The 56,607-nt window shown below is 40.4% G+C and overlaps 2 protein-coding genes across 2 annotated transcripts; one reads left to right on the top strand and one right to left on the bottom strand.

Moving 5' to 3' along the window:
* Nucleotides 1–2,955: 2,955 nt before the first annotated feature.
* sid1 (secreted immunoglobulin domain 1) lies at nucleotides 2,956–4,677 on the top strand. The gene is made up of 2 exons (XM_047375581.1): nucleotides 2,956–3,192; nucleotides 3,743–4,677. The coding sequence occupies exons 1-2, from the start codon at nucleotides 3,141–3,143 to the stop codon at nucleotides 4,117–4,119; spliced, it is 429 nt and encodes a 142-aa protein (XP_047231537.1). The 5' UTR covers nucleotides 2,956–3,140; the 3' UTR covers nucleotides 4,120–4,677.
* Nucleotides 4,678–17,945: 13,268 nt separating this feature from the next.
* Nucleotides 17,946–49,852, bottom strand: si:ch73-60h1.1 (calcium/calmodulin-dependent protein kinase type IV). Its single transcript, XM_047374119.1, has 11 exons — nucleotides 49,723–49,852; nucleotides 45,173–45,251; nucleotides 42,421–42,483; nucleotides 38,767–38,849; nucleotides 37,064–37,136; nucleotides 32,499–32,589; nucleotides 28,883–28,957; nucleotides 25,040–25,115; nucleotides 23,858–23,984; nucleotides 22,604–22,756; nucleotides 17,946–19,950 (listed from the first exon to the last, which is right to left on the bottom strand). Exons 1-11 carry the CDS (start codon nucleotides 49,827–49,829, stop codon nucleotides 19,438–19,440), a joined length of 1,440 nt encoding a protein of 479 aa, XP_047230075.1. The 5' UTR covers nucleotides 49,830–49,852; the 3' UTR covers nucleotides 17,946–19,437.
* Between the last annotated feature and the right edge of the window lie 6,755 nt (nucleotides 49,853–56,607).

Raw genomic sequence — 56,607 nt, 5'->3', positions numbered from 1 at the left:
CAATACACACAGCAAGACTGGTGAAAGATTGGTTTGATGAACATGAAAGTGAAGTTGAACATCTCCCATGGCCTGCACAGTCACCAGATCTAAATATTATTGAGCCACTTTGGGGTGTTTTGGAGGAGCGAGTCAGGAAACGTTTTTCTCCACCAGTATCACGTAGTGACCTGGCCACTATCCTGCAAGAAGAATGGCTTAAAATCCCTCTGACCACTGTGCAGTACTTGTATATGTCATTCTCAAGATGAATTGGTGCTGTATTGGCCGCAAAAGGAGGCCCTACACCATACTAATAAATAATTGTGGTCTAAAACCAGGTGTTTCAGTTTCATTGTCCAACCCCTGTATATCTGGTTAGTTAGCCACCCTTTGTTTGTCGGTCTGCATCTGGAAGTCCTGCAGGATTTTGACCTTTCTATCAGTGTTGTTGTCAAGACCTCAAACCTGAGACCCAGTCAAGCTAACTGAGAAGCTAACTCTTCTGAATAGAGGAAGCAACTAATTTACTGGACAGCTGTTGGAACCTGGACTGTTTCCAGCCATTTCTCTGAGGAAGTAAAATAACTTTGACCGGTAGGAGAACCGTGTTTAACTAAATGCTGTATTAGATACTAGCTTTCCATTAAGATAGTGTCTGTAGTGACTCTGCTAAGTTGTCTGGCCTTTGTGGAAAGCTTTGTATCACACAATGTAGTGGGATGATTTAGAAGAGCATGAAATGTAAAGCTACTGCTTTACTTGCAGTTAGACATTTTGAATGCAATTGTATCTTGATGCATGAGGTTGGATGAACTCTGCATGGAAGCATGACCACAACGTTTCAGTTTACACCAAGTAGGAGTGGAACCCTCTAGACATCATTGCTGAAGATTTAGCCACACCAGTATTTTTAGTTTACATAATTTTTAAAGCTACAAGAACACAGAAAATTCCTCTTTCACGGACTGAAAATCTCAGGGATTTGATCCGCCACTTTTTAACCACCTGTTGGACCACTTGTTCGCTGAATATTGGACCATTTGCACGTTGCTGGACCCCACTATGCCTTTCCAACGTCATCGGCCATTTTGTACCGCAGGATAGTCTGTCCTACAGATCCCAGCGGCTACTGCGGCTGATAAGACGGGGCATCCCAGTTGTGATGCCCTATTGAACTATATAAACGGACTATGAGACTGCCCACACTTTGCTTTTCACGCTGGAAACCGGACCAGCAACTGAAGCGCATCCCTCTGGAGAAAAAGTCCCACGTGGATTTCATTCATTCTCCTCGTTGGCCAACGAGAAACTAAGCGAATTAAGCTTACAGGAATAAGAAGGCTTGTAAGTTTTCAACACAGACGTGGGTTTAACACGTAACCAAAAACCCACGGAGTTTTTTTTCCCTCCTTGTTTTGTACCAGTCGACTAGTGACGGTCCGTCATTATTTTCTACTTTTCTGCCACGGAGGCCACCAAGGAAGAAAACGGACCGCTTTGCTGAGTTTCCACGGACGCGTGGGACTCTTCAACCCACAGAAGCGCCTGACCTGGGCTACAGAGAAGCAGCACTGGACTGTTGCTCAGTGGTCCAAAGTACTTTTTTCGGATGAAAGCAAATTCTGCATGTCATTCAGAAATCAAGGTGCCAGAGTCTGGAGGAAGACTGGGGAGAAGGAAATGCCAAAATGCCAGAAGTCCAGTGTCAAGTACCCACAGTCAGTGATGGTCTGGGGTGCCGTGTCAGCTGCTGGTGTTGGTCCACTGTGTTTTATCAAGGGCAGGGTCAATGCAGCTAGCTATCAGGAGATTTTGGAGCACTTCATGCTTCCATCTGCTGAAAAGCTTTATGGAGATGAAGATTTCATTTTTCAGCACGACCTGGCACCTGCTCACAGTGCCAAAACCACTGGTAAATGGTTTACTGACCATGGTATCACTGTGCTCAATTGGCCTGCCAACTCTCCTGACCTGAACCCCATAGAGAATCTGTGGGATATTGTGAAGAGAACGTTGAGAGACTCAAGACCCAACACTCTGGATGAGCTAAAGGCCGCTATCGAAGCATCCTGGGCCTCCATAAGACCTCAGCAGTGCCACAGGCTGATTGCCTCCATGCCACGCCGCATTGAAGCAGTCATTTCTGCAAAAGGATTCCCGACCAAGTATTGAGTGCATAACTGTACATGATTATTTGAAGGTTGACGTTTTTTGTATTAAAAACACTTTTCTTTTATTGGTCGGATGAAATATGCTAATTTTGTGAGATAGGAATGTTGGGTTTTCATGAGCTGTATGCCAAAATCATCCGTATTAAGACAATAAAAGACCTGAAATATTTCAGTTAGTGTGCAATGAATCTAAAATATATGAATGTTAAATTTTCATCATAACATTATGGAAAATAATGAACTTTATCACAATATGCTAATATTTTGAGAAGGACCTGTAGTCTAATGTGTTCTGAATTGTATGTGCATGCCAGCTTATTGAAACTTGATTACTGTTGATTTCTGAGGCCGCCGAGTCTCACAAGTTTTGCTTTTACTGTGCGAACACCTGAGAGCAGGTGTGCTGTGAAACTGGACTGCTATAATAACTTTATGGTGAAAATCAACCATTTTCTTTGTCTTCAACTTCATGTTTTACTGGTTTGCCTCCAAAAAGGTTTATGATCCTTTATGTGGGCTGAGTTTACAACTTTGCTTGAGGGTTTTATGACCTGTGTCCTGCTGAGCTACACTTTGGGAGGTACGTTCCCAAATCTTCGTTCAACCATATTCCCTTTGGAAAAACTCAACTAGGAGAATAAACTAAGTGTTATTAAAAACATGTCAGATTCTGATCTAAGAGCTGAATGAACTGAAGCTGCAACCTTCCAGATTCAGTGCTGTAACAGGTGTTTTACTGCAACGGCTAAAAGCAGCAAACTTCAGGAAATTCTGAGAAAAATTCCCGGAAAACTGCCTCAAAAACAGCAGCTGAAGAATCAAATGTCAGCAGTTAATGGATAAGGCACCAATGAGGCTGTAAGCAGGAAAACCAGAGCTCCTGGTGTCCCACGTGTTGTTTATCTGATCGTTTTTATTTGAAACGAAACGCTCTGCTGGGCCGATGGAGGAAAAACAGCTGCAGGATCATCTTCCTCACTCAGTCTGATGAACATGAGGTGCGTTCAGGTTTCTGCAATCCTCCTCTTCGCCCTCAGCGGTGAGTCAGATTTTAATTAATAAAGATAATTATTTTTTTCTTTTTATTCGGATGAAGAAGGTTTTAAAAGGAAACCGAGCCGTTTAAACCTCTACGCTGATTTTAAGTGGAAAATATTTAGAAACATAAAGGCTTCCTCATTAGGGGTCTCGATGAAACACTGAAACAAAATGAATAAACAAGTATTTGAATATATGTAACACAATTTTCTAAAAGAAAAAAAAATTTATATATATTTTCCGTTTTAAATTTTATTTTATAATATAGGTGAATTTAGTAATTCAGCATGAAATTTAAATAAATATTTATTCTAAACAGGAAATAATTTTGAATAATTCTGACTTTTGTGAGTTGATCTTTACTTTTTATTCTCAAATCGACTTTCATATTTGTTTTTCTTACTCTTAGGAAAACGTTCTCTTATTATGTAATCTCTTTTATGTGAATTTTTCAAATCCAGTTTTTATTCATTTCCTTTTTGTTTTTTAGTTTTTCTTATATAGCAGCTCATAAGCACAATAAATTAGCTTCAATGTTTTTTGTATTTAAGGTTTCCAGCAGCAGGCAGCCCCCCTGCCGGCCTCCACCATCCTGGTCAGAGCCGGGGAGGACGCCATGCTGCAGTGCCCCCTGCTGGACGGCTCCAATGGAACCACCGCCTCCCTGGCGCCTGGCCCGGCCACCCTCAGCTGGTACAGGAAGGCAGCAGGGCACAGACCCACGCTGCTGCTCAGCCTCAGCCCTGCTAACGGCTCCATCGTGAGGTACGGAGACGGCGTCAGTCCGGATAAAGTCTCTGCTGCGGCTAACGGTTCATTGCTGCTGCGAGGATCTGAACTGAGTGACTCAGCTGTTTATTACTGCAGCGTCAGTCACGGCTCCGAGCAGAACAAGGACCCAAAACCTTTGAACCTGAGACAGAACTAATTCAATGCGTTCATTAGTGCTGAATTAGCTGGTTTGAGTTCAATTTCCAACAACAAGTGTTTTTAAGGGCGGGCACAGGACCCTGGACCACCTCAACCAGGTCCTTGAATCCTTAATTAAAGAAAATAAATAAATATAAAATGAGTAGTTTTAATAATGGGTTTTAAAGTGCCTGAAAACAAAGCTTGTATTTTGTTTTCACTTGGAATAGATTACTTTCTATGTTTGGGCCAAAACAGGAAAAGACTTTCCTTCTCCATCTTGTGAAAGATTTGGTTGTGTTGACAGAACTGAAACAAGAATTTGATTTTTAAACTAGGAAAATCCCCTGAATGATGAGATAAAAATCAGACAGTTCACAGGAAATTTGACAGATTTGCTAAGAAAGGACTGCAGTGCTCTCACTGTGTGTTATTTATGAACATGATGTGATGTATTTGGTTAAGTGAGCGGATCCTGAAGGAACAACATGGCTGCCTCTGCTGACACTCGAGTCTCCTCACTGTTTATCACCCTGATGCACCTGTTTGATGTCACACAATAAATGTATCAAACAAATGTTGCATTTTTATCTCTTTTTTTAAAGGCTCATGTCATGGAAAAAACGAAAAGGTCAGTTTCATAAATATGAAGCTAAAATACAGCAGAAATTAGTGTTTGTAATTTGCACAGGAAACCAGTTCCGTTGCTTTTAGAGCATCATTTCTGCCACATTTGTCTCAATTAACACATTTTGATCAAGTCAAATTTTAAGGTACTTTTTTGCATTAGAAAAAAAAAATGACAGACTAAAATATTCAATCTAAAGTCACAGTAAAAAGAAAGTACACCCTCTCTTAATTGTAGGCTTTGCATATCCGTGCATAGTTAAAATCATCTGATCAGTGCCAGGCTCATATGACCTAAAGACAGCTGTCCAGAAACGAAGGTCTCCAAACCTGGATGAACTGACCAAGAAATGTGGGTTAAAATCAAATGATGCAGATGTTCTGTTAGAAGACAAAAATCCAGCAACACATTTCAGACTGAACCCACTGCATGTAAAGTTTAGTGTATTTAGGTAGTTTTTTTTGTCTCGTCTGTTGTCCTTGTTTTCTATTGTTCACCTTATTCTTCCAAACCATCCTAACTCTCCATCTTTGTAACAAAAACACAAACATCAGATAAAACACAATAGTCTAAAACAGAAGGAAGTGGAACTAATGCAACTAAAGACGTATTTCTTAATATAAAACATCCTTCAAGAAAACAGCAGATTCCTGAATTGACTGGATCAAAAAGGTTTTGTTTCGATTTTTACATTTCATCAAGTAGAACTGAATTATCTTCTGTGTTGCATCTACTTTGTTTCTGACAGTTTAACAGAAATCCCAGAAAACAGTCGGATCAACAACATCAGTGAGAAGATTTCCTGTTATTCACCAACCGACAGAACCAACGGTCGATTTGATCCCAGAGCAGTTTGTCTCCTCTGGAGACTTTTGCTGTTCTGCTCCGACGGTTTCTGACGGTTCTCTTTCCCAGAACCACAGAAAGTTTCCTGATTTCGCTGATGAGGAGCAACGGCACCAGGAGCTCTACTGCAACCAACTTCTGAGGTAAAATAATAATAATATTGATCATTTGTAGCGTGCAGTTACCATCATTAGACCTTTAAACTAGTCAATCACAAACATTTATTAGGATAAAATAAAAATAGTTTCTATAGCACATGTTAAAGAAGACTTTTGTCCTTTTACATGCATGTTACAAGACATCATTTTAATTTCATGTATTTAGTTGAACAGTAGACTTCCCTTTTTGTCATTAACCTCTAGTTAATAAGTTTTATTGGTAAACTTGGGTTGAAACGTTCCATTATAAGTTAAAAGCTTAGTATTGAAATTATTTTGATAAAGTTATTGAATCCTATCAAAGGAAAAGTATTATATACTTTATGTATTTAATTTCTAAGCGTATGTATAATTTTATTTAACTTTTGTAAAAAAATAAATGTCTTTTTAATGTGAAAATGCATAATGTATATTCTGTCAATATATCAATATAAACAGTTTTTAACTTAAAAAATTTTTTTCAAAACTGATGCTTAAAATCTTTTATATATTTCTTTAAGAGGAAATATTATTTACACTTTTATCTAATAGAATCCAGTCTCAATAACCTAAATGGGTGTTTTAAAAATCTGATTTACTTGAGAGAAAATAATTAACAACTAAAGTAATTATGTTATTATTTTCAGAAATGACTGCACCTACTGTTTATCAATTATGGATAAAATATATCAAATACATGAAACATCTTGCTTTTTATTTACAATGAAAACCCTTTTCTTTTGAGTTTTAAAAGACCAACTGCTCCATTACTGATTCTATCTTAGGAAAAAGGTCAAAATGACCAAATTTAGCTTTTAAACCATTTATAAATTAGGAATTAAATTATTCTTTCATATTCTGCTAAAACTACATATATTTTAACTCACAGTGAAAATATTTATGGAATAGGGGGGCCTGTTTTTTTAAGTTTGGTCTGTTTACTTTGTTTATTATAATGCACACTGAAGTCTAATTTAACAAAAGACATGATTTATTTCAATTAATCAGCAACAAAAGAGGGACATCGTCGCCCATCTGAAATCCGGAAGTCAGTGACCCTGCAGTCTAGGTCTGATCTTCAGTCTGATCCATGGTTCATAGGAGTCGACTCCTGAAGGACCAGTAAAAAATATTTTGACACCCTCTTAGTTTGATGTGATTTCTTCTTGTCTCGCCTGAGGTTTCTAATGCATCTTGGAGGGAGTATTAGTGTCTGCTGAGCTTCACTCCTGCAGCTCATGACACTATCTCTCCACTCATGAGCTCATCATTGATACTCTCTTTATAGGCGTGCCAGCTTATTTACTGGTCTGCATATGGACCGTTCGGCACCAGATGTTCTGTAGATCATTAATTCTCACTGGCTGATTTAAAGTATGACACATTGATGATTGGAGCACTCTTTCTAACCATAGAACATATCTTTCCTGACAGAAAGAAATTTGGAGAAATGGTCTTTAGGATTGACTTTCTCAAGATCGTGATCATTCTTCTTGGGTGAGGCTCCACAGAAAGTGCTGACCTTCTCTTTTAGAACTCCTGGTTTGTGTTCTTGGTTAAAAACAGCCCTCTCTCTCCTGGTACTGAAGGTGTGGGACTGTTCGGTCATCACCTAATGGGCAGTCTGTCCATTTCTCCATGGTGTTCAGTGATGGAACTCACCTCCTGGTAGACGTCAGAAGAGATGAGACTGATTTCCTTTCTCTGAGAAATGCAACATCAGGTATGGAAACCAGATGTTTTCTGTTCTGAGACAATAATCCGATTTTCTATGTTTCACATTAATTCAGTTTACCTTCATTTAACAGCAGTTTATAACCATAGTAACTGTAATTTAAGAGAATACAAATTATCTTTTGTGCACTTTGTACTAATACAGTCCGATTAGATCCTCAATTAAAACAAAGACAAAGAGCATTCATTAATATTGATTAAAATAACGGTGGGCTTAGTCCTGAACCCTGAGGAACACCCAAGAGTATTTTTGGTTTATTTTTCACCATTTCCTCATAGTATTTTGTTGAAAAATACGGAAACCCTTGAAAAATCTCCCAGGACATTGCCTTTAATTTTTCTGTCATTCTCAGGTTCTCCTGATGGTCCATCTATTCAGATTTTAAAATCAAAACGTTTCTCCGAGGATCCAGACTCTCCTCACTTTCTCGTCTGCCTCCTGAAAGGACTGGCCTCACCATGGCAGCGTGTCCTGTGGTGGATCGATGAAACACCGGTAACATCCGCATTCGCTAAGGGCCCATGGATGAAGTCAGACTGGGGCTACAGCGCCGCCTCAGTGTGGGAGGTATCAGCTGCAGCCTGGAAGCCCACGTTTTCGTACTGGTGTGGAACAATCCAGGATGGAGCAGTTTACAGACAGAGGGTCTGCTCAGACGACTGACTTTTGTTGGATTTTGTTTTTAGAGCTGAAAAAGTTATTCTGATCTAAATTTAATTCCTGAATGGATTATAGATGATAGGTAAAGTCATGGTAAAAGAAAGTACACCCACAGTTCTACGCTTTTACATATTGGAACATAATAAAAAGGGTTTGGTTTTTACCAGGTTCTAAAATTATTTTAAACTAACCTCAGTTGTACAAAAACACACAACAGATTATGCACTGATTATAAATAAAGATGAAGCAAAACTAGAAAACTGTAAGTGAAGAAGTAAGTACACCCCATATTTTACAAGCTTGTAGAACCATCTTTACCAGTAATAACTCTCAGTAGCTGCTTTTGTGTTCGACTTAATCCGTCTCTGTGTTATTTCCAACGATGCTTCACTGCTTCTATGACCCAGTTAGGGCCAAGCTTTATATCTCAAGAGCTGCAAGGTACCCAGGTCCTGGACCTGCAAGACAAGCCCAAATAACCACCTTTCCACCACCGTACCTAAGAGTTGGTATGAGGTATTGGCGCTGCAAGTTAAGGTCAAACATCTCTACTTCAGTCTCACCTAGTCTTAGTTCAGTTGTGATTTTCCAAACTTAACTTGTCTGAGATGGAGCTCTGAACACTGGCCACTGGAAACAATTTTTCTCTCAGTTTAACGATGAACCTCAGATTGAAATCGCCTTGCAACCTTTCCCAGACATCCGTCAGCGACTTGTCATCTGCTGCCACCAACATGTTGAAGAAATGTTTGAAACAACTGAGGTGTTGCGATACAAACAGCTGGATGTTGTTCGATATATCCATTAAAGTTTATATATTGAGAAATAAAAAAGGTTAAATTGAAGAATTTTGAGATTATATCATTAAACAAATGAACATTTATTACCACATAAATGCACACAAAAGTACTGAAGATCGGTACTGTTGAGTACTGATACCAGGTATCGGTTTAAATGCGAAATGTACCCATCTCTAACCATATATGAGTCGATAAAAAAGAGCAGCAACAATAATATGTTTTTGATGATTAATAAACTGAACTGATACTGTTTTACTGTAAATAACGAACACAAGAGGCAAAGAATGATTTTTATCAGCTAATCTTTACTTTTACATCTGATGCAAAATCCTTCCTGAAACATCCTGCAGCGAATATCCACCCCGGCTGAGCCCAGATCAGATGATTCCTGCAGGATTCCAACTCTCCGCTCCTTTTATTTCATCTGATATGACCAACAGAAGGTAAATAATACATGCAAAGATACACCTGTAGCAGCTGAGGCTGTTACACTGCCACTTCATATGTTTGTCATTCTTCAGATTTAAAAGAACATTTCACTCAAACACAAAACGAACAGTGTTTACAGTTTAGCCTCGCACACCTCAGTGCCTCCAAGTCCCCAATTGGCCGAGATATATAGAAGCAAAATATTAATGTTTTTACAGAGGAGTATAGTTTGTCTAATGTACAGTAACATGCTTTCACTGGGACAAAAGAGTTATCAAGTGGGTTGGGTTTACACACTCACAAACATACCTGTTCAGGTGTTCTGATTCATACAGCTGTGACAGGTCAGCCCAACAAAAGAGTTCTGTTCTCACCAGGTGATTTAAAGAGGAACCGAACCAGAAACATCCGTTTATCCCAGATAATCCAACTGATCTAGAACTTCAGGAGGTCAAACTGTGACCGAGAGATGAAATAGAAAATAAAAATGTCCAGGAAAAGTATCTTCATATTCTTTATTTTTTTAACAGAGCTTTGAAGAAAATATTTTTTAGACTTTTGGGAAATGTGAGTGTGGAGGTTTGGTTCCTCTTTAAAAAAAAGTCCTCTTTAAAGGCCAGGTTTTTATACGGTGGCTGAGACAAAATCTTTATACCAAAAAAAGAAACGGTCTGTTTGACCAGAGTTACTCTTTTCTTTAAATAAAACTGAGATGTTTTCCAAGTTAAAGTGTCTGTCAGTGGGTTAACAGCTGAGTTTTCATGAAGACAAGGATGGATGGAATACCATTCAATAACGACCTTAGCTTGACCTTGTTGGTTTCATAGACTATGAGCTGCCAAACAAACATGTCTGCAGGCTGCAGACCACCAACACTCAGACAGAATGAAGCATCCAGAGCTTGAAAGTGAAAATATTCCCCTTAAAGTCACACAAGAAGTGGAGATTTAGCAGGAACACAGCAGGGATCCAAGTGTTGTCAAACATATATAATCAAAATCTGTTTGCATCAAGCATCTGAGCTGTACCACCCCTCCTGGTTTACTGGATCACTGGGTGACTAAGCCGTTATTCCCAGTTAGCTCAACCTAAAGTTTGGGTTGAATAGTCAATTAAAATGACTGCTTTAAGTCTTTTTAAGCCCCTTTTCTCCCATTTTCTTTGTAGCCAGACCTCGTGACGTGAAGAGAAGATGGGAAAGAAGTCATTTAGACCCGGGAAAGACTACCACTGAAGAAGATGTAGATCATGATCATGATGAACGTTTGGGGTGCTCTGCTTCAACAGCTGTAGAACTGATGGTGGCTCTAAGGGGTCAAAAAGGTGTAGTCTGAGGGTTTAGATCTTGCATTTTTTCTAAACTTTAACACCTGATTGTTCAAAATGTTTTTAATGGGTTTATAATTGGTTTTTTGTTTTTATTATTTTAACCAGATGTCATGTTCTGTATTTATGTTTATCTTTAGAAAGTCTGCCACTTGGTTTCTTTTCAGGTGAATCTGGTCAGGTTGCATTACAGAAACCTTCAGAAGAAGAGGTGAGAGGAAGCATAAACCACATCTGCTTGTCTATTTACATCCTTGTAAGTAAGAGTGGCCTTGAGGGATGAGGCTTGTTGGAGCCTCGCCTGAGGCTGTTGTGGCTCCTCCATCTTTGCTCTAGATTGTGTTGACTGCAGAACATTCAAACCTGTTTCAGAGACATTAGTGGGACATAACACCACCACTAATAAAGACCTGTAGATACTCCACAAAAATGGAGAAATGTGCTCCCTGTCCAAGCATGGAGAGACAGAAAAGACAACAATCTGGTCTCACAGCCTGCTTTTGGAGTTATCACACCTCATCATCTCAGCAGGCTCTTTCTCATAAACTGTTCAACAACTATTGTGTGATTGGACAGATGTTGAAGTGGTTGTGTTTATTGCAGATAAATGGAAATGTTCTGCACTTGAGTTTCTTACAAAGCATAAAACTATTCTGGCCAGAACACACTTTGTTCTTGTTCTTGCAGAGTATCTACAGGCCTTAAGACATTGTGTTCTCCATAAGATACACGACCAGGGGCCTCATGTACGAAGGTACTTACACACAAAAACTTTGCGGCACAATGTTTTATGCACAATTCGGCATGCACAAAAATAGCGTGCGTAAATCTTTGACCTGCCGTGAAAATGTGCGGTAGCCATGCAAACTTTTTCAATCGACAATAATAAACCACAGAGGACTAAAACTCACCTAAATCCACTGAAATATGAGTCCATCCCATCTATTTAATCCATGGAGCATCAAACCAGATGTTTTTTCATGAGTTTGAGCTCTTATGGTTTAAACCCAAGTGATGAAACTGAATCACATTTAGCATCATACAATAACGTAAAACACACCTCAGAAAATGATGGAAACAACCTGAGTCGGATGAAAACTGTAAAACGTCCTCTGTTTTTGTCACGTGCAGATGTTAAAGCTCATCGATCTGAGCGCTGAGGTGCATAAAATGCATGTACTTTCATTCTCACTGAGAATAAAACTGTGTCGGATTAGCAGATTAATTCCTAAAAAGTCAGGTATCTCCTAAGGTGGACAAGCTGGAGACAATCACACATGTCCATAAATTGCTGCGTAAAGTTGGCCGTAATTGTGGAACAATGGCAGCTTTGGCTCAGCTGGAGAACATCACCAATCGAAGAAGTTGGAAAGAGCGTTTCTATCAGAGATCCTACTGATCTGCTGGTACATGATGATGAGTGGCTTGTTACCCACTGTAATTTACCCAGGGCAATTATTTTGGAGCTCTGCACAGAGCTGGCCTCAGTGTTACAGAGGGGAACCAGGAGGAACCGTGCGTCGCTGGTACCAGTTCAAGTTCTCCCTACACTTTTCAGAAGGAGCTGGCTGACAGGTCGGGGATTTAACAGTCATCCCTGAGCCGGGCCATGCCGGCCATATGGGTCGGCCTCACCCCTGTGTTGCTCAGATATATTTTAAATTCTCCTAAACTGAGGCTAAAATGGTAAACATTATATTACAATTTGCAGCAATTTGCTGTTTTCTAAATGTGATCAGAGTATGGACCGCTTTAAGGAATTTTCTTTTGTGAATAGAAAGGATCTTCATTCAATATCTGCAACCTATTTGTGAAGCGCAAATGTGTCCCACGAACACAATGACCTGTTCAACTGATTCCTTTATACTATAATAATAGTTATAATTATTCTAATTATAACAGTTGTGTTGGGAACAAACTTCAAGCAGGCTCGGTGCGCGATGGCGGCTTCTTATCTGATGTTTTTTGTCTGTCTGTTTTTTTATGTGACGTCCTGAATGGTTTTAAAGATTTAAACTACTTCACATTGTTTGTGTGGTGATTGTCTTCCTAATAGAAATATGGGAGGAATATTCAGCTATAACTGAGCTCAATGTAGAAGCTAGATGGCGCCATTTGGATTTGACACATAAATTGCTAAATAAGCTTTATTCCGGCCATGGATGTAATTCAGCTCCTACTGTATTTAACCTTCTGCCTCTCAGTTTTTAAAATATATTGCTAATACCGGAAGAAATGCTGCCAAATGAATCTGAACCTTTGACCTTCATCTTGGACACTGAGATCTGTATTTCATATTCAGTGAATCTCCACTTTCTTGCCTTTCTGACTGCCCCCGTTACCATGGTTATTTGGACCCATGATGGGTGACTTCCGGTTATTTATACAACTTTGCATACATATTTATGGGCCGGGACCTGGCGGTCCAAACGTTGTTAAACTGCACAGAATTCACTGCAAATTGGGACATATGAAGGCAACGTGTGCTGAGACATGTCTACGCACAGTTTCATACATCTGATGTTGTTTGTGCGCCGCAAGTTTCAGAATTTCTCCTTACCAGCAACTTTTAACATGAAAGCTGCGCACTCTTTCGTACATGAGGCCCCAGGTCATGGATGGATCAAATCAGTCAGGACATTGTTACACTCTTAGTCCACTCCAGATATTTTTTTTTCTTTTCTGTTTTTTATGTCTTTGAAGCAATTTCTCACATCCTCACCATTCTCACAAATGTTGCACTACAATGTGGCCTTTTGCTGGCATGAACCTCTAGGGTTGTGCAGGAAGCAGCAATGTGCTACCAAATCTAACCACTCTACCACAACGCTGTTGTCATGAGAACCGTATCTACACTAGGCTTTGATACACCACACTCTTCACTTTGATTTTATAAGTGGAATTTCTGCACCTTCACCATCAGTCTCGGTGTGGCAGCAGGGGATTTTATCAGCAGGATGAGCAATAAAATAAATTTAACCGAGGCAGGATGAAGACAGTCCAATGAAGGCAGAATCATACCCACAAAATCCAAAAGCTTTGAGATTTTTTTGACTGATCATTTAGGGCCAATCACAACAAGGCAATAAACCATCATTTTCATTCTCATGTGTATCATAAACCTTATGAGCTTATGCTAATGCCCTTTCTTATCATCAAATTATACTTTTTTCTGACACCTAGAAAGGAACATGCTTGATTCAAACTCTAGCCTTATATTTAGGTCGACAGGTCTCCCTGTAACCAGCACAGCCAGGCCTTGGTGCAATTTGGAGGTGTGCAAACTGATTCATACGTGCCACTTCCGTATGTGGTACTAAATTGGATCATACCCGATATTTTTCAAAACATCTGCAGTGTGAACCGTCATGTCGCATTTCATCCAACTTTCACAACATTGTCCTGGCTCCAACTACACCTTTCTTCATCTTATGTCTACATTCTGCTGCGCATTCAGGTTGCTTTAGGGTCATGAACCCTTCAGTTTGAAGTCTGATGGCGGTCACATGAAATTAGTAGTTTGAACGACCATGAAAATCAAATCTGATTTCAGCAAAAGATCAGAAATGAGCATCAAGACCTGCAGTGTGAACATAGCCATGTGAGGTAGGGCATGATGAGGTTGTAGCCTTGAGATGAGGGCCAACGTAGCCACGCTTCAGATTCTTATATGGCCAAGCCCAAAGGTGTGTACCAGCCCAAAGGTGTGTACCAGCCCCATGGACTATATTTGCTTGGCCTCCTACCCCAAAGCTCCACCCAGGACATTTATATGCTGCCACAACAATTGGGACCCTCCTGGATGCCACCATGGAAGTTTTGTGAAAGCTCAAAGTGGTCGGGGAAACTAAAGTCTCTATCATGTGCAACAGAGATCGCACTGTGCTCCAGAAGACCCTGCACAGACCATTCAGGTTTTCTCATTTTTGCTCCCTGATGTGGTCTTAATCTGGTGAGAAGGTGGCCTAAGAAAGAAATATGATTCAACTGGAGATTTGTTTTCCTCCAGTAAATACTACTGTTTATTAAAGTCATGTTTAACATAGCCTGTATTGCTTAATGTGGACCAAATCAGAGAGGTTCATTTGTCTGAGCCAGGTCATGGAAACAAGCCTGCTGGAAAACACAACTGAAGTGATCTGATCTGCTGTAAACCCACTGAAGTAAGCTCACCTCAGTTTACCTGATACGGTGATATTTGGCCACCGTACAGAACAAAAATGTATAATTTCAGGTGAGTCTGTTTGCCTCATCTAGTCATTTCCTTTCCGGAACGTTCTGCATCGATTTGTTTTACTTTGGAAGCCCCTGTACAAAAACGAGGTAGAGTGTGTGGTTTCAGATCAGATGAAAGGGTTTGATTCTTTAGCACACGTTAAATGTTGGTGTTTCTGGGGAAGGTTTTGAACATTGAACATGTCTGTGGTCACATTGAGCATAAAGACATCAGTAATAACTTGTCTAAAATCAAACTACAGTATGTACAGTGCAAGCGGGAGCATCGATATCGTTGATAAAGTGTAAACAACACGTTTTACAAAGCTCACAAACACAATTTTACCTACCTGAACGTTACAGACTGAAGCTACACGATCAACTCATGCAGCTGCAGTCAGGTCTGCAGGCGTCTTCAGTAAAGAGTAGAAACAATTAGAAAAAAAGTCCCGCCTCTCCTCCTCTCTGTGGTTACAACATTAAAGTCTGAACATGCATGCTCTGAAACTGAAAAGGATGCAGTAGGAGAAGCTGAAAAACTCAGAGATTCAGCAGCTCTTTGTCCCTCCAGAGCCGTGTTAAAACAGTTTAATGATACAATCGTTCAGCTCCGTCCTGAGCGTGAGGAAGAGTTCATGTTTTGGCAGAAGAGGAGGAAAGAACTTCCGTTTGTCCGTTTAAAATTTAAAGGAAAAGTTAAGTGTTTGAGATGAACTGTTTATCTGTGATGTGTGTGTTCAGTTGAGAGCTCAGAGACATCCCAGAGGCAGATGCTAAATGTGGAAAACGGTTCTTCCTGTTTTTGTAGTTCTTATTCCGTAAACATAAGAGTTTGTTTGGAACAATCAGTTGTTCTAAATTACACAACACCCTAATGGATGCGGATCTTTGCTGGAAACCGCATCCGTACAGATTTAACCGTCGAGTCGTTTTTACCTTCCAGGTGAGATTTCCTTTTCCACATAAATCATCATAAGTTATTTTTATCCATCTTAGGAAAAAGCCCTTCATGTAAAAGGTCTGGATAATCGGGAAAATGTGATTCCAGTCAGGAGTTTGCATCCACTCATCATGGGAGTGAACATCATGTTAAAGGTTGAGCTGTGTGTGGTGTGTTTGCTTTTTTTTTGTTTAATCACAAATAAATCAGACATGGTGACAGTTGCAATAGTGGTTCTTATTTTAAAAATTATTTTATGTCTTGCCTTTACACAGGTACCAAAACTTTGCATGTAGACATAACTGTGGACATACTTGATTTATTTAAAATATGTAATTTCAGGTGGAAATTGCTCTGAAACACCACCGGGCTTTACAGGTTAACGTACAACTGCAATGATTTTTAAAAATAGTAACAACTTTGAAATTACTGTGGAGTTTCTCAAATCAACAAGGAGGCTCAAAGTTATTCAGAAAGGCTCAAATATACACATACACCTTCGTGAATATTTGGCTCTTTTTGTGTAGCCATCAACAAGCTTCTGGTATAACTTTGCCTGGATATTTGAACATGTTTTTGGAAGAATTAGTGGAGTTCAATAAAACTGATTGGTTTCTTGGGAAAGAAACAGCTTTTAAACATTATCCAACCATTTTCGGCCCAGTTGAGGATGAAGCTTTGGGAAGGCCAGTCCAGGAGCTCCTACTTCTCTGATGTGTTTAGGATTATTGTCCTACTGAAATGCATAGCTGGGTCCCAGTCAGAATCATCTACTTACTGATTGGAGCTGAAGTTGACTGACTTAAAGGCAGCCCTCCTGCTTGCCTGCTGGCAGCAAATTGGCCCACAGCATGATGCAGCAACCACTATGCTTTACAACCTACTAGGTATTCTTAGGGCTAAAATGATCACATTGTCTCCTAACAAAAAGGCTTAAAATGTTAACGTCTGCGATCAGGCGCAACCGTATATGCCCAGAAGGCATTTGGCTTGTTCATGTCGACAGTTGCAAATTTCAGTCAAGTGAAGTTGTCGCTTTTGGAGGACAGGTTTCTTTCTAGGTTGGTTTCACGTTTTTATTCATGCAAGGCCTTCTACAATAACAAGTACATTAGTCTGTCCTCACGCCAGCAACTTTTCCTTTGCTAAACTTGTTCCCGGACAGGCCTTGCATGCTGCTCGGAGAGACTGTTTCCTTACGCCCAGAACAATCTACACAGAATTCATTTTTGCATATGGTAAAAACAATACTATCCCTCTTAATCTACCAAACTACGTTTTAATCTACCACACTATCTAAGATGAGTGTATGTAAACTTCTTAATACGAAGGAAAATAAGCATTCACCATTACCCCACTAACTGGTTTGAAGATTGCGTTATTTGCTGTTTTTTTCAGTTTTTAACTTTGTTCTCTCTTTTCTCTTCCTAGAAGCTACACCTGGCCTGGCTCTGTGTCTACCTGTGACACCTTTCTGGAGAGGGGCATCGTCCGAGCTTCTGCTGGCAACAACTTAATGCTCGCCCTCTACCGATGATCCACATAGCCCTGTCTTTTAGTGTTTAACCCTTTCTCTCTCCTAGATATGGAAATTGACTGAGCTTCTACTGTAACTAACTCTATGTGCTCTCTTTCAGACTCTAACCTTGAAAACTGGCTCAGAGTTTATCTGTTCTTTCTTTCTAGATGAAACGACTAAAGGAGCTACATCCATTAACATTTACTTTTCCTTCCCATAGAAAGGACTCCTGGATCAGTGCTTCTTTGTTCTCTTTGTGTCTCTGCTCTGTTCTCTCAAACCCCCAGTCGGTCGTGGCAGATGGCCGCTCACACTGAGCCTGGTTCTGGTTCTGCTGGAGGTTTCTTCCCGTTAAAAGGGAGTTTTTCCTCTCCACTGTCGCTACATGCATGCTCAGTATGAGGGATTGCTGCAAAGTCAACGCCAGTGACTGTCCACTGTCTCTACATGCTCATCCGGGAGGAGCGAATGCTGCAAGTCACTGACTGGATGCAGTCTGCTGGGTTTCCTTAGATAGAAAAACTTTTTATACAATTTGAATAAATAACTGAATCTGACTGCACTGTTCAATGGTTAGGATTAATTGGAATGTATGAACCTGACTGTTGTGAAGTGCCTTGAGACGACATATGTTGTGAATTGGCGCTATATTAATAAACTGGATTGAATAAAATAAACTGAAAGATCTTTATGATAATCTTAGATTTTTTAATTTATTTTTGTAAATATGCATAAACCCTGAATTAATGCTTTCTTAGCACCTCAAACCTGAACTGACCACTGTGTGTCAGCAAGAGCTTATGGTGTCTTCATAATGAGTGAAGATCATAGTATGCCCTTCACAAACTATTGGAACGTGGACGTGAACATGCTCCCAACTGCGACCAGGCAAAACTGTAAATGGCCAAGTCAGGATGCAGGGAGGAGCTAGAAGATGACTTTGAGCTAATACCTGCATGAAATTCTTACTGACCAAGCCACACAGAGGATACACTACCACCACGATAATAATCCAACATGGCCTCGCTACAGAAGTTTGATGCATGCACAAAGAATTTGAGGAACTCATGTTTTATCAAGCAAAGACCATCCACTGTAAAGACCATTGATGTTCTGGCCAGTTTTTCAGGTTTTATGTGGTATGGGGTCTTCATCCTGTGTGAAGGTACCCTACATTAAGTTTGAGTTAAACCAGATAAAATTAATACAAAATGGATCCACAGGATCTGCTCTGTATTTCTGGCTCCAGCTCTCTACTGAACACATTCATGAGTAAATATTTCACCAATAAACATGTGTAATTCAGTCAGTGCTTAGTTAGAAATGTTGAACAGCCTCTGCAAAGTGGCAGCAAACTAAAAACCAGCTGAAAGTGGCCTTTCATCACACCACAAAATGGCCACAGCTCTTAATCAAAGTGAAGCATCACAGATTGTTAGCATCTCCATACACATGGTCCTGCAGCCAGAGAACTTTACAATCAGATAACATCTGGAAGAATAAGCATAGTGGAAATTATTCCTAAATGGGATGAAGATCCCCTGGACTTTAACAGGAAGAGCCAGAAAAATGAAACATTTGGCCAACCAGGTCTGGAGGCCTGCTGTCTGTGTTTACATTAGTTTGGACCATAATGCTTTTTTACAAGAAAATATACTTTAAACCCTTTTCAGGAGTGCACATTTTCTCCCAGATCACTAATCCGAGGCAGAAACTAAAATGTTTCCGGGTAAAAAAATGCCTTAACCTCCTTTTTCTGCTCATTTCCAGCTTTACATTCATTCTGAGATCCACCAGACTAGATTCACAAACATCCATATTTATCTTTAAATGGGCATTGTGCTGAAAATGGGTTCAGCCATTATTGTCTATTAGCTCTTTTGGCTTCTTTCAGTCTGCCGAACCAACCATCAGCATGAGATCAACTGTTGACTGATTAGCTAGTCAGTCAAGTAAAACTCAGGCTGAGGCGATGCCTAAATTTGCACAAACCTGTGTCCATTTTTTGTTCCCAGACAGCAGACTGGGATGTTTGTAAAGAACGACTGGAAGGCGCAACTGTTGGGTTTTTGTTGTGACACTGAAGCCACTCTGTTGACCGTTCACTGGCAGTGAGCGGTCTTAGTGCCTGGCTCTGGCCCCGGCGCGAAGCCGTTGCTGAGGTTAATGGGACTCGGAGGTGAGTCCAGTGGGGACGTGGCCTCCTTTTCGTGGACTGACTCGATGACAGAGCAGCTCTTCTGCGGCAGCCGGGGTTGGACAAGCATGGATTTGGGGATGACTGAAGCCTGTCGGAGCCCATCGGCACGCAGTGGGGGCCTGATGAGGGCGGGGCCTGTGGGCGGGCCATCAGAGCTGGGGGGGTTGGGGCTACACGGAGGGGAGGGGCTGGCAGGACTCTGGTCGGCAAGCTTAGGTTCATCTTTCTGGGGTACCTGCTGGTCTGGGGGTGTGGTCTCTTTTTCCTCGGGGGCGGGGCCTGATGACTCAGGAGGCGGGTCTTGTTGCATGCTGCTCTGCCTTGGAGTCCCTGAACCTGGAATCTCGCAGCTGTCAGTGCGACGTCGGGATCCTTCATGCATTCTGCTGGTGGCTACAACAGCCTTCATGGCAGCCTGTTGACAATAGCACACAGAAGGAGGGCTTTTTTTATGCAACCCTTCGATGCAAAGGACTACTGTGTTACCACTGATAGAAACTCAGTTTAATTGATGGCAGTTTTTCCATCCAATACATTTTTGCTAGCTGAACCAAATCTACATACATTAGCACAGTGTAATTTAACTGAGTCAGTTAAACAAATGTTGTTCACATACCGTTAAAAGGAAATAATTTTGGTTGGTTGAACTCAATAAAATGGAATTCTGTTGAGCTACACTTAAAAAAATGACTTGTTCACAGAACGTAATAAAGTTATGGAAAGAATTTCCACGTAAATAAAATGCAAGAAACTATTTTGTTTAGTGACCTCATTCTATTTATGTTGGGCGAACATGATGTATTTGCATTCCTGTAACATAATTACTAAGGTTCAATCCAACCAGATGTGTGAGTGTAAATGTTATGAACTAACATGATTTCCTTGAGCCGTTTCAACGTATATGATATACTTATGAGTTGCTATATTTTATAGGGTAGTTGCAGTTGATTTTAAGAAAGTACTGCAGTGTAAAGTTTAATTGTGCCACATTTTTGGCACTTATACTCCAGTAAGAGCTTATCAGTGACTGCTGACAGAATTATGGCTTCTGCTGTTCAACAAACATTTCTCATAAAGAGGCAACTTTGTTATTTAATTTTAAATGCATGGAGTAAACCCAACTGGTCTTCCTCATTCAGGGTTTCTCTGCGGAACGGTCTAACAAAAACTATAATAAATATAACACATAATGAACACATAAAGATGGGAAACAACAACAGACTAACACACTAAAAGAATAATGCTAAACCAGCTAACAAATGATTAACAATGAACTTGAACTCTACCCATATTCCATTTCCCGACAGTTACCTGCAGCGGCATGCTACAATACAGCATACAGGCTAAAACATCAGTGTCCTAGTCTGTACATCATGTTTGTTTAAAGAAAAACACCTATGAGCATTTCTTAAAACTGGATTCTTGGATTCTGATCAGGTAGCCATAAACGTTCAAGTGGCTATTGAGAAACCAGTTAACAATATACATCACACATTACTGCCACCTACTGTTTTGGAAGCAGAAATTATTTGCAATCTTAACCAAATAGAATTACGTTGTTTTAACATAACATCTAGTAAATTTTACATTGTTGTATTTCAAGCTAAAACGACATGTTTTAAATATGTTCAAACACAAAACATGATTTTACTAAGTAGAAGCTACATGTTAAACTTAAGATAAGGTAACAGATACCCAGTTTTCTTTTTTTGAGTGTATATATGTCCCTGCATTAACTAACTCATAAAATTTAAATAACCTAATGACAAATGAATTTGTATGATCAACTCAATTTTGTTCACTTATGAACAAACATGCATATCACATGTCAGCAGACGTCAGTCTTCTTCTTGTGATCTTTTTTGGCAGTTGGTAAACCAACTATAATGGCGCATTACCGCCACCAACTGGACATTCTGCGAGAATGTTCGAAGAGGCCAGACGATATAAAACTAAATAATTTTGTGTTCGTGTAACAAAGACTGTTTCGTCGGTAAATATTTTAGAGTCAGAAAAAGAATAATAATTTATGCAAAGCTGTAGAGTTACATTTGGGTGGAGTAAATCAAAATAAAATGTTTTGGCTCAAAGAAGGATTTGAATAAGATTTTGAGTGCACTTTTGAGAGTTATCAAAAGCATTTCACAGTGTAGATCATACCAGAAGATATTTACTCTCTGTCTGGTTGTAAAGCGTTGACTTTAGTTCAATGCCCTGTGTTCTTGCTAGCTAGATATCACAAAACGTGTTCTCCAAGGCTCCTTCAAAGGGCCAATAGATTTTACAAATTATATAGCTAATGTAGATCAGAATATTAGAGATGCACTTCTCTCCCTCTCTATGCAGATGCCAGTTGTTTATCATCATGCAAACACAGCTGCCCTGGTGTTTGATCATCTGCAGGTTGCATTTGACAGTCAGTCACATCTGTTCCACTTTAAGAGAATATTGTTTTTAACTAACAAAAAAATCGCTGCAGTCTCCATACTTCGTCCTCACAAGACACCCTATTTGAATTTGTCTTAAGTTAAATATCATGGTATTTTTATTGATGAAGGCCTTTCCTTTAAATCCTGAATTTAACATCTAAAAAATATTAAACATAGAAATAACTGGAGAAAATGATTTGTTGCTGCTAAATTCTTACCACACATGTAATAGGATTAAATTAATTATCCTCTCTGGTTAACTGACCTTCACTGACTTTTGACCTGGTATATTTTTATTTATAAATCACTAACTGTTGGGTATTATATCTAGCTTCCTATATGTGCACTTAAAAAAACAACTAAAGCCTTTGCTCACACACATTCCTTAAGTACAAACAGAACTTGGGAAGAAGGTATTTACCTAAAGTACCGTTTACTGTGCCCCAATTACATTTACCTGTATAAATATAAGTTGATACTGAAGTTAAAAGCATCACATGGTGTTTGCATTTTTCCTGGAATTTAGCAGTTTTGTTATAAACCTAGAGTTCTACCAGTAGGATTTATGTGGAGAAAAATACTTAACTTAAAATGCGGAGTTTATGATGCCAGACAAACCACAGAAATGATTTTAGGTACCTTAAGTTTGCGTCTAGCATTAAACTCCTGCAGTTTCCTCTGGGTAGTGTCCATGTGGGAGAAACGAGCCGCTTTTCCCAGAACCCAGGGGTGCTGCAGGGCCTCTAGGACACTGAGGCGCTTGTGAGGGTCAAGAACAATCAGCTTACTGACCTGCAGGGAAAATAACAACGGATTCTCAAAGGGAAGACTGGTTGGGTACATGAGAAGATAGATGTTAAGTTGAATCTTTTCCCCCTATCCCTCCATTATCTTCTGTTAAAGAACAGGTGAAAGGTCCAGGAACAATACCCAAATATGCATCTCTCCACTCAGCATTATTCAGCTCCTCATAAGGATATTCAAGGCGTTCCCATGCCAGAAAGGATGTGTATATTCCCTGCTGTGAGTTCAGGCCTGCTCAGGGGTCTCCTTCCAGTGAATTAACATCTTAAAACGGGAAGCATCAAAGAGGAATCCTCAACTAATGACTGGAGCATCCCCACTGACTCGGTTGATGCAAAACCGCAGAGGCCCTCCTCCTAGTTCCCCCTGGATGATGGAGCTCCTCACCTTGTCTCTAAGGCCACCAGCCACCCTACTGAGAAGGCTCTTTTCAGCCTCTTGCATCCGACCTCCTAAGTTTGGTCTGTATCTCTTTATCACAGAGGAGGTTGATGGACTGATAAAACCAGAACTTTGCCTTTGGACTCAATTTCTTCTTTCCTTCTGCAGACCGGAGCAATGCCCTCATTACTGTAGGTGAAGCTCTGATTCATCTTTCAGTCTCCTGCTCCATCCTAGCATCACTCCAGAACGTCACTCCAAGTTATTTGAACTACTCAGCTTCACTTTATTCACAACAGGTAAACCTTTAATGTTTCTTCTTAGGTATGATATTTATCTTTGAAGGATAATGGACCTCAAAGTGTTTGGAAGACCTCCAAGATTGATAGGCAGCAGTGGCTGTTTACCAGGGTCACTGTTTATCTGTTTACCTGCAGATCCAAATAGGTTAAATCAAGTGAGAAAAAAGCTCAAGTATGTTGAGTTTCTGCTGACTGCAATAAAATTAGAGTCACAGTAAATGCTTTTCTATTTTCTGTTCAAACTGTTGTCTTTTCTGAATGTTTGTCAAAGTGTGTCTGAACATGTTCCAGTTAAAGGTATAATTTATTTTAGAGTTACAAAATATCTCCAAGGTTTTTTCAGTTCAATTAAATTACATTCAAATTCAGTTTTGTTGGAAGATGTCAGGACAGAAGAAGAACTCACCAAATCCTTGGCATTGAGGGAGACCTCGTCCCACCATGGAGACACAAACTCATAGTCGCAGTTCAGGATGCGGCTGTACATGTACTGATCGCCTCTTGGGTCAAAGAACGGCTCAAACCCACACAGCCTGGAGAAGAGGAACGAGGACTTTAAGATTTACTGCGCATCGGTACTGTAAAAAATATGAGGTCAAAACTGCAAGACTGGCCATCACAGTCTACCATAAATTCTGTATGTATGCATGTATGACCGACCGCCCGCCCCCAACGGCCACTGTTTGAATAAAGTTTTAATTTTTTAGGGCAAAACTACTTGGGTTTAAAGATGTCTAAACTTAGACTAAATATTTTAGGGTATGTATGGACTTACTATTAATTAATGTTCAAATGAGGTAAATTGAAGTTATATATACTGCTACCTTGACTCCTTGATGCCAGTTTTCTCCCTGATTCTTTAAACTGACTGCTGTCTCATTGAGATAAAATACTGACAGCCAGTAGCTACTCCACCTATTCCAACAAGGAGACAAGAATTAGACAAGACTACATGCCAATTATCTCACATCACTTCTTGAAGAAAAGCCTCTGCAGGGAATATTGACCCTATGATCAGTGAACCCATCTGGAGGCACCATTAGAACCGACTTAATGTCTGAGAACCATGTTCTGGTGCACATTGTGTCAACGGCTCTAATGGATGCACTAAGAGAATAAAACTTCCATGTGAAATGTGCACTAATGGGGCTGAGTCAATGATGAATCAGTCTTTTGTGTGTGTGTGTGTGTGTGTGTGTGTGTTCCTGTCTTGGCATCACAGTGAGAACCATTTTCCTGATTTCACCATCAAATTGAGGACCGTTTGTAACAAAGTGAGGACATTTTGCTGGTCCTCACGACCTCTTTTGCTAACGGTTAGGTTTAAGACTAAGGTATGAATTGTCTTTAGGTTAAGGTTAGGGTTAGGCATGCACTGGTAATGGTTAGGTTTAGGGTTATTGTCAGGGTTAGGGCATAGAAAGGGTTGAAAATGACTGAAAATCAATGGAAGTCAATGGGAGTCAACAGATGGTCCTCACTACATATAGCAAAACAAGAGTGTGTGTGTGTGTGTGCGTGTGTGTGTGTGTGTGTGTGTGTGTGTGTGTGTGTGTTCAGGCTGGCAGCACACAGAAAGCGAACTCACAGGATGTACAGGATGACGCCCACTGACCACATGTCCACCTCGGGGCCGTAGGCATTTCCCCGCAGGATCTCTGGAGCTGTAGGCAGAGGAGTCGGTTAGCTGCCAGATGGTTGACAGAAGCTCCGACCAAGAGGTCTGAGAAATCCCACAGAGCAGCGGCTGCAGTGAACGCATCGCCGCCCACCTCCGGATGTCAGGTGAATGCAATCACTGATGCAAGTGATACTAAAATGCAGTGCACGGCCATGCAAAGACATGGCTATTTAACAGCCTAGAACATTGTCAAAAATTATTTTATTACAGTAAGTCAATCAAAAAAAAGTGAAATGTATATGATATACAGTACAGACCAAAAGTTTGGACACACCTTCTCAAGAGTTGTCTTTATTTTCATGACTATGAATATTGTAGCTTCACACTGAAGGCATCAAAACTATGAATTAACACATGTGGAATTATATACTGAACAAAAAAGTGTGAAACAACTGAAAATATGTCTTATATTCTAGGTTCTTCAAAGTAGCCACCTTTTGCTTTGATTACTGCTCCGCACATTCTTGGCATTCTATGATGAGATTCAAGACGTAGTCACCTGAAATGGTTTTCACTTCACAGGTGCGCCCTGTCAGGTTTAATAAGTGGGATTTCAAGCTTTATAAATGGGGTTGGGACCATCAGTTGTGTTGTGCAGGAGGTGGATACAGTACACAGCTGATAATCCTACTGAATAGACTGTTAGAATTTGTATTATGGCAAGAAAAAAGCAGCTAAGTAAAGAAAAACGAGTGGCGATCATTACTTTAAGAAATGAAGGTCAGTCAGTCCAAACAATTGGGAAAACTTTGAAAGTGTCCCCAAGTGCAGTCGCAAAAACCATCAAGCGCTACAAAGAAACTGGCTCACATGAGGACCGCCCCAGGAAAGGTGCTAAGCATCTCTGGGAACTCCTTCAAGACTGTTGGAAAACCATTTCAGGTGACTACCTCTTGAAGCTCATCAACAGAATACCAAGAGTGTGTGGAGCAGTAATCAAAGCAAAAGGTGGCTACTTTGAAGAACCTAGAATATAAGACATATTTTCAATTGTTTCACACTTTTTAGTTCAGTATATAATTCCACATGTGTTAATTCATAGTTTTGATGCCTTCAGTGTGAAGCTACAATATTCATAGTCATGAAAATAAAGAAAACTCTTTGAATGAGAAGGTGTGTTCTAACTTTTGGTCTGTACTGTACATTCACTAAACATTGCTACATTTCAAGTCTTAAGGCTTACAGTCTACATAAGACCAATAAAAACTGGAATTTTAAGACGGATATGTTATGCCCTATGCAATCATGGAGACCTCCACAACCAGGATAAGTCACGGAAGGTCATTGCTAAAAGAAGCTGGCTTAAGGGTTCTGCATCCAGGCATATTAATGGAAAGTTGAGTGGAAGGAAAAAGCATGGTAGAAAAAGGTACACGAGCAAGAGGTATAACCACAGCCATTAGAGGTTTGTGGATCAAAGTCTATTCAAGAGTTTAGGGGGAAATTCACATGGTGTCGAGTGCAGCGGGAGTTGGTGCCACCACACACAGACACCCAGTACAGGAAATGGGTCACATCTGTGGTATTCAATTCAATTCAATTCATTATCATTATTTCCTGTTCAATTCAATTCATTATTATTATTTCCTGTTCAAATCAATTCAATTCAATTCAGTTTATTTATATAGCGCCAATTCACAACACATGTCGTCTCAAGGCTCTTCACAAAAGTCAGGTACATACATTCTAATTAATCCAAACTATCAAACAGTCAGATTCAGTTATTTATTCAAATTGGATAAAAAGTTTTTCGGTCTAAGGAATCACAGCAGATTGCATCCAGTCAGTGACTTGCAGCATTCACTCCTCCTGGATGAGCATGTAGAGACAGTGGACAGTCACTGGCGTTGACTTTGCAGCAATCCCTCATACTGAGCATGCATGTAGCGACAGTGGAGAGGAAAAACTCCCTTTTAACAGGAAGAAACCTCCAGCAGAACCAGAACCAGGCTCAGTGTGAGCGGCTATCTGCCACGACCGACTGGGGGTTTGAGAGAACAGAGCAGAGACACAAAGAGAACAAAGAAGCACTGATCCAGGAGTCCTTTCTATGGGAAGGAAAAGTAAATGTTAATGGATGTAGCTCCTTTAGTATTCCAGGTGTCAAAGATGTTCAGAGGTTATTTTTTACCATCTGCAAGTCAAGCCTCTAGTCTTTTGCCCAAAGTTTGAAGTTTCTAGTGACTGAAATATTTTCTTATCAAATGCATGGAGTCTAGTCTGCCTTAACAATGCAATGCTGTAGATTAGGAGTTCAAACCTTGGAATAGTTGTCCTTAGCTCTTAATTTAACACATGGAAATTTTACATTTCATTTCTTTAAATTTAAAGAACATTAAATTTAACTTGCAATAACCCCATGAGATTTATAAATAATATAAATACAAATAAAGGAACAAATAATGGAGAATTTCTAACTGAATCAAAGTGTTTTTCATTCAATCTTCAGCCATCATTTGTTTGCCGTGTTCATATTGTCTTCACCTTCAGTATGAACTATGGGGTTTGGAAGGTTTCCTTCATCCCGGCCCTGTTTACACGACAGCGTTTTCTGGTGAAAACGTTTTCAATGACCTTCTATGTTAATTATATGACCCAAACCACCTAGAAATTATTCACCTGACACAAAATCAACCTTCTTCCATGGCCATCTCAGTCACCAGACCTAAATCGTGGATTTGTCCTGAGGGCTGAGCTGTAGGGAAGACAGCATTGAGAGAGGATCCTGTCCCAATCTCTAGCAGTGGTGTCCAAAGTCAGTCCTCTAGGACTGGTGTCCTGCATTGTTTAGAGGTTTCCCTGGTTGAAAACTCCTGAGTCAACAGGAGACTCCTGTACTCAGGAGCTAACTCACCTAGCTGAAACAGCTGTGTTGGAGCTGGAACACATCTAAAATATGCAGGACAATGGCCCTGGTGGACCAGAGTTGGACATTGGCACCTTTAACACACATTTGGTTCTATGTGCTAAAGTGTCCAAGACAGGACATGATGCTGGACTCCAGCATTCAATAGTTTAATCAGAATCATCAACGGTCCTTTGTCTGAAACACAGGTGTCAAACTCCTATCCTTAAGGGCCGATGTCCTGCAACTTTTAAATGTGTCTCAGCGTCCACACACCTGAAGTGGGTCATTAGCAGGACTCTGTAGAACTTAAGAGCCTGAGAAGGTGATTCAGTTCTTTGGTTCAGATGTGTTGGACTTAGGACACATCTCAATTGCAGGACAACAGCCTTTGAGGACTGACTTTGGATGCCACTGTCCTTAGGTATAAGTGTGTGCGTTCATGGATGTTTGTCCTGTGTGTCTCTGTGATGGACTTGTAATCTGTCCAGGATGTACCCCCGCCTCTCGCCCACTGCCTGCTGGAGTCAGGAACTGCCGCTCCCACCCACCTGGCAATGAGTAAGCAGGTATTGACAATGGATGGACTGGATTTCAACCACTGAATAAACATGTTTAAGTTCTATTTTTAGATTTTCCAAATGAAATGATGCACCTGCAACAAATATATTTTAAGGCTTCTTACTCTTCCTCACCAGGAGTGCCAATAAATGCAGAGGGCGCCTTCCGCACCTGCTGACTTCCTTCAGCTACATATTAAATCTGTGCCTTAATTGTTTCTACCTGTATTGGTTTAATTATATTTACTGTATTTTTTTTCTTCACATGATCCACTACATTTAAGCCTAATAGAGCCATACATGTAGTACTGTGTGTACCTCTGCTGCCCAGTGTATTTTACTTACCGCAGTACCCCGGAGTACCACAGACGGTCTTCATGGTGACCTGATCGTCGATGATTTTGGAAAGACCAAAGTCGGCTGTGAGACAAGAAAACATTTGGACCAAACTGAGTCACAACATATTCTTTAAAGTTGAAGTGAGTTTCTTCTGTTTCTATTTTAGGATGAACGAGGGGGCTGAAGCTGCGGGGGTGGAGGAGAATGTGCTTCTCTGCAGGAGGCTCTGTGAACTAAATGAAAGGTGTTTGTTGGAGAGAAGTCTCGCTCGTCCATCTGTAGCATTTAGCCAGGGGCTCGCTGGCCATCTGGATGCAGAGAGGCTTCTCTGAAAATAATGAGCCACCAAAGAGCCGCTGGGCCGGCACTAAGACAAGCTTTCTTGGAGAGCTTCCGTACCTCAGAGAGATTACAGCAAGGCAAGATGTTAATTTTTTAACGGTTTTAGTAAGAGCTGCGAGAATATTTGTATTTTTACAGATGTTTGAGCCGAGGTAAGCCCTATTGTTAAATAATAAATCTGATACAGTTCACCATTGTGCATTTTATCTCATTCTAATTTCACTTTATCTCCATACCAACATGGTTCCTGCTGTTACCTCAGTGTTAAAGAACATGGATAACAAACACTGTGCTGCTGTATTCATTTATCTAAAAAACAAAAGAGAGCATTCTAGTGTTGGACCTCGGCCATTAAACATTAAAGGCCAGTAAGAACTTTTCTGGAACTTTCAAAATAAATCACATTAACAAACCTCCAGCACAGCCAGGAACAGGAACGAGAAGGGAGTAACAGCAGACTTCCCATGACGTCACTGTTTGTATGAAAACCCAGCATTCCAACAAACAGACCTCTTCCACACAGGTCCCCAGTGGAGCTGGAAGGAGAAAGAGCCAATGTCTCCTTGCTGGCAAGCAGACATAGCTCTTTAACTTGGATCCAGAGCGACTACGATCACATGTAACAAAGTTAAGCAATGATTTGCCCGTTCGACTGTTCGGCATTCATTCATATAAAGGGTGTAATGAGACAAGCTTGACTTGGCATTACTTCTGAGGCCACCAGAAGCAACCCTAATCAAAGCTGATTTCCTCCGCGGCCTGGAAAAAAATGACCGCATCGCACGCCTTCCTGCGTGCACGTCCAGGTAGCGAGGGCTACACCGCCATATTGCGGCCACTCAAGGAGTTGAACATGCCTGTGTCGTACGGTTCGGTTTCTTTTGTTAGCTTCAACCGCTAACGGCTAAGAACACGTGCTCGCCCACTTTATGAGTCAGCTGAAGATCATTTACCCAGAAAGATTGTTGGTCCTCATCCAAAATATTTCCTAAAATATTATTTGTACTAGGCAAAGCCAGCTAATTTAACACCATTAAGCCCCATTTATCCAAAAGGTTTGGTTCTTATTCAAAATAATATTTCTTTGAATATTATTTGAATATTTCCATAATAATAGTTCCGTAAATATTATTTTAATAAATAAAGGCAGCTAATTAAACACCATTGAGAACTGGTCATCCAGAAGGTTAGTTTTTTTCAGCAAATCATTCTTTAAAATGTTGTTTTAAAATAATGTTTGATCTGATCTTGCATTATGAATGGTTGTTTGAAGGTATACCAATAATTGCCTCAGTTAGTTCCAAGACTAACTTAACTTCATTTCCAGATTTTTCAAGATAATCCTTGGTTCTCAAACATAAATAACATTGCATGGTAATGTTGCATTACTCTTTTAGTCATGGTTCTCAATCATCTTTGATTCACTTGTTTATATTGTGTATATCTGTGTGTGTGCAGAGTTCTGCTGTTCAATAATGCCAGAGCTTGGCTCATCCCTTTCAATTTTGTCCTAATACCACCGCCTTTTTGGGCTGGTGTTCACAGGCGACCCTTAACAAACTGAAATATTATTTAATAAAATATTAAAATATTAATATTAAATAATATATTCATATTCATAATTACAACACTAGTAGATGGGGCCACTCCATTAAGCACTTCCTAGACTAACATCAGAGACCTGATTAGATGCTGGCGGCTAAGAGTAACCAGTGGAACAGACGGGTTTCGTGTGCTTTTTTTAGGCTGATTAAAGGCCAGAGGAGTCGCCGAGTTCTGGAACATTTGCAAAGAAGTTCCTTAAAGCGGGTTTGGAGACCAGTTAGGAGGGCTTTCCAGTACTCAAGGCAGGAGATGACCTTAAGGCTCCCACAGAGTCGGGCGTATTGCGAAAGGCGCGGATAGCGCGTGTGTAGCAGTGTAATGTTGTTACACCAGATTGTAGAACAGTTAGTTAGTTTGTAGGCAGCGGTAACTTTTATTTTGAAAAGACGAAAGCTCCACTGCGGAACAATCGTGGGTAACATCCGGTGTAAAAGTGTTAATTTTATTTGTATTTAATGTGTTTTATAATAGTAATGGTGGATTATTGTTAGTACTGTTGAGCACATTGGTTTCACAGACTGTCTTTGTGGGGTCTCAGTTCAGTGCCCAACAGATAGTCTAACGGGCCATACCATTGCAGCGGGGTAAACGCTCTCCCATGAGATTAGACGGCCTCTTTTCTCGTAGGAGAAGGATCTGTGGAGAACACTGAGGAGCTTGTCTGACTGCTTTCTATTTGTCGTATTGGTGCAGGCGGCGAAATCATAAAGGTGTTTTCGCATCAGCTGCAGTCCGGCTTATTTCAACAAAAGACACAACGCAGAATGAACACTGTTACACGGAGACAAACGTTTCATTTTCCTACGTTTTTCATGACAAATTCCAACATTTCTCACACTAAGCAGTTTATTGTGTAACAACTCATACACGGTCATAAATATATAGCTTTATGCCGACATGTCCAGTGGACGTCCACTTTGAGTCCACCTCGAAGACATCTGCAGAGGCTGAAGATGTGGGAGCCTTTAGACAGCACCAGGAGCTGGGTGGTGTGCTGGGTTAGATACAGCTGGATCTTTCTTATGTTTAACGATCAAGTTTTAGTTGGAGATGATGGGTTTTCATCCATGTCGATAAGTCAGAGAGTGAGTCCAAAATTCGTGCCAAGACCGTTTGGTCGTCGGGTGGGATTGACTGACAGGGCAGGGTATCTTCTGCATAAATAAATCTATAAATGCAGCTCAGCTGAACTAATCTAATATTAACCTTCAAATGCTGCTTGCATACAAAGCACCTGACCATGACCTTTGAAAAGTAATCTCTTTGAGCATCATTCTTTGAAAACCTTTAGAAAAACTTCCTGGTAATTACACACAGAAACTAATGGAAATTACTCATTCTGAGGATGGCCCACGGCATGCTGGGAAGGCTTCAATGTCCGGGAATTTGTGAAGGTCTTCTGTCCAAACTCAGGCCTCCGGTTTGTTTGTGCTGTTTCTGTGTAGCTGTTTTTTTGTGCTCTGTTATTAATATTTAGTTTGGGTCCCAAGTGAGATGTTTTAATTAATGTTCAGAAGTTTGACAACAAACTTTAAATATTTCTAATTTTCATAGAGTTTAATAGAGTTTTATTTTGATTTTTAATGTCTGGACATACATATTGGATACCCTGGTCACTAAGTGACAGTCACAGCTGAGTCATATTCATGTGCAGAATGAGTGTGTGGTTGGATACCTATCTTCAGTGGCGCGTCCAGCGACAGGTCGGCGTACAGCAGGTTCTCTGGTTTCAGGTCGCGATGGACAACCCCGTTACCGTGCAAATACTAAAACACAGAAGAACATGGGAGGAGCCCACTGTGAAAGCTGATCCACTTAAAGTCTACCTGGAACATTGACAGGAACATAACGAGACACCAAAGTGGAGAGGAGGAGGGGACGCACATTAAAGCCTTCAGGTGAGGGGGAGATGTCTTGGTTGATGGAGGTTTTTGGGAAGATTTGGCAGGGTGGATGGAGACAGACACATACATGCCCTGTTGCTTCCATATCTTCCAGATCAGACAAGCGGACAGTTTTCTACCATAGATCGTACTAATATGGGTACTGACATTGTTTTGTTTTGTCAATTTTAGCTTCTTACAAACAATACTTCTCATGTTTCTCTGTATTTGCAGTTATTTTCACCTAAGAATGTTTGTTTTATCCTGATTCTGCCTAAGAGCCATTTTTAGCTTTATGTCCTTCTTAGAGGTATTATCATGATTTTTACAATGATTTTCTAAACTACTGAATTTTTTTGTAACTGCACTTCAAGATGCACCCAAAAAGTGTTAAAACTCCCCATTGTCTTGCTCCTAAAAGACTCACCTGAATTCTCTTTTCATGCCTAATTATGTTTCTGGTCTGGCCTGCTGACAATTAACCTAATTGGATGTAAGACCTTTCCGTATTCACTTGCTTCTGTCCCTGTTTTTTTAGATATGCTGCAGGCATTAAATTCGAGGTGGCATCAGAAGGATATTTCCATGAATCTAATTAATTTTCTCATCCCAGATGCATGAAACTCATCGCCTCCATCAACGCCTGGTAGGAAGCTGAGAAACGGCTATAAAAAGATGTTGTTGTGCTCTGGGACCACAGCGTGTTTCTCTCGCTGCAGATTAACGCCACATTCACATCTAACATAACAAATACAACTGCAGAGTAATCCCAATGCACACACATGTCAACACGACAAGCATGCATACACATAAACACGCATGCATAAACAGGCGTATGTTTGATAAATGTAGGTCAGTTGTGGTCAGTGTGTGTGTGCGTGTGTTAATCCTCTCTGGTTTTAATCTGTTCAGCAGCAGGATGGAAGCTGCTGTTACATAAGAGACCTGCAGCTGATGAACACCGCTTCTACAAGAAGTGTCTGCAACCCAAACCAGTCGCAGCAACGCAAAAACTCAATCTTCCCTTTTTATTACAAAAATAACCCTGACCTTTCGAGGCGTAAACTCCTCCGAACCTCACACGCTTTGCTGTGATATTTGGCACCAAGCTGTCTCTAGCAGATGCTGTAAAAGGCCAGATAAGGCTTACAAGCCTCAGCTTGTCTGAGCAGAAGATCTTACGGATGTTGAACTGAGAGCTGGAGAATTCTGAGGAGAGGTCAACACCTTAAACTAATATTCGTGGTTTTTGTTTCACCTTTCTTCAACCATTTTTCCAGTCTGGGTTGAGGACAGTTCCTCCTTGAAATGCCCTGCAGTCACAGCAACCTCTATACTAATTGGCATCACTGGTGAGGATGTGTAAAAAGTGTTGAAATTGATTATTATTTTATTCCAGCAGCCAGCATGATTTTTGGAACATATTTGAGCTTTAACTTGAGAACATTTTGTTTTCCACGTTTGTCATACTCTGAAGCTAGTCGGAGTTTATATGGATATTAAGGATTTAAGGTCATCCTGGCACCATGAACAGGGAGGAGGATGGAAGAAATCAACTAAAGTAAAGAGTGGTCTTCCATTAGAAGCTATGAGCACAAAGCCAGCCTAAGGCTGCTGAAGGGCGCTAAAGTACCTCCTGACTGCACAGGCCAGAAACACGGCAAAGATACAGTAATTATTGACATGTTATCGTTATATGTCACCTCTATTTCTAGAATTTTTAGGCAACATCGTGGACACCTCCTTCGTATAGATTTCACGTAATCTTTTTCCACAGTTTTAAGATAAACCTTCTGCACAAAGTAGGATTCAGAAATCCCAACATGTAGCACTTGTCAAAGTCATGAATACTTTTTTGGCCAACTATTTTCAATCTTCCAATTAGAATAAATATGCAGGTACATCTCATGGTGCCAAATATCAGAGGTGTCTCTCATCTTCCTCTTGACAACAGCCCATAGATTCTCTATGGGGTTCGGGTCAGGGGAGTTTGCTGGCCAATCACGCACAGGAACACTGTGGTCGTTGGACCAGCTTTTGATACCTTTGGCAGTGTGGGCCAGAACCAGGTCCTGCTGGAAAACAAAAATAGCATTTCCATACAGCCTGTCAGCAGAGAGAAGCATGAAGGATGGATAAATTCAGGGAGAAGTTGACTTGCAGCTTTTATGGGAAAAATAAGCATTTTGTTATTTTTTGGTTATACATTTTGGAAAAAGAATCTCTTGAAATCAACTGAAAGTGGCAAAACAGCTCTCACTGCAAACCCTGGTTGCAGAGAGCCATTATGAACGAGCTGCATGATCTACAGTTGCATAATGCAGAGAGGGAAAAGGGTTTCGGTAACATCAGATGGTCGATGCTTTGCTTCAGCTCAAGGATCTGCACAATAAATGATCAGATGCAGTTTAGAGGGTTTAGACTTTAACATCATTTATTTATTTGGAGTGTTAAATGTAGCTCTATAGTTTGGACTTTATAACAGTGCGAGGAAGGTGCATCATGTGGGTTTACTATTTGGTGTCGTGACATCATTTAAAAATGGGCAGTTGTCAAATTTATTATTTTTTGGGATACTACTGTACTACTATTACCTACTAATATTAATAAATATTAATAGTAATGTGGATAAATAGTTTTTTACTGCAGCCTTCCCTTCAGTGAGTTACCCTCAGCCAGTATCATAATGCAGTTCAACACCACAATAGTGAAAACCATGATGAATTGAAATGGTCAGAACAAACAAGGCTGACAACCTGTTACAGACACCACATACTTTGATTTTAATTCTGTTTGTGATTATCAGATGAACATGAGGTGCAACAGAAAGCATCAGCTGAAGATTATCAGCTTTTCCTGCCTGTATCCCTGAACGCCTGGTTTTCATTAACCACTGCATGTTAACCTTTAAACGGTAAATGGCCTGCCCTTGTAGTGCCTTATCAAATCCGAGGAGTCCAAAGCACATTACATTACAATCAGTCATCCACACATTCACACACTGACAGAGGTAGGCTACACTGTAGCCACAGCTGCCCTGGGGCAGACTGGGGCTGCCATACAGTCCGTGCCACCGGTCCCTCTGACAACCATCAGGACGAACCCCTACCATCTGAGCCACCATCGCACCAGTATGATTTTTTGTCACTTTGATGTTTCATTAATTCTGTTTAGAAACAGGAGTCTATGACTAATCAGCTTAGAAGAGCTCACGCCTACAGAAGAAAAGATATTCTGTCTCTGACATCCTGAAAGGCTGATTTCTGTTCCAGCAGAAGGATGTTTCAGGCTGATCCTTTCTTTATGAAGAAGCATATCAGTTTCTCTTCTTGCTTTCAGTAGAAAACAGCAATCTGGCTGCATCACACGGAATAAAAGCCTCCCTCTAACACCCCTGAAGTGTTGACAAAGTGTTTTATTCACACTCGCGCTGCGGTGTCGACGACCTGTTGAAGTCTTGACACTCTTACATCTAAAAACAGCCACTTTAAAGCGGGAGTTTGGTGTGAAGCTGCAGAGGTGTAACCATGCTGGTGAGTGAGAGCAGCCATCCGATGATCAGAATAGTTGCAGAGACGGAGTGGATCTGATTCTGGTGGCACTGAAGTAACGCTACCAAAGCAGCTGCAATTATGAATCCAGGCCTGTGCAAAAGCAACCAGCGATGTTCACCATGCAACTAGATAAGTGCCAATCAGATAAAGACAAGATTTGTGGGGTACACAAATAGTTGTCCAGTCAACAGACACTCCCCCACCTGAGCGGTGGGTCTCTGCAGCTCCACCAGAGTTACCATTGGTTGTCTGATTAATGCTCTCCTTGCCCAGCCTGTCAGATTAAGTCGACCTCGATGTCTTGGTCGGTCTTCAGTTGGTCCATCCTCTCTCCATGTTCAGATGACGGATTAAACAGAGCTCTATTAGATGTTCAAAGCTATTGTTGTAAAACCTAATGCTGCTGTTAACTTCTCCACAACCTTCTCCCGGACTTCTCTGCAGTGTTCCTTGGTCTCCATGATGCTGTTTGTTCTGTTTTGTTCTCTAACAAACCTCTGAGGCCAGAAACAGAACAGCTGCAGTTAGACTGAAGTTAAATTACAAACAGATGGGCTCTGTTTACTGATTAGGGGTATCAGAGTAAATGGGGTGAATACAGATGCACGCCACTTATTCAGATTGTTTCTTGTAAAAAGATGTGAAAACAGTGCATCGTTTTCCGGCAAATTCACCTTTATGCTGTACTTCATGCTGGTGTGTCACATGAAATCTCAATATTACACTGAAGTTTATGGTTACGTGACAATCTGGCTCTGTATAATGTATGGGTGATATGTCAGACAGTTTTATACGGATCTTACCGCCACAGCTTCGAGGATCTGTTTAATGACATGGGCTGCATCTCTTTCGCTGTAGTATCCCCGCTCCACAATCCTGCAAACCAAACCAAACACATGATAAAAAACTGTGTTCAAGCTGAGGCTTCAAAACAGGTAAATATGCAAATCCTAAACAGCATTTCAAGCTTAAAAATGCAACTTATATCAATAAAATAACAACTCTGTAGATGATCTCTGTAGCATCAGCAAATGAACCTGCAACTTCTGCAACCAAACCAACCAATGCAAATAAGGCAACACGGCAACTTAGTACCTAATTCAGTCCCCAATAAATACAAAAACACTTAATATGTTAGTTTCAGTTACTAAACCAAGCAAAAGCAATAATTACCACATTTTAATCGGTTTCCAAGACTAAAGAAGCACCTGAAAGGCAAGATAAGTTCTGCTGAAGATGAGAAAGAAAACAGAACTCCTGCAAACACTAAACCCAAAATTATTCGTACACCTTCCAAATGTTCCCTTCATCTCAGCGTAATATTAACATTTATGAGCGACCCAGAGTTCTGACTTGTATCTGCTAGAGAATCTGTGGAGGAAAATAAAGATTAGGGTGATGGCACGAAGGCCTTCCAGCCTCAAAGACTTGGAGTTCTACACCAAAGGTAAATCATCAAAATACTGAAGGAAACGTGCAAAAATCTGCTCAGCAATTAGAGAAGGGTATAAATAGATTTTTGATGTCCCATTTTGTATTAAAATTAACATTACAAAACATAGATTATTTAATAGTTTTAAAATAAAGGTTTTACATTATTGTTTGAGACATCTTTTTTCCTGTCAGAAACAAACTTACTGGGTGAATAAACATACATCCAGATCTGTCAGCTGTATGAATATTATTGGGATTAACTCTATATCTGTGTAATTTAGGGCTGTATCCGTAAGTTTCAGCAACTAAAATGATCCTCACAAAGATATCAACATTTGAGGATCCATCAACATCTCCAACTAAATAAGTTCAAAAAACTAAAGAAGCAGCAGCAACTTGAGCATTTAAACCAACCAAAGCAAGAGGAGCAACACCTAATGCTGAGAATGAACTTCATATAAACACTCAGGGAAGATGTGGGAGCTGAACATGCGAACTTCTACATTTAAATCAGTCACCAAAACACCAGGAACACTAATGTCAGTTTTAAACTGACCAACAGAAGTGAAACTGGAATAAATCTTCTGCAGCTAGCCCCAAAATACCTGCAACAAAAAATAATTTCTGAGCCAAAACCACTGTGTGAAAACAAAAACACCCTCAACCAAAGACTGCAAAGTTTGCACCTTAATCGACCATTTAACGTGTAGACACAGATACAGCAACAAAACCAACCACTGCAGCAGCAACTGAACATGGCTACTTCTGCAACTAAATGAGAAAACATATCTGCAACTTCAAAGTTCAGCTGCTGCGGGGCAACTAATAACTGTAGCTGCAAAAAGACCTGAAACTCAAGAGGACTTCTAAAACTCAACCAACCATTGCAATAGAACATCTGCAACATTATAGGGAAACCACCAACAACTAAAAAAAGCAACAATACCTGAAACTGACTCAATATCTGCATGGTTTTATCTGCAACTAAATCCAACACTGAAAGTTAGAAACATATGCAACAATACAGTGCATGGCAGTTGCTTCTGACCATTGGAAGTGTGTCTGTCCTCACCGGTCAAACAGCTCTCCCCCGGTCACCAGCTCCAACACCAGAGCGATGTCAGTGTCCGTCTCAAAGATCTCCTTCAGCTGGATCTGAGCCAGAATCAGAAACACATTTCACTCAGATTTCACCATGTTTGCTGCAATATTTTCTGTCACGTTGCATACAGGAAGTTTTCACACCATTAAAAATGCAGGTTCCCTTAAACCTCCTTTAAGGAGACGTCTAGTACTTTTTCAAGTCTGGATAGGTATGGAAAATTTGTTTTCTAAAAATTGTCTAGAAATACCAGAGAACTCTAAAAATGTCAGCCTGAACAACTTTGGTATTTTGACATAAAAGCTTTGTGGGAACCCTTAATTTGGCACAAATAAAAACGGGTCTTTGTATTTTTATAGCTGACAACAATAAGTCATATGAAAGCATGATATAGAGAACTGCATGATAAAGAGATCATGTTGAGACATCAACACCGAAGCTGCAACGGTTTCTTTATCTAGAATTAAAATAAGATTCTTGAGTTCACAATTTCACTATGGAGAGAACCTTTAGAACTCAGCCTGACAGGAAAAATGTGCTGATTAGAAAAATAGTTGCTTCAGAACACTTAATTATTATTGTTTTTGCAGCCAGAACAGCTTTTTCTTATAAGAGATGAGCTCCAAGATGTCCTCAGATGGTCCCCTCAGATAAAAACCATCCAACCTTTGAATACATTTCAACATAGTCGTCAATCTATGCCCAACTGTGACTCACTAACGTTGGCTCTGATAGAAACAAACACACTGTTACTGCAGTAACCAGAAATAACTCCTCACACTTCACATCTCGGCAGCAACCACAAAACAACACCTTAGCGACGATCCAGAGCAACCTTAATGACTCCTTCTAAGCGAGACCATATGTTGTTATTTTTACACTCTGAGCTGTAATCTTTATGATGTTCTAGGAAATCTGCAGACCAACAGAAGGAATATTGAGAGATCCAGGAATGTCAAATAAGGCAAAGGTTTAGAATTACAAGCAGAAGACGTTTAGACCCGAAGGAATGATTTTCATTCTATTTATTTCATTTGGATGTATGTTTATTTCTAGAGGGTAATCAGATGCTACAGTTGGATCATGTACAGTATCTCAGTGTCATATGCTAATTCAGTTATGTGTTCCAATTGGACCCCAAACTCAGCCTAAGATCTCTTGCAGTTATAGCCATATTGTGAATGTTCTCACTGAGTTATTTCAGATGTTTAGGTTTCGGTTAACACCTTCTGCGGGTCTATAACAGGACAACATGATGAATGGCTTGCTTTCTTTAGTGAACTTGTTTCCTAATGACCCAAGACATAACTTGAACTTGGCTTCTAAAGAGGAGTTGCAACTTAAATTCACTCTCTGAATGTCATATCCACGTTGGTTTGTGTGCAGGCTGCAAGCAGGCTGTGTTGTGTGCTGTGTTTTTTCTATGCAAGGTGTGACTGGCAGGTGCTGCTGCACAGGTGTAGCTCACTTAGAGCAATCAGCTGGGCTTCATATGGCCTGGAAACCCAGAGGGAGGCGTCAGCTCTTTTTCTCACTTGGCATGGCAACAGCTAGACCTCTGCTTCTCTGCAATCCTGCTTCTAAGCAAATTTCTCTGATCACCTTGTTTTTCTCCCCTGCCTTGCAGATCTACCTTCTTCCGAAGGAAGCCGTGAATCTTTCTGGTCTCCTGTTTTCATTCGTGTTATGTTCAGAGGAGTGCGGGAACTCCAGCCTCGACGCCTCAGCCCTGAGCCTCCGCTCTGTTTTCAACTCCAAGCCCAGCTTCTCAAGAGCCGCATCCACCTAACCTCTGAGGATCATCAACCTGCCTGTCCACCCTCCAACATTAACTCTCCAAACACTGTGGAGTCTTCCGGAAGAGAAGAAACAAAAGCAGAGAAACAAAACAGAACCGTGCACTTCCTGTCAGCCTCAAGCCACCGTGGAAAATACCTATTATTCCCCCCTGCCTCAACCAAGACCTCACCCCTGTAAGTCAGACTCAAAGGAACTTCTGTGCATTTTTGCCACTTTCACCCTGAGCTTTTTACGAGCCTCTGTTTCTTCCTTTTAGAGAGATCCGGATCTTGCCCGCTGCTCCAGTCCTGGTTCCAGTCCGACCTTAGAAACTGAATCTTAATAAACTGTTAAAACGCTGTCTTGGTCCTTGTGGTTGTGTCTCTCAGAGTCTAAGAAAACCCCATTATGACACTGAAGCTTTCATGACTTTTATGAGTACATCCAAATAGTTTTCTAAACACTCAAAAAGAGTTAGATTTTGGCCATGATTTTATATATTTGACAAACATCTTGCACTTCTCTATGCATCCATCCATAATCAGATTACAGACAAAACAGGTCCTGGAAGGAGACTGGGGAATACATGTAAAATTCACAGGAGGGACTATATATCCCTTCTGGACTGGGAACACCATGGGATTCCCCAGAATGAGCCAGGGAGTGCTGCTGGGATGACAAATGTCTGGGTTTCAGCCTTTGACCTGTTGGACCTGTGTTTAAGTGCAAGTTGTTTTCAGGCATGTCCTGAAGAACCTCCAGATAGACATCCAGGGCATTCCAAACCACCTTAGTTAACCCGTATCGTCATGAAGGAGGAGCTACTCTACTTTAAATTCAGTCTAGATGACATAATTCCTCATCTTATCTCTATGGCTGATCTTAGCCACCCTAACAATGAAGCTCACGTCAGCTGCCTGGATGCAGGATATCATTCTTCCAGTTTTTGTTTATATCTGATGACCATGGGTGAGGGTTGGACATAGATGACCAGTGCTTAGCTCTTTAGCTATCTACCAATGTTATGCTCCATCATATCAGCACCAATGTACAACAAACCAGAGATACCAAGACTTTTATATGAAAACAGAATATAACTGGGACTGCCTAAACATCAGAGTAAGACATGAACAATTTTTTAACAACCAGAAACATAGCTTAGAGTACTGCTTTGTAGTCCTTAGGAATCCCTCAAGCCATGTTCTACGTTCCCACTTAACCTTGTCAGGCTCAAGGGTGGACTAAAGTCGTACTCCAGCGGTAGGTGGGTGAGAGGCAGGGTGAACCCCGCCTCAGTCTATTACAGGTGACACTGAGATACACAGCACAAAAAGGCATGCAGGCTTACATTAGCCCCTTTCCCAATGCTTGTAGAAAGCCCTAGGCTTTGTGAAGCCCAGGCCGTGTTTGGAAACAAATTTACCCGGGTATTTTCACTTTCCCGGAGCTTTACTTTCACGGGTAAATGGTCCTACTCTGGAGATGGTCTTTTAAGCTTTCCTTGGAATGTGTTAAAGGGGTGGAGATGTGTATAGCGAGGCTTGGCAACAGCAGCTGCAGTAAAGGCAGAGGATACTATATAAATGAATCGTTTTTATACCATTAATCTGTCAAAGCCATAATCCTGCAGGGGTTCAGCCAGTATAGAAAATGGATCAATGGAAGAATGGGCTCTTTAAACCAGTTTAACCAGTTCGTGAAAGCCAGAATCAGCATGCCCACAACCTTCTGATGGTAATGTTAGAAGCAGGCGTATTTCCTCCCTAAACCAGGTAATGAAAACAGGCTAAATGATTTTTCTCTCATTACAGTAAAATAGAACATAACATGACCCTGGATACTTACAATGTTTGGATGAGAAAGACGCAGCAGGACACCAATTTCAGTGCGTACGATTTTCTTGTCAATCTACAAAAAAAAAAAAAACATCAGTATGTAATAGTGCGGTAACAAAGAAGTAGTGAAAAGTTCAGCTGAATCCAGTTTAACCCTTTAACCCAATCAATTAGTTGCAGGAAGGTGCAGATCACACAGCAGATCACACAGTTTGCCCCCTATGTTTCTAAGTGTTTAAAGACATACAAAAAAAAAAAGTCCTGATAGAGAGCCAAAGATCCTGATAAGATAGTGGTACTATTTTGAACTGTGAACTGCAGTCACACTGCTTCCTTTTCGTATGATGAAATTTTGAAAAACATTTAAGCTAGATCTAAATGTCTGGAAATTAACGAGATCTTCTGGGACATCAAGTCCTGTCATGTCACTGAAGTATGTTTGTTGCTTCTGATGTGATCACATTGTGAAAAATTTTTTATATTGGGATCTTTGGGTGTGGAATGCACAGAGTTCTGCTGCGTCATGACCAAGTACATCACTTACCATGTTGTTTTGTTTTGTATATTTTCATTTTATAGGATGAAATGACCATCTGGGAATACAATTTCAATAATTATTGTTCCCAGCTGGTCAAAATGTATTAATCAACAGTCAGGGGTGGGATAGTGTCACTTTCAATTTCAACCATTCCACATCCCTAGGTAAACAAAACATCTGCATAGCGTAGTGTCGGATTATGTGTTGTCTTTCTTAAATCATAACTGCAACATTTGAGTCACAGGTGAGTTAGTTCGATCTGTAATAGAGGCGCATATATGCGGTAGACATGATGTCTTCCACTACCATTAAAACCAAGGGCAGATTTGCAATAGTCTGACAGAACAAAATTTCAAAAGGTGATGAAAATGTTTTTAATTTTAAAAGACGATGGTAAAATTAATCTCTAATCAATTCACTCAAAGATAAAAAGCTTCAACTGAAGTTATAATTGTATCAGATGTTAAAATGATTAGAACTAGTGTTTGCAACCATGACATATTTCTGTTATGTATTGTCAGAACAGAACAGACAAACTTTTCGTATCTGTAGATACATCCTGTTATCTTTTACAAGACAATAAGTAATCACTTTTTGCAGTGAGCTCCTACTCTTGCGATGAGGCAACATTTTCAGACCACTGTAAATATTTCATACAATCTGCGTGTCGCAAACAGCAATGGTCTTTGAGAATCAGATGCATTTTATTCTGGTTTAGCTCTGGATGTAGCAAAACACATTTATTTTCATACATTTCCCAAAGTTTTTTTCCGTGTTTTTTGAACAGATGCTTACGGAGCCCAGCAAGTGTCAGCACGTTAAAAAAAATCAAAGCCGGTGGAAATTCATGCTCACGCCTTACTAAACTGTGCGCTCAGTTTTGCAATATGTGCGCATGGATTACTAAACTGTGCTCTCGCTTTCTGAAATCTGTGCGAGCAGGTAACTCAGTGACATCTGTCAAGAGTTTGAGGGTGCTTGGACGTGTTGGACCATGTTTTGGTGAATATTGGACCATTTGTACGTTGCCGGACGCCACCAGGCCTTCCGGCGCCATCGCCAGGATAGTCCGCTACTACAAATCCCAGCGGGCACCGCGGCTGATAGGACGGGGGCGTTGCAGCTTTGACGTCACAGTGGACTATGTAAGGGCACCGGAGATGCCCACCATGGCTTTTCACGCTGGAAACCGAGACGCGGTTACCACGCAACTGGAACATCACTCTGGAGAAGAAATCCCACGTGGATTTTCATTCATTCTCCCCTGTTGGCCAACAAGAAAAATTCATGAAAGTAGTTTCTGGGATAAGAAGACCAGAAATTTCACTTTACCGATCGAGGGCGTGGATTTAACACGTAACCAAAAAAACCACGGAGTTTTCAAGAAGACGCAATTTTTCCTCCTTGTTTATTTTTGTTCCAGTCGACTAGTGACGGTCCGTCATATTTTTCGCCTTTCTGCCAAGGAGGTCGAAAAGGATGAAGATGGACCGGTCTCCTAAGTTACCCACGGACACGTGGAAACTCAAATTATGATTTTTAATTATAATTCTTGATAAATATTAATTAATCGATAATCAAAATCCCAACAGATGCCTTAGTGTAACAAAAATAAACTAATATTACATGGTGATAAGTTTATTTATTAAGATTATTTATGACAACAGATCCGCTGAACTTATCTTGCATGTAATCTGCGCGCACAGATCGTAAAACTGAGAGCAGAGTTTAGTAAACATGAGCACGGATTTCCACCGGCTTTGATTATTTTTTACCCGCTGACACTTGCCTGTTTTCCTGGACTTGGAAACAACCGATAACAGATCAGCTTCTTGAAGGAGTGACCTGTTTTGCAGAGAAATATTTCAAATAGAACCTCTTTAAGAAGAAAGCCACTTAAAGAAGGCAGAAGATTTAAGGGTCTTACAAATATCAAACTCCCAGACTGGAGCAAAGGATCATTTAATTCATGGAAGTTCAATGAATCTCTGCTTCATTCTGCTGGGAGTATGGTCTTCATCTGAGTAAGTATTTGCACAACAAAAACAAAAAGCCAATAATCTTCAGTCGGAAGAATAAGTTCCTTATCTTTTTATACATAATCATGACTACAAGATCTTCCAAACTCCAACTTATGGTATGCCCATCTTTATTTCTATTATCTGAACACTGTTGTAATGCTTTGGGTCATTTTTGCAACATGCTGTTGGCTTTAACAACTCACTGTTTTCTTGAGGACTTTGACTGCGAAGGGTTTCTGGGTCTGTTTCTCCTCACAGCGGTAAACAATGGATGTCGCTCCTCTGAAAACACAATAATAAATGAGTCAGTCCCAGTGTTGCAAAGGCAATCAAGACCATTACAGCAGAACAAATCTGTCATTAGTCCACTTAAGTTGTTTTCCAAGAATATTCCCACAGGACCAGAAGTACAGGAGATGGTTCATCATTCTGCCTGTATCTGGACCCACACAAGCTGCTGAATAAAGTTTCCTTTGGTCATAACATGGATGATGGCCATAAATGACTACTTTGCACCACTTGAAGGACTTTCAGTCTTTCTAACTGATAAAATTTGGAGCTGATGTAGAAACAACCAAAGCTTTGTTGTCCATCAACGCAGAAAGAAGCTCAGGCAACTTAGATATTAATTCATGGCTTTTATTTAGTAAAAGTTTAGCGTTTTTTTTCTTGTTTGCTTTGTTTTACAGTAAGATTTCTGTGCTCTTTGACATACCCTCTGTTCTACACTCCCTATTCATTATGACTGAAATCCTCCTCATAGGAACATTCCACCTTCTTCCCTCATCATCTCAGTCCCCAGATCTAAGACGTGTAGAAACCCTGTGAGGTGAGCTATAACTCAGGCTGTAGATAATCTAGAGAGATTGCGCAAAGAGGAACATCAGACGTCCCTATCTCTGTCTTCTCCGCTGTCTGAACGTAATAGAAGAAAACAAAATCTTGTCTCATTGGCCAAACGGTGCCATACAAAGTCTTCACGGCCCTGTAATAGCTGTGCTTCTGAAAGAATGCACTCAGATTAAAGGCTGGATTGTTCTAAAATGGTTCAGAGTGAGTTTCTACTGCTATACAAAATTATTTCCTTTCAAATCTTTTTGCACATCTTAACCAGTGGAGACAAACAAGTGTGGAGGGAAAGGTTTGAACAGAAAAAACAGTTGCTAAAAAAATCCTTTTCATTTTCTAGCAAATTTATATATTTATACTTTAAATGGCTGAACCTTAAGTGCAAATTGAAACTGAAGTCAAATTCCTTGTTTTTGTGCACAAACTCGGCCAATAAAACTGATTCTGACTCTATCTTTGTACACTTTTGACAAAGATATTGATTTATAATTGATTTACCTGTCAACATTTATGCCCAATATTCTGATTAGTAGTATTTTTTTAAAATAAGGGTTAGATGAGAAGAGTAGTTTGGCTGTTTAGCACCACTTCTTTTTTCAATTTTTAAACGTTAATTAAGGAAGTTTGTTCTTTATGCGTAGAAAATCTATTAGTCATACATTGTTTTTTTCAACACTTTCTGACAGATTAAGGTAAAATTATGATTATAATTTGGTTGTTTTGAGGGTTGATTGTGGTAGACACATCATAGGGGAGGTGTTTGCTTGTATGTATGAGCTTCAGGGGAGGAGGTCTGGTTTTCTGCAGGGACAGATGGAGAAAACAGATCCATCTGAGAAGCAATCACACACTCACATGCAGGGACCTGGTTGTTCTCCATGGCAACGGGACACCATGAAGCAGAGCTGGTGGCAGCGGACTGGGTGTTAGAATTCACTGGTTTACCGTTTCATGCTTACAGAGACGCAAACAAACAACAAACACAGATATAATGTGTGCACACGGCAGACTAGACCCAATCACACAGCAGCGTTGGACCAGCGGAGCGAGCAGGTCTCCGTCACAGACGACTCGCAGCTCTGCATTGTGTTTGCACTGATGCCACAACAAACAAACAAACAAACAGACAAACAAACACAGGGCAGTAAACACCAGGCCACAGAGAGGGGACAGTACATAGAGCACTACACTGAGGAAATAAAAGTACTACACTCAACATTCACAAGGCACATCGATTTACATCCAGCAGATTATTTAAGGCTTTAATGCTTCATTTAAACAGTTTTTATTTTTTTATTTTTTCCAGAGCAAACAGCAACAGAACTGGCTCCACAATTTATTGTGAATTTCCTCTAATCCAGATAGAGTCAAAATTATACATTCAGCCTTAAATACAGTTGTTATACAAATATTTACTCATTCCCTATAAAAAGATGAATGTTTTTTTTCTTACTGTCATTAAATCAGAAAAAACTTTTTCTATTTTAGGTCAATAAGGATCACCAAAAATACTTCTATTTGCTGAACGCCAGAATAATCAGAGATGTTTTTCCTTTTTTCACTTTCTTCAAAGTGAACATTGACATAGACTAAAAGTCAGATTGCAGGTTGCAAATGTACGCACGGACAAACACCCTAATTTCAGTAGACCTGTCCTGTGGTTTAGCCATAATGACCATCGTTACGTTTGGAGGAAAAATGGAGAAGCTTCCAAGCCTGGGAAAACCATCCCAGCTGTGAAGTACAGGGGTAGCATCATCATAATGGGACCCACAGGTGGCATCATGGGACATCAACCAGGAACTTAAAGGTTGGACACAAATTGGTCTTTAAAATGGACAATGTCCCTCAGCAACCGTCAAATTTGTTACAAACTGGCTTTAGGACGACAAAGGGCACTGTTTTGGATCATCACAAAGCCCTGATCTTTTAACCCATTGAACATTTGTGCGCAGAGGTGAAAAGGTGACCTACAGACCTAACCCAGTTACACCAGTTCTGTCAGATGGAATGGGCCAAACTTCCAGCAAACTACTGTGAGAAGCTTGTGGAAGGAAACTTAAAATGTTTTACAAGTCATACAGTCTAAAAGGCAATTTTAACAAATACTAAGAAGAAACATGAAAAATGATCTAAGAATCCTCTCATTATTCTGGTATTTAGCAAACAGAAAATAATTCTGGTAAACCTAACTGGCCTAAAAGTGGAAATGTTGGGTCTGATTAAATGTTAGATGGTGAAGGTAAAACTAGTAAGTGTCATTTTATACAGTTCATACAAATATATGGTTTCTGTTGTATTAACATGGAGCCCCAACGTGGGTAATTATTCCTTAACTTTGACCATTAACGTTTTGGAGTCATCAACCATCTTCTGGCACAATTTAGGCCAAATATTAAATCATTTTTCCTGGCAGAATCAGAAGAGTTCATTTAGATTGCTTGGAGGGATGGATATAGCTTTTAAGCAAATGTTTCAGTATAAAACCAGTTCTGATGTGTTTGAGATCATTGTTCTGCTGGAACACCCAACTGTTTCCAGGTCTCAACCATCCAAGTTAAGGAATTTCAAGGCAATTCTCCATCTTTATTAATCCATCAACTTTGAGCAATGCACTATCAACACTAGGATTAAAACAGCCCCACAGAATGATAGTGCCTCCACCATGCTGGACAGCAGGGACAGTGTTCTAGTTTATAGGTTTCGCCTTGACTCCTCTCAAGGTTATTTTTGTCACTGTGTTAAAAGGCAGAATTGTTCTCATCTGAATAACTCCTGCTTTCAAAACTTTTCCAACATGTGTAAATCTACAATTCTTCTTCTTGGACCTTCGCTGTCTTCGGTCTTCAGAGTTTCTTATTGTTCTGATAATTGAGTGATGCATTTTTGTGCTGCTGATACAAACTAATTTTATCTGCAGCCCCAACCCTTCCACCCTGCAAAACAACGGTTCAGACAAATCACTAAAGGCACTAAATTAATATTAGTTTCATGCAGATGATGAGTGGATAGAAACGTCTGACTGTAAATGAGGAACAGCGGTGAAATAAAACACAACCGTTCAACGTATTTTACTGAATCTCTAGATTCACCTGAAACTAAATGTTACCTCATTTTTATTGTTAGAACTAAAGTTTTCAATGATGTGTTCTGACGCATGAGAAGAAAAGACCATTTTTTCTTGTTTTTGTTTTTAATTGTTTGTTTTGGATATTTTTCAGTTATTGTCCAATACACATTGAATGAGTTGTGTTGAAATATTACAGTCAGCAAAGGTTTGGAAATTATTCTTTCTTCAACCCGTTTTTAAAAGATCTCCAGTGAAATATCACCCCAGAACATCATGAATGTTAAATATTTCTCACGTTTGGTCAACTAAATATTAAAAGCCTGTTATAAAAGTAGGTTAGCCGAATATTTAAAAAAAGAGATTTTAAAATATCGTGAATCATTAAAAATGTAAGAATTAAAATTTGATTTTTAGCATTGAAAATGTGCAAGAATTTGGTGAATGTAAGTGAAAGACGTAAGAAAGTATAAAAATATGTTAGAAAATATTAAAATATAAACTAACATAAATAATAATAATAGTTTCCTTGTCTGTGTTAGAACTAAGCAGTCTGGTAGAAGCTGTTTCCTGCATGTTTACACTGATAAACCCTCATTAATTCGTTAAGAGCTTGTTTTCCGTCTCTGCAGCGAGCAGGAAGCAGCTCTGATTTTATTGGTTCCTGGCTGGACTGAGTTACCCAGAAACATCTCAGGCTGGATTATGAAGCGCTGCTGAGTTAATCCTGCATGAGGAGCATCACATGGACCCACATGTGGCCAACTTTGGCCCACTCAAAGATACTTAACAACCCGTCACTCCCCCGCTTTCATCCCCTAAAAATGCAGCCCAGACCTGCCCAGTTCGGAGCCCAAGGTGTAGAAGTCCTCCACGGTCCCGTCCCGCCTCGACCCGTCCACCCAGAACTCCACCGGCTCCGAACCAGGCCGGGAGGTCGGCATGATGCCAGCAGGGCTCCCCGAATCCAGCGCCAACAGGACCAAGTCCAAAAATAGACCAGAATCAGGACCTGCTCAGACCAGGTCGGAACCGGGAGCAGGGTAATCCCGAGCAGATCTCTGATTTAAATCCAGCTCGGTAAACCCTAGATTAGCGCATCAGAGGGGGGTGATTCATGATCCTGATGGTTTTTAATCCAGACCAGCAGAATGAGGAGGTGGGTGATCCTGCTGCTCCCTCAAACTCGGAACCAGGACCGTCTGCGACAAGACATCAAAGGAGACAAACTGAAGAGGAAAAACAGAACCGAATCAATCAGTGATAAAGCCGCCTCTTTACTCTACACAATAACCAGGACCCGGATGATCCAGACGCACCAAGTCCAGATGTGTCGCAGCTTCCATCGGGCCTCCAAACCCGTCAGATGTCGGATCAACTCAGTCCATCATCCTCCTCCAGGGAATATTTCTGTATTTTCGCCGGTAGAGACGGCTGGTCCGTTCCGTCCGGAGCGCAGCGCAGCGGCTTCCTGGCAGAGATCCAGCCCACAGAGCGATGACAAAACCGGAGAAAGGCTGCGTTTACACCGGGAGACAAGCAGCGAACCCCGGGCTGGTTCGGCGTGTCGGTGCTTCGGTGTTGGAAGGTATTTGTTTCTCAGGCAGGAAGGACTGCTCCTGATGTCCGCTGGATCTGAGGAAAGAGAAGATGCTGCTACCGTCTGCATCCCTGCTGACCAATCACAGCCCTTCACGCGAGCTGGGCCGCGTCCCATTGGACCGCTGCTCTGTCAGGCAGCAGAGTCTCTGTTAACACACTAAATAAGGAAATAACCCAAATACATAAATGCACATTAGCTTGACATCTGGAGGCTTTGATCCTTTGGGAATCAAACCAGCAACCGTCACATTGTCACGTGTTCACTGCATCATAGCATCCCTCAGCTGAAACTCTGCTTCATATCACATCATTTATACCTTATTATTTTATAATTACAATCATCTATAAATATAATTATAATATGTATCTTTAATCACACCATAAAATGTCTGTTAATTATACCTAAAAAATAAAATATGCTTTGTTTTGTTTGTTTTTTGTGTGTTTTTAACCAAATTATTATAAAACAGACATACAACCTAATACATTTATTACTTTATTACTTATTTCAGCTTATTTAAAGGTTGTGTGAAGTATTTATGTGTAGTAATTATACTACCAGCGGTACACAGCAGTCAGAGTGACTGGATGGATGTAGATGAATTATAAAGTTCACTTTTAACAAACAAAATGCAGCAGGGACCATTCAAGAGAGAGTTTTAACCTTTAAAAAAATCAAGTACAAACATTACCAGTTCTGGCGAACAGTGGACAAAAAAATAAAAATATGTAGCTAATTTCTTTTGCACTAGATAGTTCTTTACTTTCGCATGTTTTTCTACACAAAACAACATTCCTGTTGACACACATGTTTGCACGCACTACATCTGCTGACCTTACGCCCAGCTTTACTCGCTTGTTTGCTCTTTTCTTACCATTTACGCATTGTTTGAAGTTACTGCTGCTATTACTTGTTTTTTTAGTTTTTCTTTCCTGTGGAAGGTTCTCTAGTCCTTCTGTGTTTATTTGTGTCTCCTTGTTCCTCTCTCAGCCCTTACACAGTCAGGGCAGACGGTGTTCAAACTGATCTAGGTTCTGGTTCTGCTCAAGGTCTCTTCTTGTTAAAAGAGTCCTTTTGCCACAATCTTACGAGGACTTATTTTCTTATTAAAACATAAAAAATACATTTGGTGCTTCTTTCTTAGATGACAGAGCTATTTGTACCTTTACCTACATGTTTTCATGTGTTTCTTTCTTGTTGAAAGACACCTGACCCACTGCTTCGGGGTTTAGCTGTATCTCATTTCTGGATGGAACCATTTACAGAGGATTTGTTGTCATTACTTGTTTTTCTTTCTTTATTATTGAGAGCAAAATGTACCGGAGACAAATTCCTTGTTTGTATGAACAAACTTGGCAATAAAGCTGATTCTGGTATAGAAAGTACTCCTGACCCAGTAGGCCTTTGATTTTCTGTTCTCTCAACTTCCAGCCAGTCAAGGCAGATGGTCGCTCGTAATGAGCCTGGTTCTCCTGATATTTATGACATTTGTAGTTGTAATAAGGGAGTGGTTTCTCTCCACTGTCGCTACATGCTTGCTCAGGAGGAAAGATTTCTGTACAGTCAGTGAATTGATACAATTAGTTGGACTTCCTCATGTAGATGCATCAAAGTATTATAATCAAGATTGAACTGGACTGTTTTGTTGGAGCTGAATCTGACTAAATGATTGGGTTGTACTGAAATGAATTTGACTGATTTCAATGGACCTTGGAACATCTGGATTCAGTATAACTGGACAGAAATCAAATGTCTCTGTGCTGTAAAGCACCCTGACGTGTATTAATTGTGAATTGGATCTTTATGGATAAACTGGACTGAGTGTTAAAACTGTGTGAAATAAGATCTAACCCAAACAACCTTCTAAAGTCAAGCTCTTTGTCGACAACAGTAAATCTGAAGCAGAATGTCTGAAAGGTCCTGTGTGAGAGCCAGACATCTCGACGTCAGGTAACGTTATTATCAGTGGGTGATGTCAGCCGTCCAGATGTGAGCGCGCTCAATGCCTGTCAGGTAAACAGCTGCTGAACACAGGCAGGATTAAAGCAGACACTTAAATCATTCGGACTTTGAAGTTTATTCTAGTCCGCCCTTCGATCACAGCACCATTACACACAAGCATCACCATGACAACCGACAGAGAGCACATAAAGCTGCTGCTCATTGTGATTCAAATGTTTCTAAGAGAAATTGCTTCTCCACCAATGTTGCTCTAAACTGTTTATTAGTTAAAAAATTCATTTTTATTTTCTTGTATGAACAGGAAACACAGATTCCAAGTCAAGTACATAACTCTAGTTAACAAACAGTCCAGTCAAGTTTAGTTTATTATTCAAATTGGTTAAATAGTTTTTCTATCTAAGGAAACCAAGCAGATTGCAGCAATCCCTCATACTGAGCATGCACGTAGCGACAGTGGAGAGGAAAGCCCCCTTTTAACAGGAAGAAAGCTCCAGCAGAACCAGAACCAGAACCAGGCTCAGTGTAAGCGGCCATCAGCCATGACCAACTGAGGGTTTAAGAAGACAGAGGAGAGACAAAAAAAGAACACTAATCTAGGAGTACTTTCTATATTAAAGAAAAGCAGATAGTTAATGCCTGGTTCACCTGGCAGGATTTTAAAATTGTCGGTTGATTTTCAAAACCTGAGAGACCCCACACATGACAATACAAAATCGTAGGTGTAACAGGTTTGATCCTACAATCTGGGGTGTCCAGCCACATGGCGAGCACAACACACTACACACCAACAGACTGCACTCACAAACATCCAGATTTCAGATGGGAAATGGCGCTGTACACACCTAGAGGATTCCTACTTAATCTGGAAAAATAACCTACTGTTCACCAAGCCAGAACAGCTTATTTCTCCTCATTAATAGAAGAGAACAAGAATAATCGTAGGTTTCTCTTTAGTACAGTTGCTAAACTTACACAGAGTCATAGCTCTGTTGAGCCATCCATTCCCTTAGCTCTCAGCAGTCATGACTTTATGGGATTCTTTTTAAATAAAATTGATTCTATTAAAAAATAAAATCTTTGACATACTCCCTAAGATGATTACTTCATCCTCAGCAAGTGAGACAACATTGGAAATAACTGTAGAACCTGATTTGTGTTTGGACTGTTTTGATCCTGTGAAGCTTCCTGAGTTATCAGAAATATTAGCTTCATCTAAATCTTCAACTTGTATGTTAGACCCAATCCCAACCAAATTATTTAAGGAAGTGTTCCCTCTGATTACCAGCCCCATTTTAGATATGATTAATCTATCTTTAGTAAATGGATCAGAACCACAGGCTTTTAAGATAGCTGTAATTAAACCTTTACTTAAGAAACCTTCGCTTGATCGAGATGACTTGAAAAATTACAGACCTATATCCAATCTTCCATTCTTATCTAAAATTCTTGAGAAAATAGTTGCTAATCAAATGTGTGAACATTTACACAGCAATGATCTGTTTGAAGAGTTTCAGTCAGGCTTCAGTGCTCATCATAGCACTGAAACAGCTCTGCTGAAAGTCACTAATGATATTCTCCTAGCCTCAGATAATGGACTTGTGTCTGTTCTGGTTCTGTTAGATCTCAGTGCTGCATTTGATCCAGTCGACCATAATATTCTCTTAAAAAGGCTGGAATATGCTGTAGGGATCATGGGAACAGCGCTAGGCTGGTTTAAATCTTATCTGTCTGACAGATTCCAGTTTGTTCATGTAAATGATAAATCATTTTTAAACTCCAGGGTTAATTGTGGAGTACCACAGGGTTCAGTACTTGGGCCAATTCTCTTTATTATATATATGCTTCCAATAGGTCAAATTATCAGGCAGCATAGGATAAATTTTCACTGTTACGCTGATGATACTCAGCTTTACTTATCCATAAATCCTGATGAGCCCAACCAGTTAGATAGACTACAAGCATGTCTTGAAGACATAAAAACTTGGATGACTTTAAATTTTTTGCTTCTAAATTCAGACAAGACAGAAGTTGTCGTCTTTGGACCGGAGTCTTTAAAAAAGAAACTGCTTAGTCAATCATTTAACCTGGATGGCATTAAATTGACCTCCGGTGATAAAGTAAAAAACCTTGGTGTTATTTTTGACCAGGACATGTCATTTAAATGGTAAATGGACTGAACTTATATAATGCTTTTCCAGTCATACAGACTGCTCAAAGCGCTTTACACTAGAGCCACATTCACCCAATTGCACTCACTAACGCTCACACATTCATACACCGATACACAGATCGGTAGGCAACTTGAGGTTAAGTGCCTTGCCCAGGGGCACATTGACATATGGCAGGGGGAAGCTGAAATTGAACCCACAACCTTCTGATTGCAAGACAACTACTCTTCCTACTGAGCCACAGTCGCCTCATAAATCCCATATTAAACAGGTTTCTAGGATTTCCTTCTTTCATCTCCAGAACATTGCCAAAATTAGAAATATCCTATCTAGGAGTGACGCTGAAAAACTAGTCCATGCATTTGTTACTTCAAGGCTGGACTATTGTAATTCTTTTCTATCAGGATGTCCACAAAATGCAGTTAAAAGCCATCAGCTGATTCAAAATGCTGCAGCAAGAGTTCTGATGAAAATTAAAAAGATAGATCATATTTCCCCTATTTTAGCTTCCCTTCATTGGCTCCCTGTTAAATCCAGAATAGAATTTAAAATTCTCCTCCTCACATATAAAGCCCTTAATGATCTAGCTCCATCATACATCAGAGATCTGATTGGTCCATATGTTCCTAACAGAGCACTTTGTTCTCAGACTGCAGGTTTACTGGTGGTTCCTAGAGTCTCTAGAAGTAGAATGGGAGGCAGATCCTTTAGTTATCAGGCTCCTCTCCTGTGGAACCAGCTCCCAGTTTTAGTCCGTGAGGCAGACACCCTGTCTACTTTTAAGGCTAGGCTTAAAACTTTCCTTTTTGATAAAGCTTATAGTTAGAGTGGCTTAGTTTATCAGGGAGGGAGCCTTCCTCCCTCCCTGTTGGTTGGAGTAAGGGGGAGTCAGGTTTAGCCTAAACCGGCTCAGTTTTGGTTGAGGTGCAAACACACCCTCCATTTCTGCTACCTGTATGACCCATTCTCTTTTCCAATGGTTATAATCAGTCTGACAGAGAGAGGTATCCCAATCCTTGTGGTTTTTAGTATAACAATGACCATCAGTGGGACCCTTTGTGGGGTTCCTTGAGACGACTGTTGTAAATAAGCGCCGTTTAACTAAATAATCTGAACTGAAACTATCTCTGTAGTTATGCTGCTATAGGCTTAGGCTGCTGGAGGACATAACGACCACTTTCACCCTCTTCGCTACATTCTCACACTACTCTCCAATTTTGCATTATTTGCTGTTATTTCAGCTTTTAACTTTGTTCTCTCTTTTCTCTTCCTAGAAGCTACACCTGGCCTGGCTCTGTGTCTACCTGTGACACCTTTCTGGAGAGGGGAATCGTCCGAGCTTCTGCTGGCAACAACTTAATGCTCATCCTCTACAGATGATCCACATGGCCCTGTCTTTCAGTGTTTAACCCTTTCTCTCTCCTAGACATGGCGATTGACTGAGCTTAACTGTAACAAACTCTATGTGCTCTCTTTCAGACTCTAACCTTGAAAACTGGCTCAGAGTTTATCTGTTCTTTCTTTCTAGGTGAAACGACTAAAGGAGCTACATCCATTAACATTTACTTTTCCTTCCCATAGAAAGTACTCCTGGATCAGTGCTTCTTTGTTCTCTTTGTGTCTCTGCTCTGTTCTCTCAAACCCCCAGTCGGTCGTGGCAGATGGCCGCTCACACTGAGCCTGGTTCTGGTTCTGCTGGAGGTTTTTTCCTGTTAAAAGGGAGTTTTTCCTCTCCACTGTCGCTACATGCATGCTCAGTATGAGGGATTGCTGCAAAGTCAACACCAGTGACTGTCCACTGTCTCTACATGCTCATCCAGGAGGAGTGAATGCTGCAAGTCACTGACTGGATGCAATCTGCTGGGTTTCCTTAGACAGAAAAACTTTTTATCCAATTTGAATAAATAACTAACTCTGACTGCACTGTTCGATTGTTAGGATTAATTGGAATGTATGTACCGGACTTTTGTGAAGTGCCTTGAGACGACA

The sequence above is a fragment of the Girardinichthys multiradiatus genome, chromosome 9 (assembly GCF_021462225.1).
Source record: "Girardinichthys multiradiatus isolate DD_20200921_A chromosome 9, DD_fGirMul_XY1, whole genome shotgun sequence".
NCBI classification, from domain to species: Eukaryota; Metazoa; Chordata; class Actinopteri; order Cyprinodontiformes; family Goodeidae; genus Girardinichthys; species Girardinichthys multiradiatus.
Note: the sequence above shows the minus strand (reverse complement) of the source record. Positions and strands in the feature narration are given on the sequence as shown.

What these genes read in the sequence shown, in the direction of transcription:
- sid1 (XM_047375581.1), top strand. Translation starts at nt 3,141, where the DNA reads ATGAACATGAGGTGCGTTCAGGTTTCTGCAATCCTCCTCTTCGCCCTC. An exon ending in CCTCCTCTTCGCCCTCAGCG is followed by an intron (nt 3,193 to 3,742) that starts GTGAGTCAGATT and finishes TTTGTATTTAAG; the next exon opens with GTTTCCAGCAGCAGGCAGCC.
- si:ch73-60h1.1 (XM_047374119.1), bottom strand. Translation starts at nt 49,829, where the DNA reads ATGCCGACCTCCCGGCCTGGTTCGGAGCCGGTGGAGTTCTGGGTGGAC. An exon ending in AGATCCTCGAAGCTGTGGCG is followed by an intron (nt 32,590 to 37,063) that starts GTAAGATCCGTA and finishes TCTGTGTTTTAG; the next exon opens with TATTTGCACGGTAACGGGGT. An exon ending in GGCGTCATCCTGTACATCCT is followed by an intron (nt 23,985 to 25,039) that starts GTGAGTTCGCTT and finishes CCTCTTCTCCAG; the next exon opens with GCTGTGTGGGTTTGAGCCGT.